Consider the following 72,089-nt stretch of genomic DNA (forward strand, 5'->3'; position numbering starts at 1 on the left):
ATGAGTTGGAGAATTTATTTCAACGGCTCGGGAAGAGATATCTAACATTACCCCATGTCTTCTCATCCAATCCATTCCCAGGATAATGTCCATACCTTCTAGTGGTAACAATATCAAGGTGGTAGGAACGGTTTTACTACCCAAACTAAGTGGCGCATTATTAACGATTTGGTTTGATGCGACTTTACCACCCGGAGTAGATATCATGAATGACCCTTTCGTGTGACAGAAATCTAACCCAACCCTTGCTCCAAATTTAGAACTAATGAAGCTATGAGATGCACCAGAGTCGAATAAAATAACTGCGGGGTGATGGTTTATGGAGAATGTACCCGACATAATTGGTGCTCCTTCTGGAAGGTCAGCCAAGTTGGTGAAATTAAGTCGGCCCTGCCTGACTTGAATGGTTTGCCTCTTGCCCTTGTTCTGATCATTTCTGCGAGAAGCCTGCCCTTGAGTTTGTCCTGCCTGGGGGCACATCTTGGCAAAGTGATCCGGACTCCCGCATCTGAAACAGCGGTTATTATTATTGGGGCGAGCGGCTGGCTGAGCATTCGGCCTAGGGCCGTTCTGCTGCTGCTGAGGTGCAATTCAAGCTTGCTGAGGAAGCCCGAACCGAGTCTGCTGCTGCTGTTGAGGAGGCCGAATAATCCAACGCCCTGGCTGAGGGGCCTTCTGAGAGGGTGCGGGTGGGTTATTCTGCACAATACAATACCTCGGTGCAGAGGCACTCGAGGGTCCAGCAGGTGCCTTGCGCTTCTTTTCAGCACGGTGAGCAGAAATAAGATCCTCCTGGGATATAGCCATATTCACCAATTCATTGAAAGTGTCCGCGCGGACAAGATTTAGCCTTTCTTGTAACTTGGTGCAAAGGCCTCGACGGAAGCGTTCACGCTTCTTAGCATCGGTGTCCGCGTGATGTCCAGCATATTGACACAATTGATGGAATACTTGGGCATACTGCACCACAGTACGAGTGCCCTGTATTAAAGCCAAGAACTCGTTGAGCTTACGGTCAAGAAGTCCAGCTGGAATATGATGATCTCGAAAAGCCAATTTGAACTCATCCCAATTCACCACATGATCAGCCGGTAGCATCCCGTGGTAATGATCCCACCACATACGAGCTGCTTCGCGAAGCTGTTGCGCGGCGTAGCGAGTCTTGTTCGCTTCGGAACAAGGAGTAGTCAATAGAGAAAACTTGGACTCGATTGTGCGAATCCAAGCGTCCGCGTCCAGAGGCTCATCCGCTTTATTGAATAGCGGCAGCTGAGTACTGAGGAAATCTTGGTAGCTCGCCTCTTGTGTGTGATGAGCATGATGCCCACCCCGCGGTTGTTGCTGAGCTTGTACCAGCTGCCGCAAAATTTCCGTCTGGGCGGCAAGAACCTCAGTGATACCCACTGGTGGAGGAGGTGGAGGTGGATCGCCATTCCCCCCGGCTCCAAAACCACTAGGGGTGCCTCGAGTTGATCTAACCATCTGAAATGTGAGTACTTTTGCATTAGGATCAACATTATCATCATTTCAAACGGAAGGTGCAACCCAAATGACGTGGAAGTAATGGGAATTGCTTAAATCATGTGGTGCAGCAAAACAAATGATACGAAAACGCTCATAACTGTAGTTCTGTACATGATATAAACTTGAAATTTTTACAAGAGATAGACAATTTCATGGGCTACAACTTTGGTAGTCATCACAAAGTCAGATTTCCAGAGTAAGTTTGCCGAAAAATTCATTGACTCCTCCTCTGGTCTTTCTGTTTTTCAGAAAACAGGGCTTCTGTAATTGGCAATTATCTCCCGTGTTACTAATCCGTTCGGGCTGAAATTTTGCGAGTATTTCCATGATGAAATTTGGAACAACTTTGGTATTCAACTCAGGAGCTAAATCCGAAAGGAACAGAGGATAAAAATTCGAACTTGCTGCTACCTTCAGCTTTTCACAGATCACTGATAATTCACATTAGTAGCATTAGGGATTCATTATATCCATCATCCCCTCATTTCTACTTGGTTACTCCTAACCTCAGTACTAAGGGGGTTACTCAACTCTAAGTTAGCCTAGTAGCCATGATCCAAAAGTAGGCCACACTAAGAGGAGTCTACAAAAGCTAGGAAACCGCGCCTCGGTCTACATGTTGACCGATGCCTCACTCGCCGCAGGAGTGTGAACCTCAACCGGTGCGGGCGGCGGTGCCTAGTCCTCGAAGTCCATCTCCGAAACGCCCTCGATCTCCTGGGGCTCATCGTCCTCGTCCACCTGCATCTCGTCGGGAGCTGCGTGAAGGGCATCCTGCGCGTGCTGTATCGCGTGGAGCTGCCCCTGGGCCTCGTCCATCTCAAGCTGCAGGTCGTGGAACTGGTCCTCCAAAAAGTTGATCGTAGTGTCATGATCCGACACCGTGTCCTGAAGCTCGTGAACCTGGCCGTGGAGCTGGGCGATAAGAGTAGCCCTGCTCTCGAGCTCGGTACTAGCCTCCTGAAGCTGCCCATCTCTCAGCTGGACCGCCAGGTGCAAGGCCTGAGCGTGGTCCACCAACTGAGCGACGACGTAACTCTGGTAAGTGTGAAGTCTGTAGAGGCCGTCCAAGCACATCGCTGTCGTCCGAAGTGCCCCGAACGGGTCAAGGGTAGCGACCACGTCCACGTGTGCCATCCGGTCAAGCCAAAGTGGGTCTGTCGGGTCAGGTGCAGGGAACAACCCGAACGCGGTCAGAACCACCTCCAGAGGGTGCGAAGAGCAAAAAGCGGTCATCGCCCTCATGGCGGTAAGCTCCCAAGTGTCCAGCAGGTAGTGACCGACCACTTGGGTCACGATCGGCTCCCACCCGTTGAGCGGGTGCTGCGGGATCACCATCGTCACACTGCAGCGACGAACTCCGTCCTCCACAAACTCGTGGCCATCGTAAATCGATGGTTGGAGGTAACCGGCTGCACTCAAAAGCTCCCAGAGACGGCGGGGAAACCCGTCCCAGTGTAGGCAAGCGGAGTGCACGTGTCCCTACGCATCAACGACCAGCAGCTCTTTCATCTGTCCCAACAAAAGACCGATGGATCAGCTGATGGTAGCAAGAACTACTAACTCTGGACAGTGAAAGAAATTGTCAAAATGATAGATATTTTGTTCCAAAAATTCTCAAAAATTTACACAAGCTCCCTAGGATAACCAGGAACAATTCATCTAGTCAACACTAAGATCAATTCGGACTCTAAGGGGTGATATGCTCAGGTTTTCAGAGTGACGTCAACCAGAAAAATTGGGTGTCCAGAGAGGGTGCATTTTGACCATAACTCTCAAACCAGATTGCAAAAAAATTTCAAATTTTTGTGGTAAGTTAATCACTTAATTGTCTACAACTTTCATGTTGAACTATGTTTCGTTTGAACAACTTTTAAGGGTCGAAAAAATTTCAGTTGTCTATACTGTTCGAGTTATCTGTTTTACATAATGTTGATCTAAAATCACAATTACCAAGCTAGAAGGCTTCAAAAATTTTCAAATTTTTACAGAAGCTTGATAACTTAGGAAAAATCATTTCGTCTTACTACCCCAAGTTGATTTGAGTAACTTAACAGAAGGTTAAAATTCGTGGAAACCAAGTTGCAGACTTTCAGGATACTCCTTAGGATAGGGTTTCAGCTGATTTGCTTGCGATTTCTCCAGAGATTTATTTGTTAACCTTTTTGATAATGAATGCAGAACCTATTCGTCCTCACCAAGGAAAAGAATTGCCAAGTAATCTTGGTCTTACGCAATGACTTTGGTGGCATACATATTACGTCTCTCACTATATAGTTACTCGATATAACTAGATAGCCTAGAATTCAGTTTCGAGTTAGCGTACCTGCAGAAAATTTGACAAATATAAATTGAACCTTCCGTGCCAGCACTCACGAAAGTGTTCCCATACATTACCGGTCACTATAGAACCGGCATCCATACAATTACCGCCGTATGGACAACGTTAAGCATACGTTATCGAAACAACGTATTGACTAAGTACCGTCTTTGGCGGGGAATTGAATTCCAATTTCGAACCTTTACTCCCCATATATTCAACCGAAGTTGGTATATGGGCAGCAGCTCAAGTAGGCCACTGCTTGAGCTCTAGCGTTTCGGCTCGCATCACCGACGGGAAGGTCAGACTCCCTCAGCTGACTGAGTAATCATACCTTCGTGGCGATGATGTAGTTGCAGAATTTAAATTACAGAATTTAAATACTGAAAAGTAGCGTGTTGGAAGTTAGCCATACAAAATAAGCCACCTGATAATACCCATAAGATTCCCTAGGGCTTTACATCCTAGACTTGTCCTTGGAGATCCTAAACTCTTTCAAAAACTTTAGTAGTTTTGAAGTCAAGTTTTAAATTGTTGTTTTGAAACCCGAGGTTGCCATCTCTGGTAGGCTGTCTGCGAGCTCTGATGCCAGCTGTGGCGGAACCACCCAAAACTACTGGGCCCGGGTGCACTGATTTTTGTTGCTAAGCAACTTTGACCCAAATTGGCACTCACCGGTAGTTCCTCGAGTGAAGCCTCGATAAGAGCCACGCTATTCCAGAATCAGCAGACAACACTCACACGAAGGTGAGCCCAGAGATTACAACACAGAACATTTCATACATCTCAGAGTGATTACAGCGGAAAAGAAATTTATTACAAACCATGTTCAGAATAGTAAGGTACTACAGAGTTCCATCTACTCAATTATTCAAGTTTCATGGTTCAGCGGAAGCAGTAAAAGATAACTAGCGAGATAACGTGACGCATCGATAAAGCCCGTACGAATGCATCACTCAGCGGGAGGGTGATTAGCACTAGCTGAAGGACCATCCCACTCGACAGACCAACCCGGAGGCAGAGTACACGGCCAAGTAAGATTTGCAAACAGATCCTCAAAGTTAGTACCTGAAAAACAGTGCCACAAGCAAGGCTGAGTATACTAATACTCAGCAAGACTGACCCGTCTCCGGATATATCATAGTCCGATAACTAGACATGCAAGGCTTTTTGGTTTGTGGGGTTTGATTGCCAAAAATGCCACTAAGAGTTAATCCTTATTTTCAGATTTTAATTAGCCATCTTCTAGTTAGATTAACCATTCTAATTTGCAACTATCTCTACCCAAGCATGGTAGAGCATACATTTAATCATACAGCAATATTATCAATATTGGTTCCACTTGTTACTCTGTGTGACCGAAAGCATTAAGCAATCTCATGCCGTGAGAGGCGGACGATTCTGAATCGGATTTCAACCTGCCCAGGGGAACCTAGACCACACGCATGGGGATCGACTTCGCTCCCGCCCACGCTACTTTTCCCCTTTCTTTCCAGTCCGTGGATCCGGCACACCCTCCCCGACTACAGAGTCCGACCACTCTGCACCCGTACGTCGCGACAAAAATATAAACCCTACTTCTACCAGGAGGGTGCGAGATCGTTCCACTCGCCGGTCCAATCAGGTACTTAAGCTTACCGATTACCATATTTCTCGATATGTGGCTAGTACTTTCAAACACTTAACGAAATGAGCCACACACCGCGACCTTAGCCATTTTGACTACACCAGCGGGGTATCACAACTACACAACCCCCGCCCGTTGTCCTTACATTTCAACAGGAATTAAAGTCAGTACAAATCCTATTTGCTCGTGAGATGCAGGAAACCACTCGACTTCTACCGTACCTATTTAGCATGGCATCTAGTCGATAAAGACCCAGTATCAAACATAGGTTCCTAGAGATCATGCATCTACGGTTTTCGATCAATGCCTAGGAAACTTAAATGCAGAAAACAAAACATTACAATACATTAATAGATAGATAGCTGAAAGATAATTCGGAAGATAGTGGGATTATGCTCCGGGGCTTGCCTTCTTGGGCACTGTCAGGCAGAAAAGCTTCTGGGGCTTGGCCCAGGTCTTGAGACAAGTTAGTACAATTCAAGGAGACCTCCTGATCCACAGGAGAGTCCGCGGGCACCAACTCGTAGTCACCATCCGCGAGATTAACCGTTTCTATATGCCATGCAAGATTATGAGTTATTCATGGATAACAATTTCTTTCCTTCACGATAAAGTTGTAGTTCAACAAAGTTGATTTAGTGATGGTTTTACTTTTCATTTCATGGGCAGTCAATTATAGAGTAGTAAACCTAACTACGTTTCTTCATGAATGAGTGGGGGTTTGGTTTGTTTTTCCAACATTAAAACATAGCATGCCTTCATTATTTCATAACCACAAAACTACTAAAGAGCTGGTGATGAAACCCTAAAGTAACTCAAATCATAACTTGAACATTCATGGTAGAAATTTCAGCATCTACCAAAGAGCACAAACTATAACTATTCATACAAAAGGATTACTCTAGTTGCTTCATCTTTTTGTACAGAATGTTCCACATGGGTTATAGTGCTACAAATTTTATGGGAGCTACTTCAAAGCATATACTCAGCACTGAAATTTTTCCAGATTTTATACGCTTATACAGCAGGGGCGATAAAAAGAATAAAAACAGCAAGCCATTAACAAAGATTAAATCTACAGAAAGTTTTACTAAGGATTTGGTTCTCAAATTTTTACCAGAGACTATTCATGAGCTAAGAATACTCCAGAAAAATTTTCAAGATTTAAATCAGTATGATAAATTAGTTATGCAGTTAACTTAGCATGAGTTAGCATAAATTTCTCAAGGTGCATTTGATCAGAACTGCATATGAACTTTTTATTAAAGATAGAACATACTCTAAACCAGATCATGCCCAAAAATCATGATCAGAAACATTGTGGATTACTCAGAACAAAAATAATAAATCTAGCCCTAAGATGCACAGCATGATTATTCACCAAAGCAAAACTCAGTAACAGCAGCTCAAAAATTTTAGACAGGAACACAGGGCAAAAAAGAGACTCCAGAAATAAATATAGATTTTTCTGAGCATAAGAACTATATATGAAGAATTAAGTTGATTAAAAAAGCATAAATCATGGTATATAGCAAATGAACTCTAAGAAATCTGAAAATTAGGGATTATCAGGGATTCAGTGGCACATGCATGCAGTAAAAATTCCAGAGCAAGTTCATGTTCATATTGTCCAGAATTAAATCGAGAAAGCTAACAACAGATTAGAGAATCTTGATTGTTCCAACATGATATATGTTTTGGTTGGGTGTCATATTTTTACTGTGATCTTAAGACTCCATTAGTGATAACATATCCAAAAATCAAGATCATTTACTGAGTAGAACTTCCTGAACACACATAAGGTGGTTTTCTTATTCTTTTTCCCAGATTAAAATCGGTTGAGTTTATGCAAATGTGAATGTTACAAAAATTGTAGATCTTGTTACAAGGATTCCAGATCAGTTGAGTTTACATTTTTCCGATTTTTCTGTGATTTGTTTCGCATTTTAGAAGTTCACTGATATACACTGGAAAACTTGTAGAAACACCCTTGAACAAAGAAAAGTATTTACAACCGGGTCCTTCGCCGGCCTTCTCCGCCGTGGCATCTTGCCGGTGGTGTTCTGTGGTGCAGGGCTTACCGGGGCTGCCACGGGGAGGCGCGTGGGAAAGAAGGGATCGAGGAACACCTACCCTGGTCGGTGTTCGAGGGTGGGATGCACGGATTCGAGCTCGTCGGCGTCGATGGCGGGTCGGTTGTTCGGTTCGCCGGCACTGGAGGTGAAGGAGGGCACGGGGTAGGGGAACAGGGAGCGCACGAGCACGGTGGGAACTTGTGGATGATCCTGGGGTAGCTGTCAGGCTCGGTCTCCTTCGGAGCTGGCCGGTCCGCGGTGAGCCTGAGCTCGCCGGCGTCGGGAGGAGGTTTGGGTTCAATTCCGCGCGCGTGGAGCTTAACTAGGAGGTGTCAAAGCTACTGCGATGGTCGGAGGGGGCAATGTATGGCTAGATTAGCCGGTCCGCGCGGGCTGGATCTCGGCGGCCATGGCGGAGCGGCGGGAGGAGGAAGGAGGAGAAGGGGCGCGATGGCGGGGCTCTGGGGGGTTCTTATAGGCCAAGAAGCTCCTGGGCGAGGGGAGTAGCGATTGGGGGCGGTAGATTTGGCCCTGGGCGAGTCGACGGCGAGCGGGCGGAGCGGCAGTGGCGCGGCGCATGGCGAGGGGTATCGTGGCGGCTCGGGGAGCGGCCTGGGACGCGTGTGGGCGTGGGAGGGCGCCAAGGGGCGGGCCAGGTGGCGCTGGGGGTTCTCCCCGGGTCCATTTGGCCGCGGGCGCGCGGTGGACGAAGTCCACCGGCGGCGTACGGCGGGCGGCGCGAACAGAGCAGGCCGGGGGAGAGAGAGATGGAGATAAGGGCATATTTGTGATTTCTGAAAAACCAGGGACCCCTCGGTAAACTAAAATTATCTCCTATTTAGAGGGCTCAATTGAAAAAGTGTTGAATACCACTTTTGCATAACTTTTCAAGATCTACAACTTTCGTGTTATGCAAATTTTCATTTGAAACTCACATTTTGAACTATTGGTACATTTGCATATTTGCACAAAAGGACTTTAGTTTTATTCAGTTTTTGACTTGATTTTGGTTGAAGTTCAATTGAGCACATGTCAATTGAAACACCTCCCATGAGCCAACTAAAATTTTGTGCACATTTTTGAATTAAAATTTTGAGTAGCTTTTCACTCCTTTTTCTTTTTCCTTTAATTTCTTTTATATGATTGTCCTTTATTTGCCCCTTTCTCTTTTGAATTAAATTTCCCAAATTTTTTCTTTTTAGTTTGACTAAGGTACATTGATTGTATTTAAATGTACTGACACCAGAGGTGTCACACATACTTAAAATCTAGCCTTTTAATTATTAAATAGATGCCAAAGCTATTGGGATTGATGCATGGCTACTATGTTAAAGGTGTGGTCAGGTGTTTTGCTGTCACTATTGGAGAGGGATTCGAATGAGAGCATTAGTTGATTAGTTGTTGTCCAATAGGGAGAAACAGATTTGATAGGATTGTTTTCTTGAACATCTGAAGAAAAGATATCAATATCTCTTATATGTTGAAAGTTGGCTGTTTATGACAAACTTATTGAAATATAGTAGGGAAATAAGAGGAGGCTAAAGGTCAGTATAGACCCACTTGGAACCATGGATGGATGGATATTTTGAAGTAGCGTGCCAATAAGGCATGACAAATAGAATAAAAGATAGAATTGAACTGTCCGGAGAAGCTTGAGAATCCAAACGTTTTGATAGTCGACGGATAAAATTGAATCCGGCTGAAGGTTTAGGACCAACATGACTATTTCGCAAGTTAAGAAAAAACTTCCAAGAGTATCTCTAAAAGTCTAGCCAAATTTCATTCCCCCTATATATTTGGCTACATTCCAACCGCCTAGTTAAATCTCACTGTTCATATCCAACTCTCCTCTATCCTATCCTGTCCTTTCCCCTCCCCAACTCACTGACGCATGGGTACCACAACCTTATCCACTCCCCTCATCCTCCTCCCATCCATGGCGGCAGCAGCACTCATGGCCAGGTGCTGGCCATGGTGAGGGGCCACTGGGATGGGGAGTGTGCGGTGGGCCCGAGCTATGCTGGCGGAGGAGGAACTCCGGCACTGCCCGGAGCTAGCCATGGCTAGGGGCGATGGAGGAGCACGGGAGCAGAGGGGCGACAATCGTGTTGTCGCGCAACAAGGGGATGGCAGCGCGCAGCAGGCGCGCGGCGGGCCCTAGCTGATGCCGGCGGAGGAGCTCCTACACCGCCTGGAGCTAGCAATGGCCAGGGTGATGGCGGAGCACCCGGGAGTGAGGAGCGACGACCGCGGTGTCGCGCTGCAAGGGGATGGGGAGCGTGCGGTCAGCACGAGGTGGACCTAAGCTGACGACGGTGGAGGAGAAGCTCCTGTACCGCTAGGCGTGACGACGGAGCGCACGGAGTGAGAGGGGACGACGAAGCGCATGGAGTGAGGGCGCGGGAGGAGAAGATACCGAGCCGAGGGCCTCAGGATCTTTGCCGAGCGAGTTTCCTGGGATAGCTAGCGGCATAGTGTGGACTGAGTAATGTTTGCATTGCCTGTTGGATTTACTACCTCCGTCTCGAAAAAATATGCAATCATTGCATTTAAATTTTGTCCTAAAACTGACACTCACTTTGACTAGGGATGGCAGCGGGTGAGAAACCCGGTGGGGGTAGAGGAACGTACCCACCCCTACCTGGGTTAAATTTCCCCGCTACCCGCCCCGCTACCCATCTCGGGTACCATTTTCACCCCATACCCGCCACCCATCGGGTAACGGGTACCCATCGGGTGACCCACCCCCACATAAGAAACTAATTAATCAATGATTGAGCATATCAAATTATCAATTGCACAAGCTAACAGCACAAAATCTGAATTTTAGAGCTAAGCAAATATCATCTGAGTGATCATGCAACATCCAGACATACATCATCCATCAAGTTCAAACACTACCAAGTACTCAAAACTGCTACATAGCAGCCTGAGCGCAAAAGATACAAGTTTTCCAAAAGGGAGTCTCCAAACACTGACCAACAACATTACAAGTTTGACCAACAGCATTACATCGACACAATAGTTAACTAACAGTTCATGACACTACTTGAAATAATAGAATTGTAAGCTGTTGGAGGCTTGGGGCAGAATTGGAGCTCGTTGCACCTCCTCACGTCCTCACTTGTGCAGAATAGGGCCTCATCAAAGTATAAGCTCCTGCATGGATGAGACAATGAGTAAACAAAGTAGTTGAACATTGACAGTGAACACAATAAAAATCATTGGTAGTTTAACACATCACCTGCAGCCCTTCCTGGATCTCTTGAAGACAGCTCCAAAAGCTTTTAGGCTTGTTCACATTAGTAGCATCTGCGAATTAGATTTACAATAATAGTTAGCACATAAGTTGGAAAAGTTAGAATTAAATGTACAGAACAGAATATATACCTGTATACTTGCGCCGCATCCAATCTTGAGAGCACATAAGTGCCTCCAAGATCTCTGGAGTAAGCCAACTACGATGCTCACTGAGAACCCGCCCACTAGTGCTAAAAGCAGACTCTGATGCAACTGTGCTAACTGGAATGGCAAATATGTCACGTGCTATCTTCCTCAACGTAGGATACCTCATTCCAGCAACATTCCACCAATCTAGAATCTTGAAGTTGTCACTTTCAATTGGAACATAATCATCATCCAAGTACCTATCTAGTTCAGTTCTGAACCTAGCACCCATTGGCCTTCTACTTGCAACACGTGCACTAATAGTTGATAGGAACCCTGAATTGCCAAGGGAAGGAGAACCCTGAATTGCTAAGGGAAGGAGCTGAACATTCAGTGTTATCTTCATCATCATCCAATTGATACTCCTTCATCAAATCACATAGAGAGGCTTTGACATCTTCAACTTTCTGCCCACAATCTTCACATGATTGACCAAACAAACATTCAAAGAACCCAAGAAGGTAATCAGTTTTGAACCGAGGATCAAGAATGGTAGCTATTCCCATTGGTCCTTGAATGTCCTTCCAATATTTATCAAACTTTTCAATCATCTTAGTTGACATTTGTTCTATAATAGGAATCCCACATGAAGACCATTTCTTAATTTTTGTCTTAGCCTCACAAATCTTAAAGAGTTGGACATTGACAGTCACATAATTAGTTCCAGAAAATAAAGTAGTGATATCATCAAACATCTTGAGCCTCCCCACCACCTCTCTAGCAAATGCCCAATCTTCTTACTTGGGGCACAATCATATAGCTTCTCTACACGTGTTGCTCGATTAAAAGCAGACTCATAAGGTAAAGCAGCATTAAGCATCTTGTATGTAGAATTCCACCTAGTTTTGCAATCTAGGCCTAACTTGTTGTCAGATGAGACTTTGACATACTTAGCAATTTCTTCAAACTTTTCTACTCTTTTAGGTGTGACATACGAATCTTTGCAATTGAAGATTGTATCACATCTAAACCATCCCTCACAATCAGGTTCAGAATATGGGCACAACAGCGCATGTGCAGAATTTTACCATCTAACATCAGTTTAGCTTGGCCAATTTTCCTCAGAAGTTCAGGAATTACAGCATCATTTGTGCTGCAATTGTCCATAGTCACGGTCGAGATCTTCTCATCAGTGTTCCACTCAACCAAAGTTTCATATAGTTCCTCAGTGATAACCGCAGCAGTATGTGGGGCAGGTACATATATGAACCTATATGCAGAAATTCAGAAATAAATTATACATTATCACATATGCGGAAAATTCAGAAATACATTATACACAAACAAAAGTGATAACCACATATGCAGAAATTCAGAAATACATTATACATTACCTCATGAAGATGTTTCTAAGTGTCCAAGAATCATCAATGAAGTGGGCAGTTACAACCATGTAACCTCACTTTTGATTCTCAAAGGTCCACATGTCTGTAGTTATGGCCACTCTAGACTTGGCTGCAGCCATATACTCCAAAGCCTTCTTCTTTTCTTCCATGTATATATCCATAATATCCTTCCTGAAATCCGAGCATGCACCACAAACTTAGACAATTGATTACAAAGGAAATGCATTGAGTTACATAGCGCACTCATCTTGATCTTACCTAATTGTGTTCCTTGTCTAAATAAAGGCTGAAGTGCACTAACAAACCGACGAAAACTAGTATGGTCAACCATAGATAGAGGATAGTCATTGTAACATCCCGAAAATACGCCCAAATAAATCACCCGCTAAAAAAAATTATTTTCCAAAATCTTTTTCGTCGCTGAGCTCAAATCATTCCAAATTCTTTCCTGTCCGAGCTACTGATTCCCGAAATCTTTTTCCGATGATCCGCCGTTCTGACACCCGAATTCAATCCCCGTCCTTGTGTTCCCCTTTTCCTCGTTCCGCGTGCGAGTCGCTTCCGACTGAAGCCGCCGTGCGCGTGCGTCAACCGCCGCCGCGAATCCCGCCGACAGCCCTCCTTTTTTCCCTCTCTCCATTTTTCTTTTCGCTTTTTTTCTTTTTCTCTTTTCCTTTCTTTCTTTTTCTTTTTCTTTTCTCCCTCCTTCCCTTCTCCTCCTTCCATCTTCTCTCCCTACCGCGCACGCGCTGCACGACGCTGAGTGCTCTGCTCCACGCCAAGCGCCCCCACGCCGGCCCCCACCTCCCACTTGCGCTGCCACCACCGCTACGCGCCACCGCCCCCTACTCGCCTCGGCGCTCGCGCAGCACAGCGCCGCCGGCCAAGCGAGCTCGGAGCATGCCGAGTCCGAGCTCTGCTCGACGTCGTACCCCCTAGCGCCGCCCCCTCCACTTGCCCACTTGCAATCCTACTCTGCGCCGCTCGTCACCTCGCCGCGCTACACGCCACCGCCCAGCGTCACCTCAAGCACCACCGCCGGTCCCGCCGCCATTAAAGCTCGTCCTCGAGCTCACCGGCTGCCGGCCATCGCGCACCCCCTCCCTCTCGCCTCGCCGGCCTATAAATAGACCCCCTCCGTACATTCCCCGGCCACCGTAACCCCTCCACTGCCGCACACCCCCTCCCCGGCCCTGCAGCGCCACTGCCATTGCTGCCGCCGCCTACATCTGCCCGCCGCCGTCGGGAGCCATCCACAGGGTGCCTTCGCCCAAGGTGAGCGGGGGAATCGAATCCCCAGGGTCCCCTCGTGCTCTCCCCCTCCTCCATGGCCGCCGCCGCGCCCCCAGGGCCGCCGGCTAGGCGCCGCCGCCCCTGCACCCCCCTCCTCTGTTCTCCAGTCGAGAGGAGGAAGAAAGGGCAAATTGCCCAAAAACCCCATCCCCTCTTTCCTTTTCCCCAAAAGACCCCCCCTCTCTATGTTCACTTCTTTCAAAAACACCCTTCATGTTTCCCTTTTTAAAGAATGAGCCCCTCCACTATGCAAACATATTTACAAATAAACCCCTGCACCATATAAATAATTCCAGATAGACCCCTGCCCATTTTTAGAGTAGCCCGGATATTTTCTAAAATTCCAATCAAGCCCTTGCCATCCCAAAAATAATTACAAAGAAGCCACTCTCTTATTTCTTTTAATGAATAAGCCCATATACTATATAAAATAATTATGAGTAGATCACTGCCTAATTTCCAGAGTAGCCCGAACCTTTTCCAAAATTCTATTCAAGTCCTGCCACTCCTAGAAATAATTACAAATAGGCCCCCAGATCCTTATTTAGCCCCTAAACCCCTCCTCGGCCTATCATTTCATGCGCCAAATATCCTCTGTTTGCCCTGAAACTTTACCACGCCATTTCTAACATAATTTCGGCCATGCCATTAGAGAACCACCCAAAAATATTACTCCCATCTCCATATCTTAATTTCTTCCGATTCGAGCTCAACGATAAAACCTTTATTTTTTTCTTTATTGTGTGTTTGTTTGTGTGCGCCGTAGATCACGGTGTGAACAAGGGAGAACCCGTCGACGAGTAGTACCGCGAGCAGGTGTGCGAGGACCAGTACGGCAAGCCCGAACCCGAAGGACAGTACCTCGATCAGGACTTCCCGGAAAACTGTGAACGGTAAGTTCAATCTCATCCTTTGATGCATATTTTGTCCCAATTTTATAAAACAACCTACTGGCCTGTTTTATAAAACCGCATATGCTTCTACTACTAAAACATGGTTGGATAGCCACCCCTTTATTTGTCATAACCATTCCTTGACCACATAGATTAATGTCTACATATGATTCGTTCTGTGTGGATGTTAATCACTGCTAGAATTGCTCAGGGCCTTATATTCGTTCTACTACACATCAAATGTGATTATTTATAAAAGAAAATGTGTGAGTGTGTGGGAAGGGAAAAAGGTGGATTTGTTGAAAATAAATGAAAGACGTGTCTCGATGAGATGGATGGCATTTCTGTGTGAATTGCCAAAAGGTGTGCTCGTATCTGTGTGGTTGAGTAAGGTTGGGAGATATCCATCTTGTCACCATTAAGGACCGAGTTGATGTGTCATCTCACCTAACTCAACTTATCGAACAACCACTCGACTGTTGTGTGTGGCAACGGCTTAGCATAAATCCCACTAGTTAGTCTGTTAGTCATCAGGAGAGCTCGTGAGCAGCGGGTGATCAAGGAGACGGGATAAGATCTTTGTGAATTATACCCCGGTTGGGCCTCGTTGGTAGGTCAATGACCCCATGGTGGATCCCGTGTTGGCTACTCAGATCTAGCTAAGGTGGGTAATGGCTTCGATATGAGCTGCACCGACACTAAGGTGATCGTGCTGTGGTACCCCACTTGTGGGTAAAGTGTACACCTTTGCAGAGTTAAAAACTATTCGAATAGTCGTGCCCACGGTATTGGGCGAGTTATGGTTTGGTCACATGACTACATTTTCTTTGGATGGGATGGCGTGTTGTTTTGGTAAAGTGTCCGGCAGTTGTACCGTGTGCTACGGCGGATGAGGAGTCTGGTAGCAATTTAAAACTTGGATCCTGTGTGGATCAACCCTACGTGTCAAGATAATTGCTTTGAAAATCCTGTTCTTTCAAATAAACCCGTGCATAGAAATTAGCTTTACCGCAAATTAACCGATAGCCTTATCCTTGATTAATCTTGTGCATATACTCTGTTTATACCCCCTCCGTGGATGCAGTTGGACTTGCTGAGTACGTTTGTACCCACCCCGATATATATGTTGTTGCTTCAGAGGAAGATCCGAACTTCGTGGTTGAAGATGTTGAGTAGAGGTTGCGTCCGCACCCAACTCTACTTGTGGTGTTGGCCCTGTTCAGGATGCTTTCGCTGACGCGATACTCTGAGCCCGAACTGGATCCCATTTGGGTCGTGCTTTGGTGTATCACTATAGCCTTTTTACTTCTTGTTATTGTCTGTCTCGAGTGTCCTCCAAATCGGAGGATTGTACGGTGATGTACCATCTGATGTAATAAATGTGTATCAGCCTCCTGGGACTAATATTTGTATCACATTTTAGTCACCTCTTCTGCTGGGACACTTCAGGTGGTATCAGAGTCGTAAGTTGGCTGTAGGACATGACCCCTAGGATCGAGACCTTTTTTCTAAGCCTTTCCACCTTAGAACTTTCCTTGCTTAATCCTTTTTCCACACAAACACTGACCACCGACTCTTGCCTGTTCCAAATGGCTGACAACGGATGGAGTAACGGAATCTGCTTCGCAGAGCCTGGCCTCCCTAAGTTGTTGCTACTCAGCCTGGAACGCGTCAGAGTTGTGGACACACCGGAGTACATCTACCGCGAGTACGACTCCAGGGGCACTCGTCGATGTGACATAATGATCTTCGTGGGGAAGAGCACCCGCTATCCTGACGTGGAACCCTGGTTCATCTCCACCACTGGCTTTTGCTTCCCAGACACCTGCCGAAAGGCCGCCCGAAAACCCTGCGACGTCTGCGTGTGGTTTACAAACATCATCTTCAGCGGACTCCTATGGGATTTTTCCTGCCCACTGAAGGAAGAGGACGCTCATGGATTGCCCGGATGAGAGGACTTGGAAGGGAAGAAGAAGAACTAGAGGATACGGTCTCCCACCTATCCATCTACCTCACCGGCTTAGACCAACTCTACCGCGAACAGGCGACACAACTGAAATACCAAATCCGCAGGGCAGAAAAGGCAATCCAAGAGATGGAGTCACAATGGATAAGAGCTGTACAAGCCGAGAATTCTCTAGCCACTCTCCAAACCCATTAGCAAAACCACGAGGCTCACAAAGGAGCAGGTGGATGGTTAGAAGAAGAACCCGAAGAAACCCATTGGGATAGGGGTACTCAGACCGAAGATGAGGTGTTGGAACAGTGTCTCCCACCAAAGAAGCACCCTATCCAGATCGAGGAAGGGTCCCCATGATAGAAGAGTAGCACACCTAGGCTAGAACCTCTATCCTAATAATCATGTATCCTTGGAAAATGTACCCCACCCTGTTATAATAATAAAGACCACCTATCCCCTTTGTACTCAAGCATTTATGCAAAATTTGTTCACCCTACCTTTGTTTTCAGATGCTGAGGAAGGATGGACCCAGGGCATTTGCCAAGCTGCACCTGGCTTCCCTAGCCTTTTGATCAATGCCCTGGAGAGTCTTGGTGTTTCGGAACACCCAAGGTACTACAGCAGGGAGTGTGAGCACCATGGTACTCTCCGCTGCAGGGTGATCCTGGTCATCACCAAAAGTGACCGCTACCCCGACATCCAGCCATGGCGAGTGACCACCACAGGGTTTAGGTACCAAGACACCTATCCCTTGGTCGTCAGAAAGGCGCTCCGTTATCTGTGCCAGATTTTCGAGGGACATCTCGCCCCACACCATCAGAAGCCTGGTTTGGGAGGCTCACATGAGAAGCCTGGAACGGCGCCTCAATGAAGAGGACCCCCTGTACCAAGTGGCTAGTTACCTAGCCTCCTTGGATCAGCTCTTTGACGAGCAAGCCAGCATCCTGAGGGAGCAGACCCATCGGGCCGAGCAAGCAGAGCTCGCGATAAGAATGCATCAAATCCGGGTGGCTCAAGCCGAGGCAAGAGCCGCAGCCACGGTCAGTAGTGAAGCGGTTGCCCAAGAGAGCCTTAGGCAGGCCCGGGACCTACGTATATAAGAATGGACCAGAAGTGGAACGCCAGTCCCGGCAATTGGAGAAACCCATATCCTACTTGGGACGCCCATCATGGGATGGGGACCACTTTTGGGACCCCACAAGCCCCACCCGAGAACCCTGAAGGGCCTACTGCCGCCGTTGAAGGAGAAGCTGCTGAGCAACCCCTAGAAAACGGAGACCTAGAGAACGGCGAGCAAGGACTGCTTATTCCCCTGGAGGATGTGTGTTCTCTTCCAAGGGGAGAACCCACTCAAGCCAATGAGTCTGCCTAAGTGCTAGTGACCGTCAAGGGATGAAGCCGTGTGGTCCGAAGTTAGAGTTGTGCCCCTCCCCCTCTTTTGGAGTTGTGTACCCGGACGTGTAGTACGCGCTTTGACCTTGCCCTAGTGTTGTACCCCCCTTGCAGTAATGAAGTTGTTTGTGCTTGTTCCTTGCTAGTCTGTGTGTTTATTGCTAGTTGGTGTGCCTTCGGCAGGAGGTGGATTTTGCCTTTTTAAAAAATAAATACGAACTAAATAACTTAAACATCACTTAATCCTAATCCCAGTCTTACAAAGACTCTATCCAATCTACAGATGGCTTCCCGACATGGTTCAAGAGCCTCCCACAATCGGAACTCTGCAGCCCCTGGTGCAGGAGGACCGGAAAATGGGCACGGACAGAACCCTCTCAGAGAACAGGAAGTGAACCAGAACGAAGGAGAAGTGCCACTGCCACCACCTCCACCTGTCGGAGACCTGGCACAGGCGATAAACAATCAAACCCTCATACTGGAAGCCCTGGCCAATGCCATCGTCAATAAAGCGGCCACGAGAACAGACCATGAATGACAAGCTGACAGCTTTCCTGAGAACTAAGCCACCCACCTTTGCCGGATCTAGCAACCCCTTGGAGGCAGATGACTGACTGCGTGTGATCGAAAGGAAGCTCGAGCCATTCGAATGCCAAGACCGAGACAAAGTTCTTCTGGCAGCTCACCAACTCACATGAACTGCCTTAGTTTGGTGGGAGAATTACTGTGCCGCTGCTGAAGATGCCACCACCATCACTTGGAACGAATTTGTGAAAGAGTTCCACCGCTACCATATCCCCGCAGCCACCATGAAGCACAAGGCGGATGAGTTCCGCGCACTGCAGCAAGGGAGCATGTCTGTGGAAGAATACACCTACCAGTTCATTGAACTTGCCTGCTATGCACCAGAGGAAGTGGACAAGGATGAAAAGAAGTAGGACATGTTTAAGAAGGGATTAAGCCCAGAACTCCGGACCTTACTTACCCCTCAGATATACTCGGACTTCAATACTCTGATGAACATGGCCATTCTTACAAAAAGTGCCAAAGCTGAAGAAAGGAAAGAAAACAAACATAAATTCCTGGAAAGCAAAGCCCGCCAGCAGAACCGCTTCCAGAGACCAAGAAGCTCCAGCTATACTGCACCAGGATCTCAGGCCCCAATGCAGTATAGGACCCAGTCCCAAGTGATAGGCTCCCAGGCCCCTAACACATAGTTCAGGAACCTGAACACCATGAAAGCCCCCGCAAAACAATGCCAGCCAAGTCACCACTAACAACAATAATGCTAGGGCCTGTTTCAACTGCCGTGAGATAGGGCATTACATTGCCAACTGCCCATATGTCAAAAACAAACCTGCTACATCAGCATTCTCCAACTCGGTGAATGGACCTAGGCCACCTGTATCCGGAGCCAACCGTGTCCCCGTCGGCAGCAACAACAAGGGCAACAACAACAGCCAACAGCCTTATGGACGAGCCCGTGTCAACTACATCAACGCACAGGAGGCTCAGGGTGCACAAGGAGTGGTACTTGGTGAGTTCCTAGTCAGCTCAACTCTGGCAACAATATTATTTGATTCTGGAGCATCACACCCATTCATATCGTTAAGTTTCGTGGATAAGCATAAAATACCTACGGTACTACTAAAAACACCCCTATTAATCCGGACGCCTGGAGGTGACATCAAGTGTCAACTAGGTTGTTTACGGGTAAGGATCAATTTAAGTGGGGTAGAATTTTTAGCAGACCTAATAGTACTTAAGTCTAAGGGAATAGACGTGATCCTTGGAATAAACTGGTTAAGCCTACACAATGGCCTCATAGGTTGTGCTGACAAGATGGGATGCAAGTGACCTGCCATACTCGAGGGAGTGAACCAGACCCAATGGTTTTCAGTATGGATGGGAAATCCCTAGAAGGAGTTCCAGTTGTGAATGAGTACCCTGATGTTTTCCCGGAAGAACTCCCTGGAATGCCACCAGACAGAGATATAGAGTTTGTCATATAACTTATCCCCGAAACCTCTCCTATTGCCAAGAGACCTTATAGAATGACAGTCTCAGAACTAGCAGAGCTGAAGAAACAACTAGAAGAGTTACAACAAAGTGATTTTATCAGGCCTAGTTCATCCCCGTGGTGAGCCCCAGTCCTATTTGTCAAGAAAAAGGATGGGCGTATAAGGTTATGTGTAGATTACCGTGCACTGAATGAGGTTACCATCAAGAATAAGTACCCCCTCCCCAGGATTGATGATCTTCAGCTAAAAGGAGTCAAGTACTTCTCCAAGATTGATTTGAGGTCACGATATTATCAGCTCAAGATTAAGAAAAATGACATCTCAAAGACAGCTTTTGTCACCTGTTATGGGTAGTTTGAGTTTACTGTGATGTCATTTGGACTCACTAATGCACCTGCTTATTTCATGAACTTCATGAACAAGGTATTTATGGACGAGTTGGATAAGTTTGTCGTAGTCTTTATTTACGACATACTCATCTACTCCAAAAATGCTGAAGAGTATGAGCAACACCTTAGAGTGGTCCTGGAAAAGCTAAGAACACATAAGCTATATGCCAAGTTCAGCAAGTGTGAATTTTGGCTCGAGAAAGTAGCATTTCTTGGTCATATTCTAACCGCAGATGGAGTAGCAGTCGACCCCGAGAAAGTTGAGGCAGTTTCCAATTGGCAGCAGCCAACCAATGTTAGTAAAATCAGAAGCTTTCTTGGTTTAGCTGGGTATTATCGGAGATTTATTGAAGGATTCTCCAAAATCGTCTGGCCCATGACGAAGCTGCTCAAGAAGGAAAAGAAGTTTGTTTGGACAGAGTCCTGTGAAAGGAGCTTCCAAGAATTGAAGAAAAGGTTGATGACCGCCCCAGTGCTGACCTTACCGAACATTCATCAGGATTTTGCCGTCTATTGTGATGCATCCCGACAAGGTTTAGGATGTGTCCTTATGCAAGATGGGAAAGTTGCAAGATGGGAAAGTTGTTGTATATGCTTCCCGCCAACTCAGGCCTCATGAGCAGAATTACTCAACACATGATTTGGAATTTGCAGCCGTAGTGCATGCCCTCAAAATCTGGAGACATTATCTGATCGGGAATAAGCGTGAGATCTACACTGACCATAAGAGTCTGAAGTACATTTTTACCCAACCATATTTGAATTTAAGGCAAAGAAGGTGGCTAGAATTGGTTAAGGATTATAATATGGAAATCCATCACCACCCCGGCAAAGCTAATGTGGTAGCTAATGCCTTAAGCCGGAAACCTCACAAGCAACTCAGGCCCAAGAATGCCCATTTACAGGAAGAAATAGCACAGCTAAATGTGCACATCATTCCTCAAGGATCTCACCGCAAGTTAAGTGTTCAACCTACCTTGGAAGAAGAAATTAGAAAGGCCCAGGGTTCAGACCAGGATTTAATGAAAATCCGTAAGCACACGGGAGAAAATAAGGCCCCAGTTTTTAGGGTGGATGACAAAGAAACCTTATGGTTAAGAACATGATTTGTGTGCCTAGGCAAGGGAAATTCCGGAACATTATCATCATGGACGAAGCTCATAACTCGGCATATTCCGTCCACCCCGGAGCTACCAAGATGTATATGGATTTGAGGCAAAAATATTGGTGGAATGGAATGAATGCGGACATCGCCTAGTTTGTTGCACATTGTGATATTTGCCAAAGGGTCAAAGCCGAGCATCAGAAGCCGGCTGGGTTATTGCAACCATTACCCATTCCGGTTTGGAAATGGGATGAGTTTGACATGTATTTTGTGGTTGGTTTACTCAGGATCCAGAAAGGAAATGACTCTATATGGGTGATAGTGGATCGACTTACCAAGGTCGCACACTACTTACCCGTATGGACCAATTATGGTGGAGAAAAATTGGCCCGACTCTATATAGACCACATAGTGAAATTGCATGGTGTGCCCAGCAAAATCATTTTGGATAGAGGGACTCAATTTACCTCTAAGTTTTGGAAAAGCCTGCATAAAGCCATGGGCACAAAGTTGGATTTTAATTCGGCATATCACCCGCAGACTGATGGACAGACTGAAAGGGTAAACCAAATTATGTAGGATATGTTAAGGGCATGTGTCCTTACCTATAGTAAAAATTGGGAACAGAGTTTGCTCTATGCGGAGTTCTCATACAACAACAGTTATCAGGCAAGTCTAGGCATGTCGCCATTTGAGGCTCTCTACGGAAGAAAGTGCAGGACCCCTTTGATGTGGTCAGAAGTAGGGGAACATACTTTAACCGGACCAGCTCTCATAAAAGAAGCAGAAGACCGTGTGGCTCAGATTAGAGAGAAGGTAAAAGCAGCCCAATCACAGCAGAAGAGTTATGCAGACAAGCGAAGAAGAGAATTATATTTTGAGGTTGGAGATTTTATATACCTTAAGGTCTCTCCGATTCGGAGGCCTCGAAGATTTCAAGCTCAAGAAAAATTAGCTCCTCGATATATCGGACCATACCAAGTAGTGAAAAGAGTTGGAGCAGTAGCATACCGTATTCAATTGGCTGAAGACATGTCGGATATACATCCAGTATTTCACGTGTCTCAGCTCAGAAAGTGCTTGAGGATACTTGAAGAAGAAATAGTACCAGTTGAAACAATTGATCTGCAAAAGGATCTTCGGTATCAAGAAGTGCCTGTCAAAATCTTAGACACTGTCACAAAAAGAACAAGGAACTCAGAGGTACGGATTTGCAGAGTGAAATGGAGCAGACACGGAGTAGAAGAAGCTACATGAGAACGCGAAGATGCTCTGAAAAAGGAGTTTCCCCATCTCTTTAGGAACCAGCCGAATCTCGAGGGCGAGATTCATTTTAAGTGGGGTGGGTTTGTAACATCCCGAAAATACGCCCAAATAAACCACCCGCTAAAAATATTATTTTCCAAAATCTTTTTGATCACTGAGCTAAAATCATTTCAAATTTTTTCTCGTCCGAGCTCCTGATTCCCCCAAAATCTTGTTCCGACGATCCGCCGTTCCGACAACCGCGGAACGAATTCAATCCCAGTTCTTGTGTTCCCTTTTTCTCGTTCCGCATGCGAGTCGCGCAATTGCACCCGCGGATTTTAGACCCGAGGGTGCGGGTGCGGGTTCGATATTCCACCGTGGGTGGACCCGGACCCGCACCCGCGTATTGCGGATGCGGGTGCGGGTTTGAGATTCCACCCGCGGGTGGACCCGCACCCATCCGCAAACAAAGAACTCTAACCCAATGTGTTTAGGTAAGGCTTATTCCAACTATCCTAACTATAAAATGAGCACAAAAATTTATAGATTTATTGTTAGTTGTCGTTATACTTTGAATTTGGGAATTTGTTGTTAGTTGCCCTTATTACTTATAGAAATGTAATGTTTGACTATTTAAATTGACGGATTTGTGCATTTTTATTATATCTTTTGTCACACCCGCGGGCACCCGAAACCCGCGGGTGCGGGTGCGGGTGCAGAAATGCACCCGCGGGTCTACCTGCGGGCGGGTTTTTTCCAACCCCACGGATTTGCCTACGGGCGGGTTTTCATCAAACCCGCACCCACACCCGCGGGTGCCACTGAAGCTGCCGGTGGGCGTGGGTCGACCACCGCCGCGAATGCCTCCGACAGCCCTCTCTTTTTCCCTCCCTCTCTTTTTACGACTGAAGAGGAAGGCAGTGCCGCAGTGGTCCCCAACACAACAAAACCCCCCCACAAATCTCCCACGCCGACGATGGAGGCCTCCGCCGACGGCTCGCGCGGCCGCTGGGCCCTCCGCTTCCTCTGCCCCAAGAGATCCCTCCTCTCCCCGCCCTCCGCGTCCCCTCTCCGCTGGCTCATCGGCGCACCTCGCGTCCTCCCTCCCTTCACCATCGCCGCCGCCCTACGCCCTCTCCACGCCGACGGCGCCGCCCCCGATCTCCCCAGGGAAGCAGGCAAAGTTTCTCAACCGCTTGCGCACCCAAGCCCCCATCCCAGTCGGACCCGACGATCTCACCGTACTTCTGTGCCTCCCGCAGACGAAATCCGGGGGTTGCTGCCGCGCGGGTTCGACATCGTCGGGGCGCTGCTCGTGGGCGGCGAAGGTTCCGATGCGGATGCCGGTCGCGCTCTGGAGCTGGCCCGGTCGCTGAGGGAGCGGCTGCTCGGCGCCGCGGCGAGCCATGGCATGGTCGGTGTTCGCATGGATGCCGCCTCCGGTGAGATTCGGTTTGTTGCTTCTGAGAGCGGCGGGACGGGCGCAGTGGAAGGGGTGGAGATTGTATGGGAGGATGAGCCTGGGATGTTGTTGTGGGAGAAGGGTTGCCTTCTGCGCTGTGAGCTGCCGCTGAAGTTGCCACTCTATGTTCCAGCGGATGAGATTTCTGGTAAATGTTCCAAAGTTCATACCTATCTATTAACCCGTTACTGTAAAAAAATTGAATGAGCAGAGTTAGAATCGAACATGATATGCTGTGTCCTGATATCTATTAGATGAAGTTGAGCGCAGGGTGTTTACTTTTGTTGGAATCATCAACAGCCTGCCAATGGCTCATTGGTGATCCTGTTATTTCATACCAGTACATCGTATTATGATACTCTTATACCTTAATGTTTGCATAGAACCAATTATTCTTCTTAACAGTTCTTACAATCATAATATGATGTGTCCTTTTGTTGCAATCGATTCATTTTTGTTTTCAATTGTGTTTGGATACTGCTTCTATCTTAATGTGTTGTTAGAAACTATCATTTCTTAACAACTCCCAGTTTCTACTCACCCCATGACTCGTAAAGCTACATTATTGATTGGATATGGGAACAAGTTGATACATCTTGCATAGTTGGAGGGTCTTTCATTTTGGGACAAGTTGACTTTGACCAATTCTAAATGTATCTATATTTTGGGACAGAGGGAGTATTTGATTTCTTAAGCCTGGTATATTTTCAACCATCCAGGAAACCCAGTACACTGAGACTTTTACAGTGCCTGTGCATAGCTGTAGCTATTCAATAAACATGAGCAGAATATGCATTCTAAAATCTAATTATCTAATTCTAAATATGTACATGAATGGGTGGATCACCCCTTGTTTCTCAGTGTAACTGAAACTAAAATTTTGCATCAAGCTAATGCGCTAAAGTGAAAATTCAAATTAATGTATGAAATGGCTAACCTATTGTCTGGGAACATATTTATCATGCATCTTTGACTCTTTGTTCCTAATTTGAAATTTGCGTACAAAGTTTGCATGGACGTGCAATCTTAGATCCATTCATAAAAGTGAAGGTGGATGCCATTGACACCAGCCTAATTTTTTAAAGTAACTAGTAAAGAACAAAAACGTTTGACTGCATATAATCATGTCTGTCTGCACAAGTTTTTTTAATAAAATCTGTTTTTTCTCTTTTCATGATAAAACAATTGTGTTGGGTATTTAGGTCATCATCTGCTTCTTAAGGGAATGAGATAATTTCACATCATCCGCTTCTGAAGGGAATGAGATAATTTTATAATATGTGTTACTTTTTTGCAGGCATTGAAGAACGATTTTCTTCACTTCTTGAATCTACATTTGCTAAACTCAGCGATCCTCATGTTTTGTATCTAGTTGAGGGGCCAATCGCATCTAATGAATCCCGTCATTCTATCATCTTACATGGTAATGATTTAAGTTTCGATTCACATCTACCTGGAAACTCAAAAACAAAGGAATGCACTACAAGTAGTGTATCTTGTTCAGAATTCTTCCCAGAAAAGAGGTACAGCCTCTCATTGACAAGAGAGGTAAGCTGATACTCGACTAAATTTGTTACTTGTTATGTGATGTTCTTTTTTAGGAGTATATAGTATCAAATTCGCTCCCTTATCTTGTATGGGCATCGAAATACTTGTTTCAGTGTTTGATAATTACATCTTTCATGAAGATCTGTTTATTGTCTTAAGGGGTTGTGTATAAATATATATTTGGAAGGCATCTGCCAACGAAGGCCCATTTCTTTCTAGGATAAATGGATAACACAGAGTGCCGTCTCCGTGCACACTTCTGTATCACATGACATCTTGGATCGCAACTTTCTAAAATTTTTGTTTGCTAGAATGCAGATGCAATAGAAATAACTGTCCTGTCCAATCAGTCAGTAGGTAGCTTGAAGCCTGGCACCGCCCCTGTGGTAGATTATTTTCCAGGTAATTAGTTTCCCAATGTTCAAATTCTGTTTCATAAAGTTGATTTTTTACCTTAATGCCCTTGATCTTACCAGCAGGCATACATTTCTTTCTTAGAAAATTGTTTATCAGAAGTTTACTTATCCATTTCCCTTGATTCTTACTTGTTTTCCCTTTCCAATTCACTTCAAGTGTGGTATTTTTGTGTCCTTGTGTTACTGAAAATATCTTTTCTTTTCAGCCCCAGCACCCGCCAGCCTCAGAGTAATCAACTTGAAGCTTGATATACTATGCTACTCGCCAATAGATCTTCCTGTGCCAGTTGCTGTATCTGAACTCGTTATCCCAGGATTAGCTGATCAGACGAGTGTAATGAAGAAGATTATTGCATCAGAGATAACTCAACAAGCACAGGTTTGTGATTTGCTTAATCTGACAATGCTCTTACTGAAGCAGCATATACATGTGCAGCATATATACCTTTGTAGAACCATGCCAGGACAGTTGCTTACTGGAAGGCTTAAGTATATCAAAATCACAAGATCTGAAAATTGCTGCATGTTTGGGAGTTTAAATGGTTTGGCAACATATTGTTTAGATATGAATACTGAAATCTAAAATAAGGTATGAACAGATCCATTTGTGGGGATTACATACATTTCAAGTAGTTCTCTTGTCCATTGATAGAAGTCGATTTTTAGTGGTCACAGTTCTCGTCCCCAACCTCAAGCTTTTGTTGTCAGCCATGTGGAAGGTGTTGCACTGTTGAGAACTTGAAATATGTCACATAATCTGAAGAAGTGGTCTATGTTCCTTAACCATTTCTTTTTTTTTCTCGAACACGTAGGAGAGCTGCGTATCTTTGTATTAAAAGGAAAAAAGGGGTTGGTCCAATTTACAATAACCAGCACCTCTCCTTGCCACCAGAGTGAGGGCTGCAGAACCTGGTAGAATTTTCTCTTAAAGGGGAAATTCCCTGCAAGGCCCTCAAACAAATCACGCTTCCTTCTATGGCCCTGCAAACTTGCAACTTCCTTATTTGACCCTGATTTCATTTTCCTTCCCTTCCATGGCCCTGCCGTTACATCTGCAGTTAACTCCCAGTTAAAGTGACTGTGAAAAGACAATAGTACCCCTGGCGCACAAACAACAGATATTGAGATCTCATGGAGAACAGATATTGGAGATGTACAGCACGATATTATGCAGCAAATTCTTCACATTTTTAACACACTAGATTCACATACAATATAATAGATTCACATAATAATGTAAATCACACCGGCGGGGGAGAGGCGCGGTAGCTTCAGAGGGAGTTAGGGGTATTTTTGTCTTTTCACAGCCACTTAACTGAGATTTAACTAGAGATCTCACGGCAGGGCCATATAAGGGATGCAAGATAAAAATAGGGCTAAAGAAGGGAGTTTGAACTTTCCAGGGCCATAGAAGGAAGTGTCATTTGTCTCAGGGCCTTAGAGGGAATTTTCTCTTAAAGGATGAACCTAGGACCTGACCACACACCACCTAACAGCCTACCATTTCTTAGATCTGTTTCTCCTTGATTTTTGTTTACAGGGTACTTGGTCAGTTGGTCCTCTTTTTTGAAATGTCAAGAATAACATATATGGCAGCTAACCGAATTAGGACATGGTAGTGAAAGCTGTGGGATTGGCGCATAACATCAATTCTCCACCTTACAATACCAAGCAGCAATCCCGTGGTGAAATGTATACCATGATTTCTATTTCTGAACTAAGTATATTTCATGTTCTTTGATGTTAGCTGTCACTATGACCATCGTGTCACCATGTTGTTTATTATTCCGTGTAAGAACTCATTTCTTTTGCCGCCCTTGATAATCATTAGCACACATTCATTGTAGGCCCTAGGCAGTCTGCATTGGATTGTCAATCTATTTGTGGAATTTGCACTTCACTACTAATTGAGAACAGAAGTAAACTATGCTAATAAGGATCCCCAGGGAATCGTGCAATTGATGTTTGCTGTTTTCTTTCTTGGATATTTCTATTCCAATGCATGCACATCAGATCAAGTTCTCTTAATCATTAACCTCGGTTCTTTTAGTGTGTCATTCGTATAATCATGTTATCATTTAAAGTTTTAATTTCTTATTTGAATGCTTCCTCAAATGCTTCTTGTCTTTGTTTGCAGCTTTGTCCTTACCATTTCATTCCTCTAGGATTGCATATTCCAGTAACAACCATATACGATACAAGATACGGGGAGATCGAGGAGAAGCAAAGTATGAAAATTTCGATGATGCTACTATTTCTGAAAAGTTCATAAGTCATTTCATTAAAAATGGCAGTAAATGTGGGGCCCTTAATACCGTCTCTTTGGTTTTGCCTAAAAAAAATTCCTTACTATTTACAGGTGAGCTGAGAAAAGAACTGCACATAAGGCTAGGGCTTCCCTTAGATCGGCCTTTGTTACGAATTTCTAATGCATTGACTTTTGGTGGCATGGGAAAGAGGGTGAAAAGCATGTCAAGAAATGGTATTCATTATGCATATATATGATATATTGCAACTCTATACTCCATTATGCCTTTCTTTTTAATTACATTCGGGATCCATGAGGTCAAACTTTGTAGAAATATGTCTCAAAAATATAATTTGGCCAAAAATCATGTTGTAATATGTGAGAAGTCAATATTGTAATATGTGAGAAGTCAATAACATCTTCAAACATTTACATAATGACTATTGTCTTATTATATGTAATCTTCTACTAGGTATCTTTCCTTTCCTTGCAAAATAATTTGTTTTCTTGCATTGTGGTATGTTGTACTTTTCAGGTTCTTCACTGCTTCGAGATGTCCACAGGGAAATTCCATCTAGTGGTGGTTAGTGGTTGCTCTATTTCTTATTTTTAATTAAAATAAAAAATTGGTGAATGCTTCTTCTCGAAGGAGACAGTGACATAAAGTTTTATGTTTATTGCAGTATCCGGAGGAATTATGTCTTTGATTGATGGTTCATATGAGTATTATCATTACCTTCATGATGGTATTGATGACAATGTAACTTCTGGCTGCAGCCAACCAATCTGAGTTTTAAATTGTTACTTCAGTGTTTCTTTAGATGCATATGATCATTTGTAGGGCTTTACAGAAATTTCCTTCCCCAGACCTCATAATGTTTTGGCACTTACAGCACTTGGTACACCTTTATTTCAGTATTTCTTTACGTGCATAAGCAGGGGCAAAGCTAACTCTAAATTTACCATGGTGCACTTCTCAAGAAAATACAAAAATTTGTAGTAATACATGGTAAATTTAAGTCTAACTAGTGGTAAAAAATTTTGTTACCATGCACCAGCAAATTGAACATAGTGTCGCCCCTGTGCATAAGATCATTTTTTTAAAAAAAATACATTTTTGTTGCAGTTTGTTTCATATAGAAGTTTAAATTGTAAATATGTTAAAGAAGCATTTGCAGTTTGTTTTATTTAACCTATATAGTTCTCGCCAACCTTAATAAAAGATCATCATCCATTTATGATGTAGCTTACTGTAAATTTTTATGGATGGATGGTGGATTCTTTGATCTTATTCCTGATACATGATATTACATCTGTTCATTGTTTGAACCTAAGTGATGAACTTGCTGCAGAAACAATGGTTTTGTTTTGAAACAACTTTGCACATGCAGTCAATTCAAATCTCAGATACAATATTGCCACCATAAACTAAATAGGAAAAAGTTCAGTTTACTCCCTTCAAGAATGGTCAAAGTCTGAATAACCCCCTAATCTATAACTTTGTTCAATTTATCCCCTAAACTATAAACTATGCGATTTAGTTCATTTTACGCCATAATACAATTTGTCTTTTTTGTTTCTCTATACACAAGTTGAATTTTAATTTTAAATTTTGCAGGGTTGTAGTGTACACCACGATGCATATTATTTTTTTTATAATTTTTTCATCGTTATTTTTCATATAATTTGAACTCCAATGATTAATTTATTATTAAATATCCTAACCTATCAAAATATTGATAGAAAATTATGATGTATTTTTTCTAAAATGTATTATGATGTGTACTACCATCTTGTAAAATTTCAACTTAAAACTCCACCTATGCATGAAAAAATAAAAAAAAAGACAAATTGTATTAGGGGGTAACTTGAACCAAAGGGCATAGTTTAGGGGGTAAAATGGGGTTATCCGGATTTTAGCTATAGTTGAGGGGAGTAATTTAGACTTTTTCCAACTAAAGTTCATTGCAAATAAAATTTCAATTGAAACTTTGATGGTTTCGAATGAAAAAAATCATGCCTGTATGATTGATATGAATTGATATTTCTCAATATCTTCAAAGTGAAAGTTGTAATTGAATTCTTGTTGAGATTAACTTCTAGTTGCCATTCATATTGGGCATGTTTTTATATTCATTTATTCTGAAATGTATTGTTCAGAGGGCATGCATGCTTTATTGTGTATATTTCTTGTGTTGACGAGGCCATGGGGAGGATTGTGTTACAAATTTCATTGTTGCATTGCATTTTCAAAATGTTCTTTTTTGAAATTATACTTTTAGGCCCATTACTGAGCTTTATGAATTTCTTCACTGTTGTGAGAAATTAAACTAACGTGTCCTCTATTGGTTTGGCAAATCATACATTTTTTCCATGTTCCAGGGATGGGGATGCGCATATCGGTCCCTACAAACAATTTTCTCTTGGTACAAACTGCAACAGTATTCATCAATTGATGTTCCGTCACATAGGTTTGTGCCTTTTTTCCTTGTTGATTTCAATAACTAGGTCACATTGTCCAAACTGACTGTAAGATTTGGGCAGTTGATAATTCTTACTGTTTGGCAGTACTTTATCAAACATTTATTTTCTTAGAGATACATGCAATTCCACCTGCATTTTTTTACACAAATGAGAAGGAGGTGATATGTAAATCAGTATAGAGAATTATTACAAAGATGGCAGCTTGCAATCTGCACCCATGCTGCCATGCAATTTCAGAAAATAACCACTGCATTCCAATCTGTCTCAGACAAGAAACATGTGTGAAGATCCTAATGATGTTAACAATAATGTGAATCATCAAATACCTCTTTCTACCATTCTTGATTCATTTGCCCGTACCTATATGCTGAAAATGATGCAGGTGTTAGGCATAACAAACTATGACACTGCAATAGATTTGTCAACATTATGATTATATAATGTGTGGTTGGAATAAATGCTTTCTACTAGAAAGAAGAATCTTGCCTGTTGTTGAAATATATCATATATATATTATGTCTGTTTGATCCATATTTCTGCTCCAATGTTCCTACTCAGGGAGATTCAACAAGTTCTTGTTGAAATTGGTGACAAGGATCCATCATTTATTGGATCCCGTGAGTGGATTGGAGCCATTGAGCTAAGCTTTGTCCTCGACAAACTGCTGGGAGTGAGTTTCACTATTAGATCTTTTCTTCAAATTTCTTTTCAACATGATGGGCAACTGTTTTGCTTTTTTTTTCTTATGCGATTGGAAAGACTTGTTTGGCATATAGGCAACAGGAAGGTCCCATGATCAACTACTAGAAACTCACAAAAGATTGACAAATAACCAGCAAACCAGAATGTCATTACCTTACAACACTGATGTATTTCACAAAAACATCTTGTCCTGCGATTTACTCCGTACCTTTCTAGAAGGTTTATAAAGCTGCGTTGGTTCTTTTTAATATCAATACCAAGTAAAGTTAGTTTCATGTGCTTTCCATCTGTTAAGTATATTTTTCTTATGATATGCCTTGCTCCTAGCTTTATCCTTCATCTTTTGTGCATTTATATGACCTTGTCAATCAGAGATTGTTCGACAACCTTTCTTGAGAGGCGTTGGTGTTATTGAAAGCAAGTAGGGTTGCGTGGAATATTAGATTAGTTTGATTCAGAGATAGAGGTACATGTATATAGGGTGAGGAGGTCTTGAGAAACAACACCAACAATATTTCCTCATATCTCTCTAACCACAATTCTACGTTGTTATGGTTAAACATAGTGGAAATGGACAGTAGTAGCATTCTAGGCCCATTGTTATACACCCTTACTATTATAGTTGTTTAGTGAAACAATCCGCCAAGTGTTCACTAAACATTACATATTCTAAATCTGGCATCAAACTAGCTAGCTTGTTCTTGACATTCAGTTTTCTAAACACTAATCTATTGATCTGAACGTGCTTGATGCGATCATCTTGCATAAAAGTGTCTTTCTAAAAAATGTTTTAATTTGTCGAAGACTTGTTGCCATCATGTAGCACCATTGTATTATTCGTCAACATCATTGTGTAGATTCAACCATTCCTCAACACCCAAAGGTACGACAATAGGCCTTTCTACCTTTTCATCTCGGGCGGTGAAGGCCATTGTGCCTTTCTAATTATAGTATGTCTCATATGTTTGACAACAACCCTATTGAACCAATTGCCATTATGAATGTGGTTCCCTTTAAACATCGATTAGCCTCTTGTTCATATCAAGTGCGCTCAGATCTCACCCTGAGGCTGGCATGGAGCTTAGTGATGACCAAGGGACCTCACCCCACCCGACCACCCACACCCACACCCACACCCTCAAATTAGTCTTGGCCCCCTCATTTTCGGTTCGAGCTCCGCCATAATAACTGGGAATGTGGAACCATGCCACGTTCCTCGACCCGGTAACTTGCTTACTCTGCCGCCACAGCCTCTGGTGTGAGTCAAGACTAAGCAGGTTGCTAGCCCAAGATCTTATCACAAAAGCTTACAATGGGTTTGGTAGGCCTCATCTGCTACTTGGTCTCCAATCTGTCAACTTGCGTCAAATGGCACCTTGGCCTGATGGTGTCGCTCATGCTCCACCAGTCTGCCTGACACCATCCGCTCCATCAACTCCAGCACAAGCAGCTCTAGCTCCCTTGTGCCACTGGCTCACCATTTGCCATGTGCGGTGCTGGAGTTACTGTATGCGTCTGATTTCTCCATGTTGATGACCCTTGCCTAGCAATTAGCTAGGCCACCTCCATGACAGTCCTTGCTTCCATTCGCTCCAAATTGTCACCTGCAGAGTTAGCAAGAATCATTCCGAGCTTCGTGATCATCTCATTTCACTCTGCCTTTCCGACAGCCTCATCCTTCCTGAGTCTGACCAGGGAAAGCATGACATCTGCCGCCCATTAAGGTCCAGTCCCAAGACATATGAGAACATGCAGACAATGTTCTCGAATAGACCTGATCATTTATCGGGTCGGGTCGGGTTGGGTTCGGGTCGGGTCAAAAAAACCCGACACTTTTTTCTTCGGCCTGTACCCGGCCCGACCCGACCATCGGGCTGAATTTGTTGGCCCGAGTCGGACCCGTCACATGGTCGGGTCGGGTCGGGTCGGGTCAAACCCGATTTTTTGTGTATAAAATTCTGGACGGGTTTTGGGTCAAAAAATTCGAGCCGAGCCCGGCCCTTTTTTGTCGGGTCATAAAAATTCAGCCCGAGCCCGGCCCCCGCATTAAACGGGTCGGGTTGGGTTGGTTTTTTTTTCAGGCAGGTCGGATTGGGTTTATCGGGTCGGGTAGCCTGTGATCATGTATCATCTCAGATAACAGGATAGTCAATTAGACAAAAGTATTGCATGATTGTCGTTAAACATGATTGGTGTGATGGGTTTTACTGGTGCTTTGCTGCAAAAACCATTTTGGTGCGGGTTAGATTGACGGTTTCAAGGGTTTGACACTAAAGGTAGTGTTCGGTTAAAGCTTTGCGATGTAAATGTAAACGAAATCCAATACTGCCGGTAAGGCAAAAGAAGTAATCGATACCAGAGTTTGTTTGGTTCAACCGCATAAACAAATCCTCAAACAGCTGCCCATGCTTCCAAGTCAACAAGAGCAAAGCTGTTCAGTGCTGCTGCGTACAAGCAAAGCTGCTGCATGCATGCATACATATATACTACAGACTTGCTGCTGCATGCGTGCACCCAGTCGAGCAGCCAATAACGCTTGGTGGAGGCGGTATCAATTTTCTGAAGGTCGGTATCTGTTAACAGTGTGACCCGATTACTAGAAAACCAAGCCAAACAGTAGCTATTGGGATCTGTTACCCTCTGTAAACATATCACGTTACAATCTGACTAATCAAACACTACCTAAAGGATTTGGTTGTTCCAATTAATGAGCAAAAGGTGCAGCTTGATTCATCTCATTAATTTTGTGAACTGAGTTGAGTTGAGCATGTACGTGCAGGCTCCAAGCAGCTCCCAGGCTTAACTTGCCAGACATTTCGAAACCCAGGGAACTTGCCTTAGTCCCAATGTTAAATCTCCTATAGTCCAATTCGCATGTCCCTCTTTTCCCCTCACATTCAGGCAGGTGATTGTCCTTTGCATCCATTCATCCTGAATACTACCTCCATTTTCCTTGCCACTTTATTTATTTATGTGATTCACATGCATCATTGTCTGTGCTAATAAGAAAGGAGGTAATTACATGCTTTGAAGTAGTTCATGTCCATATCTTACTATGCACTTCCACGCCGGCTGAACATGAACCGGATCTTGCAGGTGAGTTGCAAGATTATTAATGTAAGATCTGGTGATGAGCTTCCTGAAAAATGCAGAGAACTTGCCAGGCATTTCGAAACCCAGGGAACTCCAGTGATGATTGGTATGTGATTTTGTCCAAAAGTTCTATTGTTTGATGTGTTTGATATATCATATCAAGATGACTACAGTTCTCTAAAAAAAAGATGACTACAGTTCATTCTGTGAATACTACTTGCCATTAAATTAATATCTTTGGCAAATCAATGAAGGTGGAGGGGTCTTGGCTTACACCCTTCTAGGAGTTGATTATAATGATGCCAGTGGTGACTGTGCCTTTCTCATTCTTGATCCACACTACACTGGTACTGACGATCTGAAGAAGATCGTGAATGGGGGATGGTGCGGGTGGAAGAAGTCTGTTGATAGCAAAGGGCGAAGTTTCTTCTTGAAAGACAAGTTCTACAACCTTCTTCTACCCCAAAGGCCCAACATGGTGTGAAAGGTTAAGAGGCAATCAAGCTTGGTGATCATGGAGACAGAGTACAGTTTTGTCCTAAGCGTGTGGATTGGTTGGCATGGACTTGCAAGGAAACCTGTTGGGCGCAGTTTGCTCAGCTGGACTTTACATTTAATTTCAGTGATACTTTGCAACCATTTCTCGCATGTTGACGTCCTGAGATTCCATTATAATTGCATGAGAGAAGATATCGAATAAGTAATCGCATTATCTATTATTGCATCCTTACATGGCCCCGTAAAAATTCCAACTCAAAATTAGCCTTCAAGGAACCTGAGAAGTTTGTGGGCAAGCTAGTGGCATGTCTGCCGTTAACTTGATACTACAAAGCTGCTGGAGCTGATTAACGTGGTCTGTTCTTGGCAGAATACTACAGTCTGTGCTGCGTTTTTGACAACAGTGAACCAGGCTGGATCAGATCCAGCTCGCATACGTTGCCTGTTTCCTAGAATGTTGGTATAATTAATTATTTATTTGCCATCCTAACGGAGTGGATGGTAGTCCAGTTGCTAACCCACTGTCATTGACTTAGGTGACCCCACTTGTTAGTGAGCGTATTGACCCCACCTAAGAGTGGCAAATAATTTTTTTTTTGATAGGAGGAAGATTAGTTCTGTCAAACTGGTTTTGTTTTTCCTAGAAAATCAATCCAATGCAAGAAAATTCGAAAGTTGGGCTCACTAGAATTATATTGTTCAAGGGCAGATGTAATATTCTTCTTGTTTGGTCCATGATAGTTTAATTAAAAAGGCAAAATAGGCAAAGTCGTCCCTCAATTCTTGGCAAAGGGTCAATTTGGTCCTCGTACTTTCTCGCAGGCCAAATTAGTCCCTCATTTGATGATTTTGGACTCAGTTACGTCCTCTAATCCATTTTGCCATCCACACCGTCAGTTTAGGTGCGACGGGTCACATGAAAAGACATATGCCCTATTTTTTGCGATTTTGGACTCAGTTACGTCCTCTAATCCATTTTGCCATCCACACCGTCAGTTTAGGGGCGACGGGTCACATGAAAAGACTAATATGTCCTGTTTTTTGCCCAGCCGCCCCCCTCCCTCGCTTGGGCGCTGGCCCGCAGCCATCGGCCAGATCGAGACCCCTCCGCATCCGCGCACAGGGAGGCAAGACCGCGCTGTCCCTTCCCAACCTCGGCGGCGCCTGAAGCTGGCCATTCGCACGCTTCCCCTCCAACCATCTGCGTTGCCCAGGAGGGGGCCATTGGCCAGAAAATTCTTTGTCAATCCAGTACTTGAAATCGCAAGGATTCTCCAAATTTCCGCATTGCAAAAACCTTCTCCCTGCATCCACACTTGACCATCCGCAGGCCAAATTTGGGTACTGTCCATGGCAGCAAGTAATCCCCGTCCGGACTACCATTCCTTCTCTGTGTTCTTCGAGCAACCTTTCTAGCTGCTAAAACCAAATGAATTCATCAGAAAATCAAAGCAGGAAGGCATGACAAGCAGAAAAGAAATCGATTTGAACCACAAAATTGCCATGGATGCCTCACCTCCATCTCTCCACGCCTGGGATCTGATTCAGGGTCGTGGCTTGTCCTTCCGTCCCTCCCCAACCTGTGCCTGCTGCCACGCGCAGCAGAGCTCGGTCGGAGGCGGACGGGAGAGGCGGAGGAGATCCGAGACAGCGATGACGAGGAGACCGGCGGGAGGAGCTCTGGGGCGGCTGTGCCTGCTGTCCGCGGAGTAGAGCGGCAGGAGTTCTTCTGGGGCGGCTCCTGCCAAGGTGCCGCCGACGATGGGGGGCGTACCATGCGCTTGGCCACCACGAACGGCGGGAGGAGCGACTGGATAAGATGCGCAAAGGTAAGGGGTGGGAGACGTTGGACAAAAATGAGGGCATATTGGCCTTTTCATGCGACCCGTCACCTCTTGACTGACGGCGTGGATGGCAAAACCGGTTTGAGGATGTAACTGAGTCGAAATCCAACAGTTTAGGGACTAATTTGGCATGCGGGAGAGTACAAGGACCAAGTTGACCTTTTGTCAAGAGTTGAGGGACGACTTTGCTTATTTTGCCAATTAAAAACTGGTGAATGCATATGTTTGCTAACACAAATCAAGAAGAAACACTACCTCTCCTAGACTTTAAGAGGAAAATTAACAGTTCACGAAATAAGAACTCAAGAACTCCTTGCTTCTCATATCCAAATTGCAGTGATGACAATTTTTCATAATGGGAGGACATAAATTACTAAAGAAAAGGATAAAAATTTCTATCAAACAAAAATCAAAGATTGAGTCTCAGTTATGTATGGGTCTTCGCCGCTTTGACCGCATGTAGTCAGTGTCCCACCACCATGGCAGCTTCTCCTTCCTAGGTGCTCTAGTCCCAGCTTCTTCATGCAACGTTGTGGCCTCTCCAAAAGCTTTATCCCCAAAATAGAAATCCATGGAGAAGACGTAAGTACTCACTACTCAGTTGTTTACCTGAAGATGAGAGCAGACCAAAAACGAGAGATGGAACTCACTAACCCTCTCTCTGTTTCAGAGAAGCAACGGCAACAAACAGGGAAGCAACTACAACAAAGCACAAAACTGTGGAAGCTCTCATGAGGCTCCTCTGCGGCGCTTCTCCTCCCTCCCCCTTTCGTTCTAATCCCTCTATTGAGTCATGCTATCTCGTGGTAAGAGGAAGGGGTCCAACCAAGATAAAGCAGCACCAGTCTTATACTGCTTCAGTTTTGTCTTCACTTGAAGTAGAGTTAGTAGAGTAGACCTATGAGTACATTCAATGCTCTAGGGACAAATTGCTTTTTAATTTTTTTAGGTGTTTTCCAATTTTAAAATACATAGGGACAAAATCTTTGTTCTGTCAAGAATTGGTGACAGGATCTGGGCACAGTTCCAAAGCTGTCCCTTGTAGCTTTTGTGGGAAACCCTCTTCACGGTAGCAGTTCTAGACAAATGCTTTATGAGTTTAGGTGCTTTCCATATTCTTAATGAACAAAAGTTTAATTCCATTGGGATTTTTCTACTTTATGAAGTTAGAAATATATCAGATATTACGTTTTTCCTACTTCAACAGACTGGAGGAATATAAGCAATTCTTCCACGGAGATTTGGACCCTACACCGTCTCTGTCTCCCGTCCGTGAGCCAAGAAAGACTAGAATAGACCAAATTTTGTTGTCATGTGAGCTTCCACTGTTTTAGGGACAAGCTTGTCCTCACATATATATGGGGTTCTTAGCCAAAACAAAATACCACTACCACACTGATGACTAGTTCCAGGCTTTCAGCGTAGGTAGGACAAAGTAAGCGATCACCGAGAAATTCTGTCTCGATTAGCGGGCATTTCGAGGCATGTTTTGCGGGCGAACCACATGATTAAGTGCTAAACCACATAGGTGTAATCATAATGAACACATGCGCACTACAACCTTTGAACCTGTGAACAAGATAAACAGCATAGAAGGGCAGTTTGGACTTAGACTGCAGTAGTGCGGCAGTGCCGGTAAAGGCATCAGCCATTTTACTGAGGTTTAGTCGAGGAGAGCATACAAGGTAAAAATTACTAGAACATTGCAAGCTAGCTGGTGATAAGTAATGCAAAGGGTATTGCAGAGGTGCAATTATTTCGCTTATTAGAGCATTTCAGGATCAGCCGGTCCCTAACATAGTGGACTGACATATGGTTATTTGCATGTTTCCTTTTGGCACCAATCCCAGTGCTATTTCTCAGGGGAAGGCTTAGAATGGTCCAATTGCAAAGACAACAAAAAGATAGACTAATTCTGCTTGTTTCAGGAATCGGCCCCGCGTCCCCCCCCCCCCCCCCCGACTCAGGAGGCACCGCCGAACCCTAGCCGCCGCCACTCACCTCCGCCCCTTCCCCCGCCCTCGCCGCCGCCGGTGGGGCTCGCCGGAAGTCAGCGCGGCCCCTAGGATGGCGGTGGCAGGGCCAATCGCCAAGGGAGCCACTGCATCAACCGGATCTGAGCGGGACCGGTGTGCGGCGGTGGTGGAGCGGTGCGGGCTTTCGGCCGAGCGCGGCGCGGGAGGCTTGGAGGCCGAACGACGAGGGTGGCCTGAGGATGCGCGACGTGGGCCGGGCGAGGCCCTGGCGCGCGCAGGGTTGGCTCGCGGCTGCTGCAGGCACAGATCTGGCGTCGCGCTGCTCCCTCGGCTATGCGGTGACGGCCTTGGCATGGGGCGAGGTGCCCACGCGCGGTGGCAGCACTGGCCAATGGTGCCTGCAGTGCTGTGAGCCCCCGGATGCGGCGACGGAGGACGGCGGCGCATGTTCGGGGAGGTGGAGGTTGTGCTCCCGCCCGGCGAGGAAGGGGCACTTGGCGGCCACTGGGGCTCCCTCACGCGCGCGGCCGTCGGGAGCGCGGAGCCCCAGCTGCGGTGGTGGAGGACAATGATGCGTCATCAGGGAGGATGATGTTGCGGGAGCCCTCGTCGACGCCGCTGCGCGAGTGTCGTCATTAAGCTCACGCCTGGTGACGTAGTGCCAATGGGAGTGTGCTGCGGAAAAATGTTTCTGCGCTTCATGGAGTTGCTGCGCGGCGTGAGGAGGCGGCAGTGGCCATGGTTGCCCACAAGGCTCGTGGATGGCGCAGTAGAGGCGGAAGTCTGGCAACGGCATGGTGCGTGGAGGCGCGGCGGCGCCGCCTCGGGTTCGCTGTTGTGGCTTTGGTCCAGGAGTGCCAAGCCGTGAGCGTGCAGCGAAGGGTTGATGCTCCGGGCGAAAGTCCTTGCCGGCATTCCTGCTGGCACAGATGACGGCGGCGCATCTAATCATCGTTTCCCTATTAGGGGCGTCATCTTGGAGCAACCCCTTGTGTGCACAGGGCTCTGGGTGAAAACCCTGTCCAGTTCTGAACGAGCGACGGCGCCTTGGCGTCGTGACCTCCTTGGAGGCGTTGTCTCTAGAGACCCATTTCGGCTAGTGGCATTCCTGGGCCATTGCTTGGGCGGCAACAGAAGGGTTGGCATCTCCGCTGCGTGGCAAGGTGAATGGGTGTTGCTAAGCTCTCGTGGTGGTTTTCGCAGTTTTGGTGGCAATCGAAGGTTGTCGCTTGGTTGTCGTTGTGGCTGCTTGCAACGGATCGCGGCGGCTGGCGATGCGTGGCAACTGTCAGTGCGGTATGGGACGACGTCAAAAGACGGCGCTTGTGGCATCCACACTAGGGGACAACTTGGCTTGCAGCGGACCGCGGCGGGTCATTTAGCTTGGTTGAGCTGTCCGGTGCATTACATTGTCGGAAGACGGCGCAAGTGACATCTTCGGCTTGCGGCCACGGCGGCGGAGGTTATGTTTCGCGGGTAAAGCAAGGAGATGAGGTCGGCCTGTGGTGGCGGCTTCGCATTTTTGGAGACCCGGGGAAATGGGACAATTTTGCTCTTCGCCTCTGATAGTGACAAAAGAAACGGAACCGTGGCATGGAGTACTGTGGCGGGCGTGGCGAGGCCCCCGCGTGTGGTGATTCCGCGTGTGGTGATTCTTCTAGGCGATGAGACTGAGGTCCAACGGCGGATGCGGTGAGGCCCCCGCGCATTGTCTTCGTGGTAGCGACTGCGACACAGCCTACGAGAGGTCCGGTTTCGGTGGTTTCACTCCGTCAGGTGGAGGGTGTTGTTGCAGCGGTATTACGGCAGAGGTTCTCGCATGGCGGTGGTCTTCCTGGTGTAATACCGTCTACCTCTTTCGGTTCCCTGTCAATGCAGGGTCACATCTAAAGGTTCTCGACAACTACACTAGTGTGGATATTTGGTGGGTGTCGTGGAAAAAACTTCGGTTTTGCTGCGTTTGTCGTGCGAAGCTTTTTCGATCGGCTTGAGTTGTCTCGTGCAAACGAGTTGTGCGGCTTACGTCGATATCCCAATCCGATCGGCCTGGAGTAGAGTTGAGTTTGGTGTGTGTTGACGTCTTAATCCAACCCGCCGGTGTGCTTTTTTCCTTTCTCTTTTTTTCTTCTTTGTGCCTGGTTTTGACCTTCCAGGGACATAACCTTGTATTTCTCTGCTATATCAATAGAAACACACTCGTCGAGTGTCGTTCGTTCAAAAAAAAGAGAGTAATTCGCACAAATTCTTCGAGTGTCGTTCGTTCAAAAAAAAAAGAGAGTAATTCGCACATATTCTTCCATTCTCTTGTCCTAAAACATGGTAACCTAACCTCAATGTACAACTGCACAAGGACACGTTTTCGCGCATTCACTATACATTTTTTCCTCAGATACCTTCCGCCAGAATCTGGAGAGTCGTGGGGCTTTATAGAAAAAAAATTAAAAAAAAAGAAAAGAAAAAATTAGGACCGCAACTTTTCTCTGGAGGGTCCATGGTGTACAAAAAAATACAATCCAGACGCTCGAACCACCGGTGCTGCTACCATTACCGGTGATTTCTATTGCAACACATGCGTTTCTTCACCAATACACTTTGTCCACCAAATTATCTGTATAAATTTATACCTAAATTAATTGCTCAGACTATTTCGGTTGGTCCAATCTACCCCTAATAACATTTGGCTTTTTCGTTTCTTCGTGCACAAGCTGAGTTACGGCACTGGGTACGCGTGCACAAGCTGAGTTTTGCGCTCAAACTTTGTGAGCTGATAGAAAACATGATCCTTATTTTTTTAAAAAGGGATATATTAAGAGTTTTTCATGGTTATTTTCATAGGTTAGGAATATTTAGTACAAAATTAAACGTAGAGATTTAAAAATATACATGAAAAATAACCGAAAAATTTTGAAAGTATTTTTTTTCTAAAATCAGGTATCATGTTACAAGTTACCTAGCAAATTTGAACTTAAAACTCAACTTGTAAGTGGAGGAAAAAAAGGGAAATCTCATTAGAGGGTAGATTGGACTAACCAGAATAGTTCAAGCGAGTAAATGGAACGTAGACTTTATTGTATGGTTAAGTGTTAAATTGAAGGGACAAAGTTAATTGGTGGACATAGTAAAATAGATATTTCTTTTAAAAATTACTGACGGAAAAGCTACTGTCAGGGTTATGTCCCCCATTACCCCCAAGAAAGGAGAAGATGACGGCCTCCTACTAGGACTTCTATGTAATTCTACTAGAACTCATATCCTAATTCTACCGGGACTTCTACATTATAACGTACTAGTAATCCTGGCCCCTGGAGTATATAAAGAAGGGTAGGAGTACATATATTAGTAGAACCACCTCAAGTCTAAACTAGAGAATACAATCTCAATCTCATGCAATACAACCCACTAAACACACCAAACAAAATGTAGGGTATTACGCGAACTTATCTAAATCGTGTGTTTTGTGCACCATAGAATTACTGAACTCAGCCACACCTTACCTACAAATCGACTGTCTCGGGGTATCTCTCGATAGGTTGACTGTAAAAACACCGATAGATGGCACGTCAGATAGGGGGCGTTCATCGAAGATCCTCTGTAGAATCCAATGGCATCAATCAAGCCCACCATCACATCTTACACTACTGCAGAAACGTTTTGTAGGGGCAGGCGAAAATGCATTTTTAGGGGCGGACTGCGTAACCGCCTCTGCTTTTCGCATCTAAAAATGACGGTTTGCAGGTGCGGGTACAAGGACCGCCCCTGTAAATGTATTTTCAGGGGTGGGCGGGTGACCCCCCTACCCGCCCCTACAAATGCATATGCAGGGGGGGTCACCCGCCCCTAGAAATATATTTGCAGGGGCGGGTAACCCCCCACTCGCCCCTAAAAATCGTTTTCCGTACTAATTCAAAAAATCGTTTAAATCAGAAAATATAGTAAACAATATCAAAAAAGCTTAAATTTATACCATATGCGTATTATTAAGATAGAAGTCCATACTAGGGGCGAAAATTGTGTGTCCATACACTACATCCGCATGGTAAATGATAGAAGTCCATACATTACAACAAACATAACATTCAATCCATACAACTAACTACTAGTTCTTACTACCACATACAAAGCGAAATGATACAAGCACACATTGTGCAACGAGAGTCTCACAGCGGCGACTGCGATGTTGCTCTGTGGGTACGACATAGGATGGGCACGTAGTTGTGGCATTAGGCACAACTTTCTTGAGTGCTTGCCGCTTCCAGTGTCTCCTCATGTTTGTAATTATTATTCTTCGGTGCTGTAAAAGAGTTGTGTTAGCAAAACGACAGCGGGACAAGTTCTTTTGTTTTAGTTAGATAGTTGTATATATAAGGATTGGAGTAATAACTGTACCATAGTAATTCTTCGTCGTGGTTGGATTCTTGCTAGTCGTCCTCCGCAACATCCATTGGTTGTGTGTTATCCGATGGTGTGCTCGGTGGTGTCTCCATTACTTCGGTGGAACCAGATCCCTGTTTCTCTTGAGGAGGCGAATCTTCTTCTTCAATCAGATATGCATGAGAATGCGCATGAGGTAGTGCAGTTTACGGATTGTTTTGGTGCTCAAGTATGTAGTTAGGGACAATGTATAGACAAGTTGAAATTGCAGATGACGTGCTTCATATCCACCTCCTTGTCTAGAAGTCCCCACACCCTACAAATGGTGTTTCTAAGGGCGGTTGAGTTGCTATAGTACCGAAGCCCATTTGTAGCAACGAGTCAAATTTAGGTCCGCCCCTAAAAAAAATTGAGTCGTTCCTACAAATCTCTTTTGTAGTAGTGTCAAGAAGGCATGACGTTCGTCTTTGGCTCCTGAGAGTGCATTGCTCATAGCGCAAGATCAGAGGATTTCATCGCCACCTCATTCCCGCCATGGCAAAGAACGCATCTACATCAACTCCTTGCTGCATCATCAATGACCTCATCGAATATTTCAACGAAACCAAACTCTCTGATCTAATCAGAGATCATGATGGTGACAGGCTGCCTACCGACCTCAAGTACTCGGCTCGAATCCAGTTGGGTTGAAGCGATGATCTCGACTACTCGTCTTGACCTCAGCTTGCGCTGTGACACCGACACATTGTAACTCTCTAGGTGTTTAAATGCTAAGAGAAATTGAACGTGGCACCATACATCATAACCAAGGATAAAGGAAACAATCTATATCTTATGGGTGGGGATGCATGTGTATGTATTTGTGTATAGGCAGGTATATGTGTGTAAAATATGTTTAGAATAGGGTGTTTGTGCACTTTAGCATACTCAACAGGATATGCCAAATAAAATACACCAACACACCCCTCTTATAATACTCTACTAGAAGAATGGGATTCAGATTTGAAAAATTTCACATGAAATGACAAGTAATTCAAATATTTGAACATTGGACTTAAAATGGCGAGCCCTTGCCAAAGGTAAATTGGTACTTATCATATTTAAATTTTTAAAATTTGCATTTTCACTTCTTCTGATTTTTCTATTGCATGTTAAAAATATAATACTAAAAACATTTTTCTGCATGCTAGAATTTTTCTAGACATTTTCCATTTTTACAAACATTCACAAAAATATTTCTAAGCATGAAAATCCTTTGGAACATTATTTTGAACATCTTTTCGGAGCAAACTTTGGCCAACCACCTCACGGTTATTTTTCATATGACTATTGGGGAGTTTGGGCCAAAGGGGGGAACCAGCGAGCCCAGCCTGGGGCCGGCCGACCCCACAGGTCGGTCTGGGCTAGGTGACCATTGGGAGGGTAACCGTTGTGGCCGGCGCATCCTTGCATGCCGGCGCCTCCTTGCATGCCGGCGCCATTTGGTTTTCAAATAGAGACCGAGAAGGGGGTGTTGACCTCCCATTCAACACTTTGCTCGCACACTCCCTCTCACAAACTTTGCTCTCGGCTTTTTATTGGATTTATACTGAAGTTTGAATTCAAGAATCCTTTCTCTCTCATTTCATTGCTGTAAGCTCATCCACACTTTTGAAGGAACAATTCTTGAGTAAAAGTTTCATTTTAATTCCACTAACATAACCCAAATCGAGTTGTTCTTGTTCATTCTTGTTCGTTCTTGTTTCAAGCATGAAGGCGTAGGCCAGAAGATTTCTAGAGCTCTCAAGAAGATGAGGGTGGAAGCTCATCCTGTTCTCGGGGTGGGTCAAGCTCTCGCCATTCTCCTGAACCTATGCCAAGCCCAACCACGATGGACTTCGAACAAGACGAACCGCAAGTAGAACAAGTTGAGGGGCAAGTAGGTGACCACAAGCCGAGGATACAAAGATGGACAATTATGATGTGTTTGTACATCAACTTGCGAGACAACCGCAGGCTCCAAGCCTATGCCATCCTCAAGCGTCGAATCTTTGGTCATACCAAAGCCTTCGATTCGGATCTCCTCGAGAAAACAGGTATGTACATTGACTTTGCTATCATTTGCCATGCGGTTGGATGGGATGGTTTTGTGTCCATTGAGGAGAATGGTTCTCGTCTCCTCACCATCCAGTTTCTTTGCACTCATCGGGTGGTGGACGACGATTTGCACTCATCGTGTGGTGGACGACGGTGTTTGTTTCCGGTTTTCGGGGAACGAATACTATTTTACTTGGATGAATTTTAGCCACCTCCTTGGTTTTAATTCCCGCTTGCCAATTTCTCTTGAAAATGCTTGTCGCGGTTTTAATCGCCATGAATTTTGGGGTTTGATTTTTGGTCAAGTTGTCCATGGCAAGTTTGCACCTCGGTGCCATGAAATTCAAAATTCAACTCTTCATTTGATACACAAGTGGTTGGCCATCACTCTCTTTCCAAGGGATGATGTTCGGCTTGCGCAACGATGAGTTGATGTTTATATGCCATGGTCAACAAGATTTGAGTCTCCCCTGCTAAGGAAATGGTTAACCAATGGCTTACAAATTTTAGGATGAGGGGGTCCTATTGAGTGCATTTCGTTGGTTACTCGCATCACATGGAACATGTGTATCTTAGATGGGAACCCTGCTCCCTTCATTAAGGATAACCGTGGTTTGATCGATGAGGCTTTCCTAATTCAAGGACACACACTAAAAGAAAAGGCCCGAATGATTCTTTGATCTTCTTTTCCTCTTGGTTATGCAAATGAGATCCTGTTGCCAAACGCAGGGTACCATTTGTATAATTGTCGTTCGCTAACCACTACTCTTGTGGGGCAAGAGGAGGCTCGTAGGTACAGTTTTTCTGGTTTACCTGGTAGGACTACACGGAGCATGGCCGGAAGGGAATAACTACAACAGCCACAACCAAAGCTTTCACATCAACATGAGGCTGGTGGTTCTTTGTGGCAGAGTGCCAACACCGATGAGTGGGCACAGTAGGCCCATGGGCTCCAGTCCACAAGCTCCAACTACAGCTACAGCGGGGTCCCAATCTCCGCATAGTGTTTAGCTTCATCCAGAGGTTTCGGCTCCCTTACTCAGGGTTGGCATGGTGCTCGGCTATGCAGGATCCTTCGGATATGACCGTGCTCTATGGTGTGATTAGGGTAGACAGCAAGTGGTGACAACCCTATCCGTCCGCCATAACAACTTTGTATGGGTAGCGCACTCCCCGTTCGGGTATGGTGCAGGAGTTCAGGTAAAGATGTAACGACCCTAACAGTACTAGGGTCGAGACATTATCCCTCATATTCATATTTTCTTAGCACCTACAACCCTAACCATGTGTGTAGCGTAACCCATGCTAACATGAATAGATGCACTAGGACTCATGTTCTTTGCCTAAGCTCCCGCTAACCTTTAAGGTTATTCTTTTATTCTTTATTTATCCTTTTTCCTTGAGAGTTGGCTAAGTGCACGTGTGTGTGTGTCATATTACCCTTATTATCATTTATTATGGCTTACCCCTGTTTAAGTTGTGGACTAGCTTATGCATAATGTCAGGATTTTGTACCTAGTAAAGTACCTTTACCACATGCCATCCTTTGGGAAATTATAAATAATAATACCCAAATACTCTTCTGGTGAAATGCTACAAAAGTATATCTGTGCACTTGCAGATGCTTCTGTAATCGTTAAGTTATACTGACAGGCATTTTTTGGCGTTGTTTCTATGGACTAACAATCCTAGTGATGATGCTAAGAAATGTCAACAAGCATTTCTTGCACTGTAGGAGATGTAATTTGTGTAAAGATATTTTACTAGTATATAATCTAGGATTTGTGCTTAAGAAGGCTAATATTACTTTTTGTTTTCTCCAACTTTTTCGATGAAAAAAGGATAGTGTATGACTGGTTTCTCCCTGTCAAAAAACTACACCAAAAATCCAGAGAAGCTCATGAGAAGGACACAACCTCACGGTGTCCCTCCTCCATTCATTCTCCCCGCACAGGAATCAGTACCAAAAGCACCATCTGTGCTTAAAGCTATGGATGAGAAGAGTCTTCGTGACTTATAGATCCCCTCCGCTAGCAATGTGGCCACCTGATTCAACATCAATTCGGTGACAAGAATTTTGAGCTGAAATTGAGTCTGATTAACATGGTGTAGGCTAACCTAGTAACACAGGGTGTTGCAGCTGAAATCGAGTCTGATTAACATGGTGCAGGCCAAATGAGGATGCTAATGCTCATTTGCAGATTTTTCTGGAGCTCAGCGAAACCTAGTAACACATGGTGTCGCAGCTGACGCCATAAAGCTTCGTCTGTTTCCTGTTTCCCTCCTGGGGAAGATGAAGCAGTGATTTTACAAAGAGAAAGAAGCTGTCAACACCTGGGATAAATGTTCTACTACATTCCTCGCCAAATTCTTCTCGCTAGGCAAAAGAAATGCCTTGTGCGGGAAAACTTTAAGTTTCTAGCAGACCGAGATGGAATCCATCCCAGAAGCTTGGGAGAGGCTTCATCATGATTAGAACTATCGTTTATTTTTGTTGCACTGTTAAACTCTGAAGTACTTGTTTTATAATTTCAGACTTAGTTTGTAATAGTAATTTTGTGCTGGACCGTTGTAAGGATCGTGGCCTAAGAAAAGTGGTTGAATTGAGACATTTTCAAAATGATTCCTTATCCTAGCACTAGTTTTGCCCAATCTGTGAATTCAAAGATAAGCAACTAGAGAACACTAACAATAAGATCCTTGGTTGGTAGCCACACTAACATGCTCATCTTTCTTAGTTTAGATCACACTATCAAGAATGAAACCTAGTCAAGAGAGCACACTAGGATGCAAGTGTCCTAGTCAACAAGCAAGCAACCAAGAGCAAGACTAAGAACAAGTGATATTAAATGCTTGAATGTAAGTGCAAAGGACATGAAACAACCGGATTTTTTATGTGGTATCAAGGAGTTGACGCTCCCCCTAATCCACGTTGGAGCACCCACAAAGGGTTAAGCTCCCTTGCCACAAAAAGAGCAAGTCTTAACTAAGAATGCATCTTCTCCATCTCTGGTGCAGCGAACTCCAAACCGCGCACAAACACTTCTTCTTAGGGCTCCCACAAACTCCAAGAACTCACCAAGAGCCTCTGGGTCACCAAGACCATCTAGGTGTTGTCAAACACTAAGAGTAACAAGATCATAAGCCTTCACTTGACCGACACTAAGCTGGCCCTGAGATCAAGCACACTTGCTACTCACAAATGGATGAATTCTTCTTGTTTGGATCAATTTTCAAGATCAAGAACTTCCTCTCATGGGTTCAAGTGTTTGTCTTATGCTCTAGAGTGGCCTCAGATGTTCAGGGTGTCAAAGGCAGCTCATGTGACCTAGGGAAGGGGTATATATATAGGCTAGAGATCAAGTTATAACCATTGGTTATCTTTTTCCAAAAAAGTATAAAGCATTGGTTAGACCGGTCACTGGTGTTGGTTTAACCGGTCACACTGAGCCCAAATAGTTGCCGTTGGAACCAGTCAGGGAGAGTTCTTACTGTCATCATTGAAGTGATGTTGAACCGATGCTGAACCGATGCTGTGTGGTTTAACCAGTCTTGAAGCAATTCCAGCTGAACTAAAAACATTTTCTCTTGATAATGGCAAGGCGAATGCACTGACACTTGTATTTGATGTGTTGGTTAAATTGATGCAATGGACTTTTTTTTTGAGCCAAGCTTGTGCAGTGAAAACATGCTCTCTGGACAATAGATACACTAATGCACCGACGATTTTAGTGTAGGCGTAGGTTTAACTGGTGCAGTCAAGTTACCTTCATTTGATCTCCAGTTGCACTGACCTATATAGCGACCCAATTGGAAATGATGGTGTCGGTTTAACCGGTGTTGTGTTTTCAGCTTTTCCTTGTGCAAACGACTTTGAGTTGATTTCTTCTTCGAATTTTTCTTCCTCCAAGTGTTCTTCTGACTTCTTTGAGTTGTCTAGGACTGAGCTTGAGCAAGTACGCATGATTTCTAAGCCAACTCTCACTAGGTCAAGCTAGTAACTTAAGAACACCCCTTAATAGTATGGTTAAAGACTAAAAACTATAAAACATGAACTAAATCAAGTGTCCTTCTGTAACGAACATGGCCCCATTTAGGCCATTTCGAGTGATTTTGGTGATCGTGTGACAACACAATCAATGGGACTAATGAGTTTGCGAGATCATATTTGTAGGATCCTTTAGGTCCCTTGGATGGAGTCCAAATCATATCTGAGACGTCCAATGTACCGTCGAGACATCCAATTCATCGTCGAGATGTCCAATTCACCGACGAGACGTCCAACCCACCGTAGAGATATCAAGTCGCAGTGAAAAAGCAGAGATAGCATATATTTGGAGTTTCCAAATGACCGCTGCGACGAATTGGACAAGTGCAACAATGAAACAAGAAAAACACAGTGTGACCAGATAATCCGACACCCCCATGGTCGGACTATCCGACCAATGCAGTCGGATGATCTGATGCATAGGTTCTGAGTGTCGGACTAATGCCCGGAGCATTCACCAGAGAGCCGGTTTCTCGAGTTGGAAAATTTGCTTCAGTATCGGATGATCCGACATGTGGTTTTTGGAGCATCAGAGTAATGGTCGGATCAATGATCAGAGACGTTGTCTTGGAATTCAAATCAAGGCTTCAGCACTGGATGATCCGACGCACCATCGAACAAAGGCGTCGGACTAATGACGTCAGCATTGCAGGTGCAGAAGAAGAAAACTCTTCAGGACCGGATGATCCGACGCCCCGTCGGAGTAATGAGTCAGACTATCCAACGTCCTCCATGTCAGCTGTCAGAAGCTCAACGGATACCCAAGGACACAGAGTGATCGGATGATCCGACGCCCTTGGCCAGAGCACCATCGGATTATCCGACTAAAAGCATCTAAGCCCCTAGTAGGTTTTGGAGTATTGATTGACAACACGATTAAAGGACTAACTTGTTTGCATGAGATTATGAGCAGGAATTTAATTAAGGAATTGATATTAAACAAGATGGCTCATGTGTTGCAAGCAAGTGTGTTTACCCCATTGGCATAATATATATGTGATAAGCAAAACAAGAAAGGAAAAATAGAGCAAGGTATTCATAGTTGATATAAAGGCTCTAATATTTGCAAAGGCTTGTTCGATCTATGATGGGATTCAAATTGACAAGTAAAGGTTTTGTGAATGAGATGTGATATGCTTATGCATAGTCTCAAATATAGAATAACTTGTAATTTGTGATAAATAGTGATTAACAAAAGAAGTAAGCAAGGCAAAAGTGAATGAGATATGAGTTTATGCATATATAATGTCTCAAATTGGAAAGCTTGTATAAGAGATTGAGTTGAGAATTCAAATTGATAAAGAAGATTTCATGCATGACATAAATCAACATGAGTTCAAGATGGACGGCTAGGATAAAGGTAGAAGACCGAGAGGCGTGTTTCAAGAGGCTACGCAAGCGACAGCTTGGGGGGGAGCAAAGAAACTAATATGGGTCAAAGGCCGGAGATCCTAGAGTCATGGAGAGCTCTATGTTGAAGAGTGTCATTATTCAAGTGAAGAAGGTGACTTGTGAATCAAAGTTGGATTTCATTCCTATGCAAATCGAAGATTCAAAGTCACCAGCTTAAAGCGGGTATGCTCAAAGAATGATATTGATACCCTCACCGTATTGATCAAACGAAGGTCGGCATGATCATATTATGAAGAAGCTCAAGTAATCGTGGAAATTGTATATTTCATTTATACACTTGAGTATAGGTATGACGTACTATTAAGAGGGATGCAACATCAGTGGGTTTAGACAACACCAAGAGTGCTCAAACTAGTCCCTAGAGAGTTTAGCTGAAGAAGTGAGAGCTAACTGCAGAAAACAGAGAGAGACCGGTCTGGGTAGGACAAGCCTCTAACGGCTATTTTTCAAAAGTGACCGGTCTGGGGGACCGGTCTGACTGGTATAACACTGACAGGGGCAATGGCTAGTTTTTGAGAGAGGGGTATTTATACCCCATGACTTCACCCATTTGTGGGTACTGATGCCACAACTTCCAGAACACATTTGAGAGCCTTGTGAGCACTTGGAGAGTCCCTCCCAACATCTCTTTGTGAGAGTTGCTTGATTCTAGTTGAATCTTTGAGTTGGGTTGAGTGAATCCATTCCTTGAGAGTCCTTTGAGCAAGTGAGATTAAGCCCTAGCTTTTGAGCACTTGAGGTTGCGTCAGCCAACTCGATTGAAGCATTTGTTACTCTTGGAGCATCGGCTCCTAAACGGCTAGGCGTCGCCGGCTAGCTCTTAAGGTTGTGGTGAGCGGCGGCAAGTTTGTTGTAGCAGCAATCGTGTGCCACGAGGGTGCATGGTCATATAGTGGAGAGAGGAGATAGCTTGACCTTGGGGTCACTACAAGCTTTCTCAACGGAGAGTAGGATTCACACGTGGGTGCACGGGGTGAATCCGATCTTCGGCAAAACAAATCACCGTGTCTCCTTTGCATCATCTTCATTTCGGTTTGTTTTACATACCTTGCATTTATAGTTTTGAGTTTGAATTGTTCTTCCGCTCGATCTACTTGGGTGTGCTCTACTTATGTGTAGGCACCTATTTATATTGATAGAAATACTCTGCAAAATATATCTCCCAAGTTTTATATAGGTTCAATCTCGAGAGGGGATTTAATCCCTGCTATGGACTGTCTTCCTGTTTAGACCGGTTTGACCGGTCCAGGCAGAGTCAGCAGGGGTTAAGTTCTAAAATTGTGAAGAAAAGCCTATTCACCCCCCCCTCCTCTAGGCTACGACATCGTGTGATCAAGGTCCTTTCAATTGGTATCAGAGCTTTGGTCTCCGGATTGAAGCCTAACCGCTTGGAGAATCACAATGTCGACATTTTACGAGGTATTGTTTGAGCCCCTTAGTATGAATGGCTCAAACTACATTTCTTGGTCCGCTCATCTTCGTAATGTCTTAAGGACCACGGGTTCTTCCTTTGAGCAAGCTATTAAAACTAGCATTCTACCTAGAGATCTGACTAATTTGTCAAATAAAGAAAAAGAATGTTTGTTGTGCAATCGTCGTGTCATTGACCTCTTGTTTGAAAACATGGACAAAGATTTTGCAGATTCTATACAAGAGGAGAAGAAATTTTCAAAAATACGTCTTGATGCATATCGCCTTTGGCAACTCCTCGAGGCAATATGCAAAGAGGATAGTGATGACGAGGATCAAGAAGAAGATGAAGAGTCACTAGAGGAGTATACAACTTCAGAAAATTATACTCATCCTCTTGTGACTTCTTCCGATGATCAAGGAAGAAAAGAAAAGAAGTCTGCTGGTTCCCTGTTGGAACCGGTCAGACTGGTCTGTGTGACCGGTCTGACCGGTCTGACCAGGGGACGGCGCAAGGAGAGCAAGAAGTGCTCCCAACGGCGATCAAGACAAGCACAAGCTTCATATGAGTCAACATCTTCAAGTGATGTTGATCACAAGTCTCTAAGACACATCAAGTGCTATAGATGCCTAGAGAAAGGGCATTATGCAAGAAATTATCAAATCAAGCCCGATGAGGAAGAGCGACTTTCAAGAAGTCAAAGAAAACTTCTAGAAAACAGATTGTGCTTTGGATGCAGGAAAAAGGGGCATATGATTCACTGCTGTCCTCAGCAGTTCAGGTCTGACCAGATCGGTCAGACCGGTCACTCTCGACCGGTCAGACCGGTCAAGGCCAGAGTTACTGCTGGACCTGTAAAGAAGCCCACAAAGCCCACTCTTCCACTCAAGAAGTCCATTGATGCTTAGAAGCACAAGAAGTAAGTCAAGAGCACATTTGTTAAGATTAAAAATCATATTTGCTACACTTGTCGAGCAAAAGGTCATATGAGCAAGGATTGCCCGAACGGTAATTTGCTTAACTCAAAACTTGTTCAATATGACTTTGCTGAGCTTGGGAAGGACAAGATGAGTACTTATGCTACTAAGGTGATCAAGTCACCTAATGTTAGCATAAGGGCTATTTGGGTTCCCAAGTCAATTGTGGCTAACATTGTAGGGCCCAATAACATTTGGGCACCAAAGAAAGCTTAAAAGGTTGCAGGTACATGGAGATGCATTGGAAAGCTTGGTTTATTGAAGATTATTGTGCATTAAAGCTATTGACCAAGTTCAAGGAATAATCTTCCATATCATCCAATGTCATCTCGGTAACTCGGTTCTAATTTTGAATTGCATTAGTCACTTGGCAAGTGTGTCACTTGCGTTGAGCTAGTAACACTCTAAATAGTGACTAAGGCATTTTCTTTTGAGTTACTCCCCATATACCGTGAGATGCGTTTAATGGCTCTTGTATAGAGCAATGTATTGTTTTAATGCAGGTAAACAAATCTATCTAGTAAATCTTTCAAGGGTACAAGATATGGACAAATTAAGGTCTACTGCAGTTCTGCCTGGTGTGACCGGTCTGCCAGACCTGTCTGAACCAGAAAAACTACATTAGTCAGAAGAAAGGAGAAAGAAGCTATCCACAAAAGTTCCTTCTCAGTGCATGTGGTCAAAAGGCATCTCATGGGGTCATGTACTATAGGCAGTAAGAAAATCTAGCACAATTTCACTTATATATCCGTTTATGTGCTTTGTGACCAAATTGTCAAAGTAATCTCTCTTAGTCCTTTAACATGGATAAAGTGCATCTAAAAGAAATTCAAAACTCTTATGCACCTATTTAGGGGAAGATCACTTTACAATTTGTGTCTGTGGGATGAACATTTTCTTCGAGTGAATTTGTAGTCTCTCATAGTTTTGATTATGCTCTTTATGGATCCAATGTGAGTTAATGTGAGATTATTCATCAAATGGATCAAATATTGATTGACTAAGCATAATTATGAGTACTTGTGCTATATTACACAATATGTCTCATCCTTGAGAGCTAGTGTTGACTTTAAAAGTTCTTATGCACAAGTTTAAGTGGCTAAGAGGCAAATGTATGTTTTCTACTCACTTATGTTTTACCGTTGAGCATCTAGGCCACATGTTCATGCTAGTGTGTGCATTTGTGTGCATCAAGCTCAAGAAATCTTGTCACCTAGATATTTAGCTAAAAAACTTCCTATTTGTGACTAAGTGTCAACCTTGTGTAAAACCGTGTAAGGTTTGTGCTAAATCTTCTAGTGTGGTGATAGCTTGACTTGTTGCATGCTTTGAGTGTCATAGGATAAATGTTTTGAAAAACTCAACTAGCATGATAGGTTGTGTTTCAAATTTGAAAATATTTAGATCTTGGTCTTTGTGACCGTATCAAGCTACTTGTGACTATTGTTCTCATTGATTGCTTGATGGCTAGTCACAAGTAGTGAGGTTTTCTCAAGTCCATAGATCTTTATCCATATCACTTCTCTCATCCATATCACTTCTCTCATCCAAGGACTGGTTATATATTGGAAACATCCTATCTTCGTTGGAAGTAACAAGGAGCTCGTGTTCAGAAATTGTTCATTATCAAAATGCTCCTTAAGTTAATTCTATTCTTCCTATCTCTTTTCATGGTTAGCACATAAGGTCAGAAAAATATGAAACTTTGGAAGTGCTTAACAATTTGATTCAAGGAATTATCACTCACAAAACACTCTTACACAATCTTTCTGCACAAGGTCGGATCATCCTGAGTTACCCCGGATGATCCGGCCAAATAGTGTTTTTCGGCACTGAGTAAGTCCGGATGATCCGGCCTTGATCCGGATGATCCAGGAAGCACCAGAGAACACTTTTCAGCGGCCAGGGTGCCGACCGGTTTGACCGGTATGCCCGACCGGTCTGATCGGTCTAACCCGGTACCTTCCCATTTTACCCCTTCCTCGGGTTAAACTGTCAAAACACTTCGCATTTTACCATCCTGCCACCGACAGCCACTCCTTTCACAAGTGCTCCACCCCCTTCTCCATCTCCCACTCCATTGGAGATTTGGAGTTCTAGCCCTCGAATTGATCGATTCCTCACGTGCTTTGGGGCTAGAGAGGGCTGATCGACCGGTGGTGCGGCCGGTTTTGAAGATCTCCACGAGTTCCCCACTCTCCCAATGGATCAAATGTTCCTAACGCCCGATCTCTTAGCTCCGCGCATATTCTTTCGATTCCATTGGTCAAGTAGTTCCTGCTAGGCCTAGGAAACATCCTCTAATAGATCGAGAAGTTTCATGGACTGCATTGCTCGGAATCAAATTCTAGGGTTCGGGCGACGCCCGACCGGTCTGACCGGTCCGCCCGAGCGGTCAGACCGGTCGGTCTGGCCAAAACCCAAATTCACAGATTTGAGCCATTATTTGTTCCTAAATGCTACTAGATATACTTCACATTGTTTATTATCTTTATCTAGCAATTTATTCCAGCATCAATCATCAAATCTGAGCCATCCTGCTGTTCCTGTTAAGGACCGGTCTGACCAGTCTGTGACAGACAAAACACAGTTTTCTAAATTCAAGAGCATTTCAATCTACTTTCTATCCAGATCTTGTGGTTTGCTTCAAATGATCTAATCCTAGTATGAATACTTCCTATCTCAGGTTGGAGATCATGAATCGATATGTGAGAAATCGTGAGAAAAGAAGCAAACTCAATGAGGATCGAGATGCACGAGTAGCTGGAGGGGCCTCGAGCAGCAGTGGTACTGAGACAGCAGCAGCTGTGTCAGCTTCACAGCCTCTTGCAGCAGGTCCGAGTCAGCGTGAGTTGAGGCCTAGAAGGGCCAGGACAGATGCTCAAATGATGGATGTTAGTGAGTCGTCCGGCAACGACACAGAGGAGGATGAACCCTACTTGAGAGATCCTCGTGATACTGTAGAGGATACTGAGACAGATGCAGATGCAGATAATATGGATGAGGATGCTGGAGATGATGGTGGTGATGATCATAGTGATGATGGGTCAGAGGAGAGTGCAGCAGGCAGCTCTGACTTGGAGAGTGCTCTAGTGACCCCTACTATTCAGATACCTGTCAAGCAGGTTGGTGTTGACTTAGTCAGTTACTACAACACCGGGATGACAGTGGTTGCATGTCTGCTGAGGCATCAGAGTCCTTTGGATGTCCTAAAGGACACGGTGGACTACAAGTTTCTCACTCGCTTCCAGCAGGACTTCTACCAGTCCATGATCCTAGCCAAGGCAGGGATTACCTCAGAGGCTCAGTGGCAGACTTGCAAAATGAGATTTGTGATGAGGTGGCTCAGATGTGTCAGGACAGGCACATCAAGGACATCATGGGGTTCCAGCATGATTGGAACAAGGAGGTGATAGCCCAGTTTTACGCTACAGTCTACTTTGGGCATGATGCATATAATGATAATGAGAGGACTATCTACTGGATGACAGAAGGACACTGCTACCAGTGTTCCTACACCTCTTTCTGTCAGTACTTGAGACTTGACGCTCAAGACGTGGATCGTCCTAAGATTCACTATGACTCACCTCTGATAGCTGATCAGGTGAGATTCATGTATCCGAGGGATAGAGTTGGCAATGCAAGCAAGGTCACGGGGTTGTACACTTACTACTCCATCCTGAACAGGCTGTTCAGGAAGACACTTACACCCCGGGATGGGAATCCCAGTGACATATCAGCGCATGCCAAGAATTTGATGAGCCGGATGCAGCCAGATCCGAGGGGCGGTGACTTCAGTGTCGGTGACTTCATTTGGGAGGAGATCAAGCATATTTCTGAGACTCCCTTGAAGACTTGTGGTTATGCACCGTATATCATGAGAGTGATACTGAAGGTCACCAGGAGGAACTTCGGGATGGACGTGAAGAATGAGCCGCTTAGGATTAAACATCTGTAGCGAAAATGGCCTCTCATGCCATATTTCAATATAATGTTTTGGCGATTGATGACACACACAACACTTGGACTAATATGATTGTTAAGATGACCATTCTCATGCTTTTAGGTTCAAGTGATGACAAAGAGAAGATAGGCGTAGCTAGGCCCAAAGGGCCGCCCCTACGGTTGAACCGACACTGAGAAAATCACATACGTCGGTGCATTGACTTGGAACACACCAGGAATTTTGGTTTCACCGGTTGATCCAACGTTAGGGAAGTTGAATACGTCGGTGCAATGGACCCAGAAGCTGAGGCAAGGTCTATACACCGGATGAACCGACGATTGGGTCTTGGTGAACGTCGGTGCAATTGTCTAGAGAGTTGGTTTTTTAGAGTTCACAGGACAACTACACTCACCGGTAAAACCAACGCAGCATCGGTTGATTGCCCGTACACGTAACGGCTAGTTTTTGAGGCGGGCAGTTTAGTATCACCCGTTGAACCGACGATGGCTATTAGAGGTGCGTCAGATTAACCGGTGTTAAGTATTTTTTTGGCAGCTTTTCTCCAACGGCTATATTTGCTTGTGCTACCTATATATACCCCCAAGACCGGGTCATTTGGATGTGCTGGAGTTGCTGAAGCCTGCTACACTTGAAGAACACCTCCAACCACCTTAGAGCTTCATTGTACATCATATAGGCTTAAGCACACTTGTGAGAGTGCTTAGTGCTTGATTAGGCTTAGTTCTTGAGAGAACTAGCTTGATTGAAAGTCTTGCTGCGGCAAGCATCTTGTGTACTCGTCGTGTGACCCTCCGACTTGGTGTAGAGAGGCAACGACACTTTGTGCGGAGAAGGAGACCCCTCTTGGTGAGAAGCTCCGATAGTGAAAACGGTGCCGTGGGTGACGCTTCGAGAGAGATGGTGGCGGTGGCCTTGTCTGGGTGACTTGGGGTCACTTAGCCTTTGCTTGCCGGGAGCCTTGGTGATGAACGTAAGACGGTGATCAAGCGAAGAGACTCGGCATCACACTTGTTCGTGTTGGACAAGTGGCCGTGGACGTAGGGAGGGACTTGGTGTCCTAACCGAACCACGTTAAATCGTGTGTCTTGGTGTCTTCACGGGAGTTTGTATATTCTCTCCCTTACCTCTTTACTTACCGTTGTAAGGAACATGGCACCATTTATGCCATTTCAAGTGATTTTGGTGATCAAATGACAACACAACACTTGGACTAATATGATTGTTAAGATGACTATTCTCAGGCTTTTAGGTTCAAGTGATGACAAAGAGAAAGAGAAGATAGGCATAGCAAGGCCCGATGGACTGCCCTGAAAGCTCTTCGATTCAGGAGCACCGGAAGAACCGACGCCAGGGCATCGGAGCATCCGATGGTAGTCTTTGGTGCAGAAGGGAATCGAAGCCAAGTCAGCCTATAGGCACCGGTTGAACCGACGGTCCAAAATAGGGCATCGGTGCAATGGCCGTCCTTTGTACCAGAGACGATGTCAAGTGCCCAGAAGAAGTTTCTTCAGCACCGGTTCAACCGACGGTGCATCGGTGCATACCACCGGTGTAATGACGTCAGCATCCAGGAGAAGATTCTTTCAGCACCGGTTGAACCGGTGAGGCATCGGTGCATTGCATCGGTTCAACCGGTGGTCTCTGCGTCAGCTGTCAGGACTTCAACGGCTACTTCATGTTGTGAGTGACCGGATGAACCGACGCTACCCCACCAAGAGGCATCGGTTCTTCCGGTGATACGCAGATTTTCAGCTAACCGTTGGAGCAACGGCTACAAGACTTGGTGGCCTATATATATGCCTCACCCCGTCCATTTGAAGTGTGCTGGAGTTGCTAAACATCCCAAACACACCCAAGAACATCTCCAACCACCATAGAGCTTCATTGTACATCATATAGGCTTAAGCACACTTGTGAGAGTGCTTAGTGCTTGTAATAGGGATTAGTTCTTGCGAGAGCTCCCTTGAGAGAAGTCTTGCTGCGGCAAGCAACTTGTGATCCGTCGTGTGACCCTCCGTCTTGGTGTGGAGTGGCAACGACACTTTGTGCGGGGGAAGAGGAGGCCCCCTCCTTGGTGGAGAAGCTCCGTAGTGGATTTCGGCCGGGTGACCGAGAGAGACGGTGGCGGTGCACTAGACTCGGTGTCTTGTGTGCACTTGCCTTTGCTTGCCGGCATCGCCTTGGTGGCGTAGTGCAAGACGGTGATCGGAAGAGCCTCGGTGTCCCGTGGACGTAGGCGTTTGTGCCGAACCACGTTACATGACCGTGTCTACTCGGGAGTTTGCATCCCTCTTGCACTTACCTCTTTACTTACCTTATTACGTTTCCGCATTTACTCTTTCTTGTGTGCCTTTACTTTCCTAGTTAGTTTGATTAGGATTGGCTATAGGTTGCAAGTTTTTAGGGGTAAGTAGAGAGTTGCATAGATAAACCTTAGTCATAACTAGCATGTGTAGGACGTGTTAGGTTTATCTTATGCAATTAGATTGAGCCCTAGGATAGAAAAGCGATTAGCGACCCTATTCACCCCCTCCCCCTCTAGGGTCGGACACCCCGGTGATCCTTACAACCGTATTACGTTTCCGCATTTACTCTATCTTGCGTGCCTTTACTTTTCTAGTTAGTTTGATTAGGATTGGCTATAGGTTGCAAGTCTTTTAGGGGTAAGTAGAGAGTAGCATAGATAAACCTTAGTCATAACTAGCATGTGTAGGACATGTTAGGTTTATCTCATGCAAATGGATTGAGCCCTAGGATAGAAAGCGATTAGCGACCCTATTCACCCCCTCCCCCTCTAGGGTCGGACACCCCAGTGATCCTTACAACATCCTAAGCATGTGAGAGTTCCCTCAGTTGGCAGATATGATGAGGTTCAGGAGGAGGATCAGGGTCCACAGGATGATCAGGGTGCAGATGCACAGCAGCACGCTGAGGATATACCTCACCAGGAGGCACCAGCTTGAGGCTATGTGCCTCACGAGGGTAGAGATGCTTCCCCTCCTTGCAGATCTTCTTCCTCTTTCAGACGGATGTTCCGGACCTTTGCTGGCATGATAAAGAACCAGAGAGACATTCTGGTTAATCAGGAGTGAGTGAGAAAGAACAACAAGAAGTTGAGGGATAACCAGAAGAGGATGCACACAGCTATGCAGCTCCAGCCACCACTCTCGCCTATCTCTCCAGAGCCCGACATAGCTGCGATACCCTCAGTTGAGCAGATGATTGAGAGCTTCCAGGGGATGGACTTTGGGCAGTATGACTACCTGGGTGAGAGGATGTTCTTTGAGCAAGAGAGTCAGCCAGGTGGTTCTTCTTCAGCTCACCAGTTTCCTCACGGACCTCCGCCACACTTTGTACCTCAGTACCGTCCAGGTCTCCAGCTGTTTACTTCACGCCCACAGATGTTCGCAGGACAGTTTGTGGGTTCTCAGTTTGCTGGACCATACTCAGGGCCCCCACTGTTCACTTCCAGCTTTGTGGGGCAGATTCCACCGTTCAGTGTAGGAGCTCAGTTTTGAACTCACGTCAGTTCGTCGACAGTTCCAGGATCGTCGGTGACATTTCCTATAGCTTCTGCACCACCTCCACTTCACTTTGGGTTTGGAGGGACTTTGTCTTCACCAGACACGGGATATGCAGGGACATCACCCTCACCTTCTCTAGCTCCTGACTCTGTTGAGGTGACCATGGCTAGCTGGTGTGACTCACTTTTTGCTTATCCGGGTAGTTCTGGTGGCTTCTCTTCCAGTGGACAGTGACTTCAGATGGCAGCACACTGTTCTCCTCTTGTGCGCTTTTTGGTGTTGTGAATATGCAGGGACATCACCCTCACCTTCTCTAGCTCCTGACTCTGTTGAGGTGACCATGGCTAGCTGGTGTGACTCACTTTTTGCTTATCCGGGTAGTTCTGGTGGCTTCTCTTCCAGTGGACAGTGACTTCAGATGGCAGCACACTGTTCTCCTCTTGTGCGCTTTTTGTTGATGGATGACAAAGGGGGAGAAGATGAGATTAAAGCTTAGAGATTTTATATCTGTGTGCTATGTTGAGAGTAGATGTGATATGTTGTGATCATCATCTTGTATCATCTAGATCTTATCTTGTATGGATGATGGATGTATGGATATCTTGATTTGCACAGTTATCTCGGTTGGATATTGGATATGCTAGATCATGATTTGGGAAAGAAGATGTGCATGGATATGTTTGTGTTACTCTTGTCTCATCTTGTAAAACATATCTATCTCTTTCAAGTTAAGGACTTGTGGACTTGAGACACTTGTATTGTGTGCTACTTGGTGTATTTATCATGTTTTAAATGCATAAGAAATGTTTATGATAGTGTGAAATTTTTATATGATGTGATGCTTTTTTTTGTTTCAGCCTTGGGCTGTGCAGGCTGTCTCTGACCGGTCAGAGGGACCGGTCTAAGCCCTGTGCCATGCTGTCTTGTTGTGACCGGTCTGATCGGTCCCTAGGACCGGTCTGGGCAGCAGCATCTCAATTTTGCTTAATTGTTTGGATAACATGTCATATTGCATCACGGGTTTATTTATGATGTTTTCACACACTTGTTGCACCCCACGGATGCTGAGATTTAGGGGGAGTCTCATTTGTGCTCAATATGTGTAATTTGGCATGTGAGGCCAATGTATGTTGAATTCCATTTATGTGCACATATTGAGAGGGAGCTTCAACTAAATCTGATAATTCAAAAGTTTTATTGAATATCTTTTTGTAAGCTTTAATCGGGTTGTCATCAATCGCCAAAAAGAGGGAGATTGAAACCATCTAGGCCCCTAGTGAGTTTTGGAGTATTGATTGACAACACGATTAAAGGACTAACTTGTTTGCATGAGATTATGAGCAGAAATTTAATTAAGGAATTGGTATTGAACAAGATGGCTCATGTGTTGCAAGCAAGTGTGTTTACCCCATTGGCATAATATATATGTGACAAGCAAAACAAGGAAGGAAAAATACAGCAAAGTATTCATGGTTGATATTAAGGCTATAATATTTGCAAAGACTTGTTCGATCTATGATGGGATTCAAATTGACAAGTAAAGGTTTTGTGAATGAGATGTGATATGCTTATGCATAGTCTCAAATATCAAAGAACTTGTCATTTGTGATAAATAGTGATTAACAAAAGAAGCAAGCAAGGCAAAAGTGAATGAGACATGAGTTTATGCATATATGATGTTTCAAATTAAAAAGCTTGCATAAGAGATTGAGTTGAGAATTTAAATTGATAAAGAAGATTTTATGCATGACATAAATCAACATGAGTTCAAGATGGACGGCTAGGATAAAGGTAGAAGACCGAGAGGCGTGTTTCAAGAGGCTACGCAAGCTACAGCTTGGGGGAGCAAAGAAATCGATATCGGTCAAAGGCCGGAGATCCTAGAGTCATGGAGAGCTCTATGTTGAAGAGTGTCATTATTCAAGTGAAGAATGTGACTTGTGAATCAAAGTTGGATTTCATTCCTATGCAAATCGAAGATTCAAAGTCACTAGCTCAAAGCGGGTATGCTCAAAGAATGAACATGTTGATACCCTCACCGTATTGATCAAACGAAGGTCGGCATGATCATATTATGAAGAAGCTCAAGTAATCGTGGAAATTGTATATTTCATTTATACACTTGAGTATAGGTATGCCGTACTATCAAAAAGGATGCAACACCAATGGGTTTAGACAACACTAAAAGTGCTCAAACTAGTTCCTAGAGAGTTTAGCTGAAGAAGTGAGAGCTAACTGCAAAAAACAGAGAGGGACTGGTCTGACCGGTCTGGGCAGGACAAGCCTCTAATGGCTATTTTTCAAAAGTGACCGGTCTGGGGGACTGGTCTGACCGGTCTAACGCTGACAGGGTCAACGGCTAGTTTTTGAGAGAGGGGTATTTATACCCCATGACTTCACCCATTCGTGGGTGCTGATGCCATAACTTCCAAAACACATTTGAGAGCCTTGTGAGCACTTGGAGAGTCCTCCCCAACATCTCTTTGTGAGAGTTGCTTGATTCTAGTTGAATCTTTGAGTTAGGTTGAGTGAATCCATTCCTTGAGAGTCCTTTGAGCAAGTGAGATTAAGCCCTAGTTTTTGAGCACTTGAGGTTGCGTCGACCAACTAGATTGAAGCATTTGTTACTCTTGGCCGGCTAGCTCCCAATGTTGTGGTGAGCAGCGGCAAGTTTGTTGCCGCAACGATCGTGTGCCACGAGGGCGCATGGTTATATAGTGGAGAGAGGAGATAGTTTGACCTTGGGGTCACTACAAGCTTCCTCAACGGAGAGTAGGATTCACACATGGGTGCATGGGGTGAATCCGAACTTCGGTAAAATAAATCGCCGTGTCTCCTTTGAATCATCTTCATTTCGGTTTGTTTTACATACCTTGCATTTATAGTTTTGAGTTTGAATTCTGCTTCCGCTCGATCTACTTGGATGTGCTCTACTTGTGTGTAGGGACCTATTTATATTGATAGAAATACTCTGCAAAATATATCTCCCAAGTTTCATATAGGTTTAAGCTCGAGAGGGGATTTAATCCCTGTTGTGGATTGTCTGCCTGTTTAGACCAGTCTGGTGGACCGGTCTGACCGGTCCAGACAGAGTCAGCAGGGGTTAAGTGCTGAAATTGTGAAGAAAAGCCTATTCACCCCCCCTCTAGGCTACGACATCATGTGATCAAGATCCTTTCACCGACGCCCTATGCAGAAAAAGGATTAACGGCTCTAAACGGCTAGTTCAACTTGGAGGGCTATATATATGGGTTCCCCTGATCATTTGAAGTTTGCTGGAGTTCAGAGAGACCCTAGACACATTGAAGAACATCTCCAAGCCAACAAAAGAGCAAATTGATCACATCCTTAGGTTTAGTACTAGTTTAGCTCTTGAGTGATTGAGTGAGCAAGGTTGTGTGCCTTGTGCCTTAGTTCTAGGAGAGAACCACCTCTTGTACTCGGTGTGCCGGCCCCTTGGAGTCTTGGTGGCTCGCCGGCAACGTCATCGACCCTCCGGCTTGGTGTGGAGTGGCGACGACATCTTTGTGCGGGGGATGGGGAGACCCCACCCTTCTTGGTGAAGCTCCTTAGTGGAACACGGGGCCAAGGTGACCGTGATTGTGTTCACAGAAGAGACTTGGTGGCCGAGAAGCAATACTCTTTGTGAGTGCTTCAACAACGTGGATGTAGGTGTGCCTTTGTGGCTAACCAGACCACGGGATAAATTCTCGTGTCAAAGAGTTTGCTTTCGCTCATCCCTCCTTTAAGCTTCCGCATTTACTTATTGCAATCTTATGTGCCTTTACTTTCATAGAGTAGAATCTTGATAGGACTGGCTATAGGTTGCATAACTCTTTTGGGATGAGGGTTTTTACACTAGAAGAACACTAGTTGCACATCTAGATAGTATGTCTTAGTTTAATTTATATGCAAATAGTTGTAGCTTGAGGTCAAGGTTTTTAGTTTGCCTAATTCACCCCCTCCCCCTGTTAGGCTACGAGCACCCGATTCCTTTCACGTTCATCTACTTGTGACACTTGATGCTAGAAAGGTCCTTAATCTTCATGTTTAAGTCCTTAGCACGCAAGATCATGAAAATTGAGGGGTCTCCTTTCACATTTCATATGTGACATAATCAATTATTGATATTTCCTTCAAAACACATGTTAGTCACATACGGTTGTCATTAATCACCGAAACTTGCCATGTGCATCTATCAGCCCAGATCCTTTCAACTAGGTGTTGCAAAAGATGTGGAATGTTGTAATCTTTAGCTCACCTTAGAGTGAGTATTTTATATGCGTTGTTTCGATCATGATTCAGTGGATGCATCGGGATGTTACCCGATAGACTGTCAAGCTCCATTTTAAGTATGTGTTAGCCCGGATTGCCGTTATGGTGATAGTTAGCATACTTAAGCTGGATTAATTTACATGGTTCTGCCACACACGCCACAACTGAACTTGACTACTCCTCTCGACTAGAAACTAGTTGAGGATGGGTCTTAAACTCGCGGAGATGAGTTCCTTGTGATTAATAACTCGGAATTGACTTTGACTAGACGGTTTCATCGACAAATCGCTCGCGAATCGAGCTAAGTCACTTATTATTTTTTAATATACTTTCTTTGATTTGTTCTCCACAAGATTGGTCAAGCCGACTACTGATTTGGCTATGACATGATTCTAGGGTCTGCTAACTAATAGCCCATGGGCTTGGTTCATTGAGTTTGTAGGGCTTGGTTCACTCATTCGGGACATCAAATTCGTAGGGCGCCGCACACGCGTGTGCTATATTAAGTCATGTAGTGCTCCACCCACGTGCTTGTTCACCCACGTGCTTGTTACTAAGTTGTGTCAGGTTCACAGCGGCTACACCCTGCATATATATGCATCTCAACACATGCTCTCACCGACTACTTTATGAGCAACACAATTTTTTCTTTGTCACCCTGCCGACTTCTTATTTATGTTTCCTTGTCTTCCTTTAATGGTCCTTAATCTACTCAGTAGCACGTGTCTTAATCCATGAAACTTTGGCTCTTCTATCAAGCCTAACGTCTCTACGCATAGATGGGACAAAGGTTTTATACATGTTGATGCATATATTTATATGGCTTCACCCATTAGAAACGTACGCATATATTTTCTAGTACTAATAAACTTAACAACCAAAAGAAAAAAAAGAAAAAATGGCTCAGCCAGCCAGAACCTTAGGATCTTCTTGTGTTGATGCGCCTTGCGCCCCTACTATCAAATATCTCTGCTGCTATTGAGTTAACATGGAACTCACGACTAGAATTTCAACTTTTGTCGAGTGTTTTCTTTAAGTGGATGACAGGAAGCACTTTCCTAGGGCCTAATGGCGGATGGTGATTAGCTTTTACATGTAGCTTTGCTGAGGGCCAACCCAAATCTAGGACTACCAATTACCGCAACAAAAGAGGATGAGCTGGTGATTGGTCAGTGAAAATAACTGGTCCCGTCGGCCACTGTATCTTGTAGGCATTATGTGGATGCCCATCACCATTAGTCCTCAAACGAGGCTGGTGATTGGTTTTAACAGCAACATGCCAACATGTGCCAACATGTAGCAACCCTGCCAGCCCCTTGTTGGCACTTCCGAGCGTCGCTACTAGATCAACCAGTAACGACACCAGAAAGCGGCTCACAGGTAACAGAACCTCACGAAAGAATCCGCAAACATACAGATACCGCTGTACTTTCACCTCAGAGTATTCCAAGGGTTATCAAATCTAAGGGAACGTGAGTACGATATCTATGATTCAGGCTCAACCAAGAACACAACATCGGTAGGATCAAAAGGGTAGAGAGGATTACTCAGAATCAAGGTAAGATCAGACTAAGAATCAGCTGTAAACGTCGGGCGATGGCTTCGCCTGGTTAGACAAGAAGTTCCATCATAAGGCTTCTATTGTGCAAAAGAACGTGGAGGATTATGATGGCACTAAACAGGGCTGTCACCACCTGCAGGCTACCTCTACAAACCATGGGAGGCACAACAATCGAATTGTAAAATTCTAGCCTAGGCACCACGGCAACACTATCATTTACTAGCTCTAGTCTCGGCCAAGAACATCCGTCTCTATCAGGAGTCTTAGACTAGAGATAACTACAATATACTAGTATACACTCAATCCAGTAAATAGCATGAAACTACTAAACGAACTTGTAAGATAAATTATGAAACTGAGATAGTCATGAACACTTACAGACTGTGAACTTACAGATTTATAAGCATCTGTCGAGGTACAAGAGGAGAAGTGTGCCAACAGGCCCGGCACTTCCCCCCGACTTCTCCTCACTCTCTCCTTATTTCTCCTTGACCTCCTAGGCTACCTAACTCCTAGGAAGAACTCCAAACTCCAAGTGAAGGATGAGAGGAGGGGTGTCAGATGTGTGTGTTCTTATTCTAGCCCCCCCCCTCTCATATTTATAGGGAGGAGATATGGGGTCATCAACCGGTGTTTGCAACAGGGGAAGCCGCACGCAAAGGCTCGAGGTCAGTTGTGGGACCCACTGGTTGGCCAACCGGGGTGGTCGGCCGACTGGTGGGCCCCACCCCTGGCCACCGCCTTTGGCCAAGAAGCTTCTAGATGGGTCCCATTGACCTTGGCACGTGCCTAAGCCTTTGTAATGTCGGTTTCCTTGCTCTGGTGGGCCCTTTGATCCATGTGATGACACGTGTCGCACTCTGATTCGTCAAACTTTTGTACCTTGGATCATGACCTGCCACTTTGCTTCATTTTTAGCTCAATTTCACCTTCATACAATTTCAAACCAACATCTGTGGAATTCATTACTTTTTAGTCCTATGCTACCATTTATTCCACCTTTATGCATGGTTTTCATGCCAGAGTTGACGGTCAAAACAGGTCAAATTGGACCGTCAACAAGATCTCCCACACTTAGCCCTTTGCTCGTCCTGAGTAAAGGTTATAACTAAGGTGGAAAAGATCTTTTCTTGGATAAGACAACCTACACAAAGGTTATTCAATGCTTTACCTTTTCTTGCGAACCATTGAATTTTTGTTCCTCACCATTTTGGACTGTTGAAGATTGGATCTCACCTCCCACATTTTGCTGCAAGTTTGGGATTTTTGTAGGATTTACTTGAAATAAAATTATTCATGGTTTTACCCTTGTATAGGATCTCTCAAAGTCGCTCATTTGAATATCCTCACCAGAACTTGCCTTATTTTTTCTACTTAAGAGACAGCTGAGGTGGAGCTCGGTACGGAAGATGAAGGCACACACTTGCATTATTCCTGTTGCAAAATCAAAGATTGGATCCAAAGAGAGATAATATTTATGTTACTTACTGATCAGACCAGTGCACAAGGTGGATGACAGCCCCTTTTTTCTTGACTGATTCTCTCCATCTTTTTTTGGGTCGTACTTCTTTGGTACACCATCTTTTTCACTCATTTTTTTTGGGTCGTACTTCTTTGGTACGCCATACTTTCTCTCTTCCTCATTGTGGGTCATGCTTCTTTGGCATGCCCTCTTTCCTCTCTTTCTCATTGTGGGTCATGCATCTTTGGCATGCCATCTTTCCTCTCTTTTTTCAGATGGAGAGAGATTTTTAGTCTAAGATTTTGGAGCATTTAAATAAACACTTGTGCACAAGAACTGAATCAGAAGAGCAAATTAAACATATCACCAAAGGGTCTCAAAATTTGATCAAGCTCATAGTGATAGCAAGGTGCTTATGGGTAAAAATTATTTAATTTTGGCTCATCATATGACTATGGTAGGTATAGGTAAGGGAATAAGGACCATGAATTAAAATTTTAATTTTTGAAATTAATTCCCAAACTCACAAACAAAACATGTTAGGTAACTCAAAATCCAATTATATCACAAAAGTCAACAATTTAAACAGTTCGGGGTTCTAAAGATATGGTCCACAAACTCGGGTTTAGCAGAGAATAGAAATTATGCAGTTGTTTTTAACAAGATGAAGAATCCCATTTAATTGCTATCATGTTTTAAACAATTTTAAATTTGGAATTTATACCATGTTTAAAGCATGATGGGAGAAAATGAGTGGGAGCAAGCAAACTCGGGATAGAAGTGAGGCGTGCACGTGATGTTCGGAAGTGATCGCATCATGTAGGTATGGAACATCGCGGGCATCTCCCCCACACTTGTCTTCGACCTGCTTATCAAATCTTACAAAAAAACAAAAACATAAAATTGAAGGGACTCTACCGGCATTAGCACCGGGGATCCAAAAGTTTATTACGACTAAAATTTACTCTCACCATGATTCTTACTCAAGCAAGGCTCAATTCAAGTTGTATCGATGTTTTGCAAAATGAATCTGATGCCTTGACTTACCTTCCCCTTTGAATTCGGCTCATCAACCCACCCTTTTGGAATTAATGAACTTCCTACAAGGGTTAGTCCATGCATATACAACAAATATCTACAAGAGAATTAACTCTAGGTTCATCAATTAAACTTAACTCCATGTCTTGTTTAATTGAAGAAGGCATTTTGACCTAAGCACCATGCTTAATTTAAAAGGCCTATGAATGTGTTTTGCAAGACACATTCAAACCATAGCATACAAGAATAGATGAAGGCTGTATGGAGCATGATTAAGCTTTATTCAAATAGGGACAAGTATGAGTACGAACTTGGTGATCCTCGGGCGACCTCCCGAAAGGGTTTTGTTTAACGTCAAAAGCAGGACCCTTTTTTTATAGAGCAAGATGCAAGAGCTAACACTATTTCCAAACCAAGATAAGAGTTGGCATGAGGGAACTTACTTGGGATACTCACATACCTCCCCCACACTTGAAGTTTACATTGCTGGGCAACAAAACTCAAGTGTGCGGAGTTCAAGTCATCTTTCATAGTTGTTTCCTCACCAAGACGCACTACGGTGTTGTAGTCGGTGTAGCTCATGTGTTCGTAGGTGTCGCCTATCAGTCATTCTCTTTGATCTCCACCTGAAATGGTTAGCGACCAAGAATACCCGAAGGAAAACTATATCCTACAACATGCTCTTGCTTCTTTTTTTATTAAAATAGGAAACTATAAGATAGTTTGGGTTATCACCCGGCAATGATAGGAAACTATAAGATAGTTTGGGTTATCACCCGGCAATGCTTTGTTTTTATGGTCGTAAGGTTGACCATAAGAGTCCTTGCAGCTATCATTGGTGATGTGTCATTATTTCATCACCAATCGTTGAAGCTAGCTACAAGATTAGTGTCACAGTGCCACACGAAATCTTCAATGCTTACAATAAACATATGCATCTACAACCAATCTTCTAAAGATTTTGCAGAAGAGGACCTGAAGGTGGTTGTAGTCCTCGTGTGTGCACTGGGCACTAAACGTGCCTGACTCTGGAGTAGTATTGAATGAACATGGTCCTTGTGCATCAGTGTAATGGGAACGGGGGTCCCCATGACCCCGAACTTATGAGCGATTAAGGAGGAAGGGACTCACCAACTACGTCAACTGGTGACATCAGTCGAGCACAGTGGTGGGCCCTTGCCAGGGGCATCCGCCCATGAAGGTGGGCACCCCCCCCCAGGAGCGGATCAGGCCTGACCAGGCGCGTGAAGCCTAGGAAGGACATTTCCTTCCCCTCGAAAACACCCGCCTGGTAAAAGATATTTACCCGGCGGGAAATCCTGAAGGTTACGGCACCTCGCCGCTGGGCTCGGACGTCCCCCGGGACACCCGGCGGCGCGAGGGCTGGACAGACAGCCCCGGATCGCCCCGAGACGTTGGGGTACCCCTGACAGTGTCTACAGCCGCTTCGGGATGCTCCGAGGTCACCCCGGAGCGCCTCTGTCAATGGCGGGTCACCCAGATCCTGCTGCAGCGGGCCCGACAAGACGCCTGCCTGCCTGACAAAGGCAGGGCAGCCTAGAAGGCGGAGCCACCATGCAAAAGGGGCGTTCACACAAGTTAGAGGGAAGTGGAGAAGGAAGTTGTAGTCTATAAATAGAATGGTCCCGGGACATGTAAAGGGACCGCTCTTTCGGTACCTAACTCATACATTCCGGGCTTGGGCTCTTGAACTCGGAATCCATAGAGAACCAATCTCAACACACATGACGTAGGGTATTGCACCTCCGGGCAGCCTGAACCTATCTAAAAACCACTGTCTCAACTCGCTTCCTTAAGGGAGATAATTGCATGGTTTACACACCTGGCCGAATCTCTAAACGGGGGTTCCCACGAATCCCTGCTAGCGGTGATCACCCACCATCATTGTGGTATTTCAAGACTGAAGCTCCCATGCTCATATGTGGAATCCTTCTCTTTGGACTCTAGAATCGGCGCCTCATACTCCATGGCTCGTTGGTTCACCGTCTCAAGAGATGCATCGTGAAAAATTAGAGTTGTATCTCCATCATGGTTGAGAACAACATACTCTGGGCCAGAGGAAGGAGGCTTAAACTCGGTCGAGGATAATGATGATCATTCGTCTTCACAAAAGTGAAGGGTATCTTCCATGTTGCACTCTTCAGAAGATTTTGCAACTTCCAAGAGAACAGGCTCGGATGATAGAATGGAGATGTATGCATCATCTCCTCGAGTGGGTTTTGCTCGGGAAGAAGCTTTGCCAAAGGATTTTCTAAGCACGGAGTAGTAGTGGCAGAAGTATTTTCCCTTAGCATTTCATCTAGGTTCCCATGAGATGCCAGAAGTTTTTCTAGCGGGTAGCCTAGGAGAAGATCAAAATTGAGGATGTCATAGACATGGAAATCTAAATGCACCTTGATTTTGTCTATGGTAATAGGCACGTCCCTTGTGATCCCCCGACATTCAAAGAAGAGTCCGGAGGGACTTCAAAAGTATTTGTCGGCTGGTGTTAGAGGCTTGTTACCCACAAGAGTATCTATGAGATACTCGGATACGATGCAAACATCAGCAGCAGTGTCATAAAGAGCATCTACGGTATTTCCCCTCAAAGAATAAGGGATGGTCGTGGAGGTTGGGCTAATCTGAATTGCTTCAGAAATTCGTCTTGCCTCCTTTGACCAATCCATTGCGGGTGTATGGCGGGAAAATCCCCCGAAGGTCTCAAAAAGATGCAATGATTCTGTAGGCTCTTCGTACCTAAAATGATTTGAGGTGTTTTCGATGTTTCCTGAATGATCATCCTCGAATCGGAAAGAGAACTTTGAAGATTGAATTTCTTCTTCCTTCGGTGTTCGTGGTTCGAGAGAGAGCTCAACAGATGAATATGGGGATGTGAAGGGTGGAAGCTCAGATCTATGTGTTGAGAAACTCTCATGGCTCGATGTGGATTCCTCCTGATGAGGTTCGCTATGGTCGGTGGGAGAGAAAGAGTTTTCTAAGAAGCTATCTAAGATCTCTCTTTCTTCCATTGGATCTACACATGCAAACCATCCTT

At 44.7% G+C, this 72,089-nt stretch overlaps 1 protein-coding gene and 1 long non-coding RNA gene across 3 annotated transcripts; one reads left to right on the forward strand and one right to left on the reverse strand.

The window, feature by feature from the left end:
• The first annotated feature begins 23,546 nt into the window (after window positions 1-23,546).
• Window positions 23,547-35,319, forward strand: LOC120666026 (probable Ufm1-specific protease). Of its 2 annotated transcripts, XM_039945812.1 has the most exons (13): window positions 23,548-23,818; window positions 23,903-24,250; window positions 25,400-25,650; window positions 25,962-26,052; window positions 26,273-26,445; window positions 28,204-28,294; window positions 28,426-28,548; window positions 28,850-28,897; window positions 28,998-29,074; window positions 30,697-30,785; window positions 31,357-31,468; window positions 34,597-34,699; window positions 34,848-35,319. In XM_039945812.1, exons 1-13 carry the CDS (start codon window positions 23,617-23,619, stop codon window positions 35,075-35,077), a joined length of 1,938 nt encoding a protein of 645 aa, XP_039801746.1. In that variant the 5' UTR covers window positions 23,548-23,616; the 3' UTR covers window positions 35,078-35,319. The 2 variants fall into 2 exon arrangements, with proteins under 2 accessions (XP_039801745.1, XP_039801746.1); XM_039945811.1 differs by having other exon boundaries at window positions 23,547-24,250.
• A 1,908-nt stretch (window positions 35,320-37,227) lies between these two features.
• LOC120666027 lies at window positions 37,228-37,795 on the reverse strand. The gene is made up of 2 exons (XR_005671513.1): window positions 37,590-37,795; window positions 37,228-37,483 (listed from the first exon to the last, which is right to left on the reverse strand). It is a non-coding gene; the product is annotated as an uncharacterized LOC120666027 (long non-coding RNA).
• Window positions 37,796-72,089: the final 34,294 nt, after the last annotated feature.

This window comes from Panicum virgatum, chromosome 3N, assembly GCF_016808335.1.
Source record: "Panicum virgatum strain AP13 chromosome 3N, P.virgatum_v5, whole genome shotgun sequence".
Taxonomy (NCBI): domain Eukaryota; kingdom Viridiplantae; phylum Streptophyta; class Magnoliopsida; order Poales; family Poaceae; genus Panicum; species Panicum virgatum.

What these genes read in the sequence shown, in the direction of transcription:
- LOC120666026 (XM_039945811.1), top strand. Translation starts at nt 23,617, where the DNA reads ATGGAGGCCTCCGCCGACGGCTCGCGCGGCCGCTGGGCCCTCCGCTTC. An exon ending in GGAGATCGAGGAGAAGCAAA is followed by an intron (nt 28,295 to 28,425) that starts GTATGAAAATTT and finishes TACTATTTACAG; the next exon opens with GTGAGCTGAGAAAAGAACTG. An exon ending in ATGATGGTATTGATGACAAT is followed by an intron (nt 29,075 to 30,696) that starts GTAACTTCTGGC and finishes TCCATGTTCCAG; the next exon opens with GGATGGGGATGCGCATATCG.